Raw genomic sequence first — 72,089 nt, 5'->3', positions numbered from 1 at the left:
TCAACTGCTCCTGTCAGAATGTCAGTTGGAAGACGGGGAGAGAGAGAGAAAATGCTGAAAAAACGCCTCGAACAGGAAGGACTTGTGGCCAAACCGTATTTCCAATCATTGAACCGACTTAACTTTGGGCATCTTGAGGCTTTCCTGAACGTCTACATATGCAATTTGTGGGTAAAATGAAGAAATGTGACCTATTTAAAGCGATTCAAAAAAGGTTACTTCTGCTTTCCTCCAGAAATTTCCCTGCCTTTTTAACATGGCAGTCTATGGAGCTGTGGATGGGTGTTGCTGGCGCATCTTTGTGTCTGACGCCAAAACTATAAGACTTACAGCTTTAGCAGACGGATATGAGTGAGAAGACAAATTTTCCTACGTTTCTATGTATAAATTATGTCTGTCGTGTGAAATTTGTGGCCATGGGAGCAGTTTCTGTACAGTTTTTTGACTAATTTTCTTCTCTCCTCCTCACTCTAGCTGATGATGTCATCCACTCTAGCACAAACATTCCGCGCAATACACACCCATTATAAACCCTGAAATTTGAGTAAAAACCTACACAACTCTGAGGCTTCATAGTTTAAAAACGGTAAAAGTTGTCGACAAGTGAAGTGAATCTCTGAAGAGAAGGCAAGAGTACCTACGTTTTAAAGTTCAAATGAAGTCTCTCGGTTAAAGTATGCCAGAGCAGTTCATTGTTGAAAATGTCTGTTGATTTATTTATTTTTTCGGGCTTCTCCATTCATTTCAATGGGAAATTTATCGCGGTTTTTCGCGAATAAATTCGCGAAAAACTCACGAATCCCTTATAAAAGTAATAGCACGGGATTCGGGATCAAAACACACGTTTTGATATATCATGTGTTGGGGTCCTCTCGCCGGTTCGGGCCGCATTAATCGGCGAAAAAGGGCGGAAAATGAATAATAAGTAAAAAAAATAAAACTGCAAAGAAACACGCAGAAGATCAATAGTGGCCTCGTGCCTATGGCACGAGGCCACTCCTCCCATAGCTTGCTATGGGAGGAGTGGCCTCGTGTCATAGGCACTCGGCACTAATTATTCACAGTGCTTGTGTTTTGTTATCGCTGTTGATCCGTAGCACTCGAAAAACACCCGTCCCTCCGTGCTGCGCACGCATGATCCAGTCATCAAAAGATTTCGCTGACTGCACCTTGAATGTATAATGTATTTAGAAGTTCACTGTGCAGAGGCCCAAATAAATCCAAGTAATTAACTCAATAATTGACTTGATGAATTTCCCTACAAATGGAGACAGTTTTGCTAAATCTGCAGAAACATGCAGCTGGTGGGGCTTGGGGAAATCACACAAAGAGAGATCTTGCATAAACAATTTGCACAATGTGCCAGAGGCGAAAGCACTTTTAATTACAAGACTCTAAAATGTGCCTCCACAGTGCGACCCTTTAATCAGTGGCTTGGTGGCGGTTGCACGCCAGTCAGATGTAAAAATTAAGACAGAGAATAGATGACACCTCCTGTCAAGCAGATAATGATCATTCTCATTTACAATTTTCCACAAATTACCTTCATTTTCTAATTATTACTATTACTGTAGATGCCCTGAGCATTTGAGACAGCGAGTGACTGACAGTTACAGTTTATCTAGTTGCTTGCTGTATGACATTACTACTTATTTTCTTTGAAGACCACATTAACAGCTTAGGACACTCGTAAGACAATTGACTATCAACTCACATCCATACATGAGGCAACATCACAACGTTTCATCATCTCAAACATCAAGGAACAGCTCCTTCTGTGTGCTATGTAAATTTCCAACACTCAGAACTTAAAGTTCCAGGGAATAATTTCCTTCTCATCTTTTTTTCCCTGTGGAAATGCTGGTAGAGTTCTTCAGATGATTCTTTGTCCCAGAGGATCACTTTTAACAGTAATTTCATGTCAACACAGATAATGTTTCAAACAGATGATGATCTCATTCTTTGTTTGTTCGCATGGCCCATGTCCATTCTCTGATGAGTCACAACTGTTTTGGAGGCACAGAGACCTACACAATAGTCATAATGTCATAATGTTATGCCTGTTATGCTGCCTTCAAATGGAGTCATGTTCACCATGTTCACAAGAAAAGTTCAGATGAACAGCCCACTCTTGGTGATATTCACAACCTCGTAAATCAAAACTTTCTGTAAGTTCAAAAAGCGTGATGTGTTTGCTGACGTTTTGAGAAATGGCAGAGAAAGTTTTCTTCATAAATTTATAATATGTCTGAGGAAAGCTGCTGCTAGCAAAGTGGCTGATGTTACCACTTAGATGCCAAGCCTGTTGTGCATGCAACACCCCATTTTGTTACCACAAGCTCACAAGTTCCATTTGAAAAGAACATTTGTCGCAAACTAAGCATTTCCTTTTTCATCCATTGGCGATGCAACATGTTGGCATTTGGACTGATCCTGACTGGACAGTGAATGTAGGCACATTTCATGTGAATCCACTCAGTAGTTCTTGGAATATTTCAGTTTAGGACAAAGTGACTAATAGACCAAACTTGGCATGCCCACAGTCTCACTGTCAGTGACCAAAACTTAAAAAGAGCTGTAGCCCACATATCACATCCAACGAGCAAACATCGCAGTTTGATGAAGTGAAACATTACATTGCTGCTTTTAAATGAAAAATATCAGGAGCAGGGCTTATTCCCACGACATCGCTGAATGATTTGAATCAATATTTAATTCTAAATTAACAGCCGTTTTTTCTTGGGCAGGTATTGATCCCATAGACCTGAGGTGGTGTTATTGCACACAAATCACAAAAAATATATTATTTGCTGACCCTCTGATGCAATGTAATAGGGATATACTGTATTTGACAGTAGGAACTTCTGTTTCCCGGTTGAGGTTAAGTTCACACACATTCACAGTTTGACCCTGTACGCAGAAATGCTGAGAAGATGTCAACAACTGATCTCATAATGAGATGTGTCTCATTCTGCTGGCTATATAGTGGGATTCACAATTCTGTACAGTAATCAAGCCATAAAACAATGTTGTAATCTAAAATGAGATACCTGTGCAGACTAAACGCTGGCTGGATGACTTTGTCTGTCTTATGGGCTTTAATGCCAGTATTAAAAAATAAATGACAATTCATATGTCACTATGGTTAATTTAATGAAAAATTGCAGAATATCTATTCACTCACACAGACGGCAGAAGCTTTCCATTTTGACCGTCATCATTATGGGTGGAAAATCCACGCTCTTGGTCAAGGCTACCAGCTATAAGAGGCCATAAATCATAGCTCTCGCACGCAGCTTTGTCATTTAGCCAACGCTTAGGGACAGGGTGTACTCGAACACAGCATTTCTCACTGTAACCGAGGTATGTCGAACATTAACAGTTGGTTTGCGACAGAGACTTCAGGAAAGACATCTTATAGCAGTGGCTATTAGACAAGAAAAAACCTTGAATAGATAGGAACCAAGAGGACAGTCATACCATGGCCTTAGTGGTGGGCCGTCAGAGCCAGTAAAGCCTTCTCTGCTGGCCTAATCTTTATCAAAGTCACTGACTTGCATTTTAATTTTTTCCCATTAATCATATTAAATTACTCCCAATAGCCTATTCTTTTCATTTTATGGCTTGTCTGTCTCTCAGCTGCAGTGCTTCTGGCAAGTGTAATTTTGCATTAAAGCTTTTATCCAATCATATTTCAGCCATCATGTGTAGGCGGAGTCAAAGAAATCTGCCTGGGCCTTCACAATTAAAACTGCAGGCGACTGAAGCTTGAAATACATTGTAACGACGCTGTTCCTTTAACCAATCACATTTCAAGTTGGTATTCTTAGGCCTTCTCTGTGGCCTACGGTAGTGTCAATCAGCGTCCTCTGATTGGAGGGTCAGAGAGCCGTTCCGTTTAAGCCAAGCTAGCAGTTCATCTTCATCTGTTGATTGATGGCTAACTAGCCCGGCAAAGGGTGTGTCTGCCACTTTCATATTTACATCTTTTATGTATAATTTTGGCATTTTATTGGGCTGACATTGATGCTTCTGCTGGATTTGACGTTTGTGGCGCTGGTGTGCAGTTGCAGCATACTTTTTGAAGTGAGTCTTGTTTTAGTAATGGCATTCATCTCGCTATATGAGATACCCGTCTGCGATGCAACGTCCTCTTTTATTGCGTATCCTTATGATGTTGATGTGCGTCATAATGATCTTATTAAGACGTGTTCTGAATGAAGTTGGAGGCCACTGAAGGCATACAGTAGGTGGAAAATGCACGGCCCGCCACTGCCTGGCCTGGGGAGCTTTCCACCCACTGATGGGACACAGTGCCCACTGCTGCATTACAACCACAATGGACATCAAAACAGAATAAACAGCGACATGCACAAGATGGAGTGACAAGATATGAAACTCCTAAAAGATATACGATAGAGAGAGGGGAGGTGGGATATATTTAAAGATGGTCCAGTCCTAGAAAACAGTCCCCATTATACACACTGGTTAAAACTGTCAGCCTTGAAAAAAGTATTTAAACTTCACTATTGGCTCCAGTGGCTTACATTATGTGCTCATTAGTTTTACATAAATGTATTCTGTTATATATTATTTTGTAGTAAACTGAACTTGTTTGTGCCAAGTGCCAGTAATGCACTGCAGCTACAATCCTGTTTGAGAAGCTGATAACAAAATGTTTAAGGAAAAAATGCTTAAAGTGGAGGTTGGTGCCAAGGGAAATAATGCCATATATAGCAGGGGTCAGTAGGAGACAAACAAAAAGGACGTGGGCACTCGTGAATGACAATATGGTAGCGACCTTTGGACTTAAAATTGCAGGCCGAAGCAAAAATCTGTCATGCTAGACTTTTGTAAATGTCACACTCTGCTTGAACATCACCTTTCCTCCTTCTGAGAGAACCTTATGCATGTCTGCTTTTTGCTGTATTCGTGGGTGTTGACTGGCCAGACATGACCATGTGTGTCATTTGCTGCTCACCTCGCTGGTGAAAGAAATAAGCAGCAACATGACTGATGGTGGCGAACATGATCTCCGCCACCTCCTCGGTCAGGGAGGAAGAGGGAAGAACAAGAAACTATGCAGCTTTAATGAGACTTATTTAAAGATAACAAAATTTGCTGCAGTGATGAGCAGGGAAATCCAAATAACAGCCCAAACTAAAGTAATTCACCATAGTAAAATAAAAATGAATGAAAAAAAGACATACAAATACAAAAGTTGGTCCCCTTAGATGTACAAACATGTGCAACCACAGTGACAGTATACACAGCAGAGATTTGGAAAGTATTCTGCGTTATTTTTAAAGACAATAACTGAACTTGTATCCACCATCACTTGTGCAGTGATACTATTTGACTTGAAGACAGATGAAAGCTGCAATTTTACCAGAGATAAACCGCAGCCTTTTATTCCGAGCTCATCCAACAATGCACAATGTCATTGACCATTTTAGCTGGACACAGCTCTGCAGTTTCAGAATGCACGATGTAGGAATACTTCATTCAGACCTGAAGTCAGACAATGTCATGACATTTAAAGCAGCCACTGAGAGTAAAAGTCATCAACTTCGGCTAAGACATCAACCATCCTGAGATATGGGCCAGTGCATCCGTTTAGCCCCGGTGATACAGGTAAGAGAACGGAGTCTGAAAGAAGTCACACACACTGGCATCAATGCTTTGCTAGTCTTTGTGGTCCCAGGAATGGAGAATTTTTCATCGTCTTAGATCTCCAGAGGTTATGTTGGGAACTCCTTGAATTAAATCACTGATATTTGATATCATTTGAGTTACACTCGAACTCTGTTATACCACTGTTACAGCACAGCTCAATAGTGGTAGATGGGAGTAACATAAAATGAACCCAATGATCAAAAGGTTCTCAAAAAGACTGATGCATGGTTTAATGAAAGCAGATTTAGCCAACAGAAAATATACAAACACCAAATGCGGAGCAATGGCCAGTGATTGACATTTTAACAGCATGTAACACACAGGACATGTAACACACGAAGGTTAGATGGTGAACTCTCAGGGTACTGGTGCAGGAGAATGTGACCAGAAATTTAGTTGATCACAATTCTGAAGGTGGATGCTTCAGAAAAAATTACGCTGAACCTAATTCTCCAGCAAAATGAACCACCTCATCAGTACATCTGCAACGAGTCTGTGCTTGTAAAATTTGCATGTTATTTCTGGTGACGCTGACTGTGAGTGTAGTTGTTTGATGTGGCGTTTGGTTTGTGCTTGGAATTCACAAGTGTCTGTCAGGGTCTAAGCTCGGATCTGTTTGATCCAGCCCCAAAATCCTTGGAGACTTCCAGCTTGACTAAAGTTTGTTGTAGCAGGTAAGATACAGAGAGTTTTTTTTTTTGGAGCTAGAGACAGTTGCAATGAGATGAGAGTGACCCAAGAGACCGGTGAACCAAGACAGTTGCTCTGTTTTGGTCTACATCAGAGTTCTTTCAGCTGAATCCTCCTGCATGACCACTTGCTACAAAACAAAACATGAAGTTATCCGAAGCTATACTTTCTCCGCATACAAATCTCAGCCTGATAACGGGTTCGTAAATCCTACTCCAACCCCGTGACCGGCAGTGAGGCGACAGAAGTGTGTGCTTGCAGTATGGGTGCAATTCCAAAGAATTCACATGAACACAGTATACATACAGTTGTCTCATTAATTTAAAGGGTTTCTGGGCATGCTGCCAGCACCGGTGCTGTATGCCAAGGTAGTGGAGCATCGTGGAGCTAATATTATTTAGAGATATTACAGTGATTTACAGTACGCTTCATTACGTGCAGGGTTAAGGGTGAGTGTTGTACAGGGACGACTTTGCTTAGTTGGCTGACTTCAGTGATGCTGATACTTGCAGGGTTGTGGGTTGCAGGGGTTTAAAACCATCCTGTTCTTGAGATTGCACACTTAACAGCTATGCTGCCCTTTTTATTGGTGTGTTTATTTATAGCTTCAAACTCAAAGTCAGTTGTTACCAACACATCTAATCTGTCTTAGTCACAGTGGTAAAATGAAACCTAAAATGTGAATTATTTCACAATATGGACAAGAAATCATTTGCCTCAAGACTTCAAGTGACTTTTGAAGTGATGGTGGGTGGTTGTGGTGGACTTTTTAATGAATTACTTTTAATTAAATTGTATATTTTTCCCTCTGGTCAGGGTAGCCATGGTATGGTTAAAGTCAAGGTGTGCAGAGGAAAAACCTTTTGAGGCAAATGCACAATTGTAACACTGATTTCAATTGTAGACAAAGCTGAACACAATTCCTCTGTCTTGGTCCTTGGTCTTTCTCTGCAGTGAAGTGTATGAAGTGTTTGAGTGTAACTCTTTCTGCTGGTCTTTTGTCGAGGAAAGTCCTTGACATCTGTCTTTCTGTACTCACAAACACACACCACATGGATGGACAGATAGTGGACTCTTTTAGGTACCTGGTTGTTTACCTGAACAAAGCTAGTTAATATGAAATATTTATATTTTATTTACATTTTGTATGAAAGGCCAGAGCAGACTCTGCCTGCTAAGGACACTTAGGTCCTTCTGAGTGCAGAGAGCACTACTGAGGTCCTTCGATGACTCTGTGGTGGCATCAGACATCTTCTATGGAGTGGTCTATTGGAGGATGATAGCAAAGCTGTCCTCCCTGATAGAAAACCAGTCCCACACCCTCCACTGAGATATAGCAGCACAGGGCTGGTCCTGCCTTCCTGCTGCTGTGAGGCTGTACAACCAAATCTACCCCCAGTAGGCCACACATACACATACACATACATTTTCTCATGTGCAATGCCCATTCATGTAACTTCTATTGTATTTAATTTTCTTTTTTTTAATCTTCTGTGTGCAATGTCCCTTAAACTGTATGTTTCTGCAACACTGCAAATTTCCCCATTGCGTGATAAATAAAGGATAATTATTATCTTATTTTGTTTGCATTCTCCTCCCCTATTTGGTGTCACCTGTCCCTCATTACCCTATCAGCCTGTATGAGTATATACATGCAGTCAGGACTCACTTTGGGATTACCTGCTTTTCTGTGGCGGTGCTTCATGTTACTACCTTGAGTAAGTTTTCATTAAACTGAACTTTGTAGCACATCATAACAAATATCTACTCAAAATACTCACCTTGTTACACTAACTTCTCCTGATTTTAAGCATTGATGTGGTAAAATAATGCAGAAGGTGTTGTCCTTTGGAGTTCTTGTCAGAAACGCTATCGCTGAGATACTGACTCAGCAATCTGTACTCTGCTGGCATCTTTTAGTTTCAATTTAAACACACATCACCACAGGACTCCAGAAGACACACATTTACTATCTGTGACATACTGTAATAGTCTTGGCTTTGACCAGAGTGTATTATCATGATTTTATCTGAAATAACTGCAGTTATGAAACTGCATTTTCATTCAGATTGTTGTCACTGGGTTACATTTGTTATCACTCATTCTCTACCATGCATTCATTATTATGTATACACTAAAAAGAAGGTACTTTGTAGACCAGTGGTTAGAGAAGAAGCTGCGGAACTGGAAGGTGTGCATCCCCCTATGTCTTATGTGGTGCTTTGAGCGAGCTCTTAACCCCCAAACTACTCACTGCGAAGGTGGATACCCACAGATCCAAGTGAATACATTAGGAGTGGATGGGTTAAATGCTGAGAAAGGATTTCCCCACGAGTGATCAATAAAGGAAAAAAAAAATAATAATTATATGAATGTCTGAAAGTGCATAGGCAGCCCCTGTGATCCTCTATAGCAGGGGTCACCAAGCCTCCTGAAACTGAGAGCTACTTCAAGGGTACTGAGTAATACAAAGGGCTACCTGCCTGATACAAACTTCCTGAATAACATAGTCGCACAGTTCACCTTTAATAATAGTAACAGTAATAATAATTTTTGGTCAATAGATTACATTTAGAGACATATTAGAATGAAATGTGTGAGACATGGATCCAACTCATTTGTAGACCACCACAGGGAGCTGTAGCAGCTCTTACTGTACACAGGACAGTGCATAACTGAAGTCATTGTTGTGTGTGGGTGCACTTCTTTTCTTGACACACTAATCAGATTCATTTTAACACATCTAAAGATCTAGGCAAAACAGACTGGGTCATTACTGATGACTGTAATAATGGTGGTATCATTAAAAAGAAGGAGAGATGAAGACAGATGGGAGGCAGGGAAAACCTGAGAGCTGCCTGCCAGACACTGCTGACAAAGCAAAGTCACGTCCAAAAAGGCTACACTCACAGATTTCTAATCAACTGTTGAGAAGAGCAGGGAAGTACGAGGCAGTATCCTTAGGGTCGGAGGGGTGTTGGATTTTCTATGGGCTTGGTCTCACTGGAGTTCAACATGAAACAAACAATAGTTTCACGTTGCAAAAAGATTTATGTGATAATTAGACCAGAACACACACACACACACGCTTTCATCTTATCTATTAAATTCAATAATAAATGAGTTTAGCCTTCACTGTTAATAATGGTGAGTTTTTTTCTCTAACCTTTTTTAACTGAATGCTTATAATGAATGGGATCTCAGAAACCGCTGATATTTAGTTTTTGTTCTCTGACTGCTCACGAATGGTAACCCTGCATGCTTGCTTTTTAATTCCACACCGTTTCACTGGAACTTTTCAGCTGGTATAAGGACAAGAACACATGCTGCACGAGGCAACAAAATCACGGGAACGGCCCTTGGATTTTTAAATTATGAAGTACAGATTTTAAAATCTTACTATTTGTTTTCAAAGCCCGAAATGGTTTAGCCTCACAACACATCTCCGACATGCTAGTTCCATTTTCTTCCCCCGGGTCACTAAGGTCATCCTCACAACAACTCCTCTCAGTCCTTAACTCTAGATCTTAAATCAAAAGGGGACCGAGCTTTGTCAGTTGCTGCTCCAAAACTCTGGAATAGTCTTCCGTCCCACATTACAGCTCCACTATCGACTGTGTTAAATCTCATTTAAAGTGCTACCTCTTTTCTCTTGCTTTTAGTTCGGTCTGAGGTTGCCCTATGGCTAATTCCGTCTGGTCCACTCTGATTTTGTATTGTTCTCCTATTGTATTTTACCCACTCTCTTATTGTACTTTTATTTTATTATTTTGGCTTTGGTTTGGTGCTTCATTGTTATTGTGTTATAGTGTGAATTACTGCTCCTCTGTATTATTGGGTTTTAATTGTATGGAGGCAGATGTCATCTTCTGAGGTCATCTTCTGTTGTTTTTAAATGTCCTATAGAAATAAAGTGACTTGACTTGACAACTATAATTGACAACTGTTATGAAGAGTGATAACGAGTCTCTGCACCAACAAATGATGTGGCTTTGCAGCAGGAAGTCCAGGAGCTCAAACATAGTCTCACGGAGCTCAGAGCCTTTGAACATAACCATAATGTGTTGAAGAGTGAAAATGAGTCCATGCACCAACAAAATGAGGAGGCCAACAAAAAGTTGGCCGATGGAGAAGAGGTCATGATAAAAAATGACACAGCTCTGCAAAAAGAAGTGCAGACTTGGAAGAAGACTTGGAACACAAGTATAGTAAGTTGAAGAGTGAAAATGTGGCCTTCGAAACACAAGGAGATCAACAAAAGGTGCTGTGCCAGGGAAGAGGCCATGACAAAATAAAATGAGTATGCTGTCTGCATACTCTGCAGACAGCCTGCCAGACAGAAAACCTCTCTCTTACAGAGAGTCCAGACATGCAGGGTTTCAAACTCAGGGTTGTGGCTGATCAGATTATGAAAGATCACCAGAAAGGGAAGAAAAAGCATTGGTTTCTTTTCTGGTCTTCTTAACAGCTCAGCTACACATGCACTAATGTTTTTTTTTTTTTTTTCTTGGACTGGGTGGAGAGCTGTTCCAGGGGGTTGAATATGTCACAACAGTTAGCTGGAGGCTTAGACTGCATAAAGATGGCAGGCAGAACATCTCCTCAAAAGTGAAGCCAAAGCAAGTAGAGCTCCCCCTGGTGATAGGCTGCAGTATAGGTCATAAACTCCACCCCCTCCATGTTAGTGGATGGGACTTGAGCCAAATTAAGAATTTTAAGGGATGATTTCTTTAATTTTAGACAGTTAATATAATGCTGATGCATTACAGAAAATGCCTAATTTGTCTGTTTTCCCTCTTGGCTATAGGTGCAGCCCATGCTCCAGTGTTCGCCAGTCATCTCCAGCAGTCCCCTTTGCTTCCTTTTTAGGACCTCTGTACACACTTCTGTACATTAAACCCAAGTTTTTAAGCCTTAACTCTTGCGTCTGTGCTTCCTGAGTTTTTGGGTGGTACTGGTAACGTAACATTACCTGTGTACAAGCCTCCAAGACATGAGACTGATAACAAACATCGAAACTGAAAGAGGGAACCAGCGACCATAGACAGGCCATTGACTTCATATAGAGTCAAGGCTTGATAAATGGTGTAGGCCTTCTGATTGGTGGTTAGCAGACCAATCAGAAGGCCAAAAAGGGAGCATGAGTACACAAAATACAGATGGACTAATGAAACACAGGTGAGGACAAATCTTGAGAAAGAAAAAGGGAAGTGTCTACCAAAATAAAACCAGACAATCCTTCGAAAGGAACTTGTGAGCTTGTGGTTACGACATGACACGCTGCGATCACAAAATGCTTGGCGTTCAAGTGGAGGCATCAGTCGTAAGCCATGAAAACAGAGGTAATGGGTAAATGTTGACAGAGCCAGGTAACTTAATGTAGGAAATGCAGGAGGCGACTGGGGCTCAGTAGGTAGAGCGAGTTGTCCTTGAGCAAGACACTGAACCCCCAGTTGCTCCCAGTGTTTGGCACTGGTGTGTGAATGTGTGTCTGCTTGTGTGGGCGAATGGGTAGATGTGTCTGTGACTGTAAAGTACTCTGAGTAGCAATAGTTAGAAAGGCGCTATATAAAAACAAAACCATTTACCATCACAACAAAAGACACAAGAGAGGGTTACACATTACCTTCTATTAGCACATGCTACCCGTCAGAAAAAAAACACATAATGTGAAATATTTTTATTAACCTACCAACTACAAAAAGGTTTATGAATACAAAATAAAATAATTCAGGGTTATATGACACATTTATTAGTATAAATTTCAACATGAACATGTTCAACTCTGTGTGCATCTGCTATAATCATAATATAGCAGTGAATGCAGCCAGGGGTGAATGCAGCAGAACCATCTGGACCTGCTGCAGTCCAGCTGGTGAACAGTACCGCATTCTAATAAAAGTGATGAGTTCAGGTGCTTAGCTGTATCCAGGAGGACAGCGCTATAGTGAATCTGCTGTACACTCTCTGTGCAGTATGTTTTCTTGTCTGCTTAGGGCAGTTCTATACATCTGAATGTATAAATCATCTCAGTGTCATTTTTTATTAACAAGAACTGGGCGTAGAGTTTGCCCATCAGTCTTAAACTCAATTTTAAACTGCAATAATATGTCATAAACTGATATTAAAAATACAACCTTGCTATTAGGTAAAATGATCTTCAATGCCCATATATATGTATATATATATATATATATATGTATATATATATATATATATATGTGATGAAGGTGATGGAGAGGCCGCAGGTGAGATTGTCTTTCGACCCCCTACAGTTTGCCTACCAGCCGTGTCTGGGGGTGGATGACGCTGTCATCTGCCGCAGGCGAGCTCACTCATACCTGGATGGTGGTGGAGGCTCGGTGAGAATCACATTCTTTGATTTTTCCAGTGCCTTCAACACCATCCAGCCGTTGTTGCTGAGTGAGAAGCTGCGGTCGATGGGTGTTGGTGCGTCCACTGTTGTAAATTCGTTCATTTGGGTCCTATCTGATGTGGTGGTGAGTGGTGTAGGAGCCCCACAGGGCACTGTGCTTTCTCTGTTCCTGTTCACCTTATGCACCACTGACTTTCAGCACAACTCAGAGTCATGTCACATACAGAAATTTTCTGATGACTCTGCAGTTGTAGGTTGTATAAGCGGTGGACGGGGCGAGGAGGAGTATAAAGGGCTGGTGGACATCTATTTCATCTCTAATTGCTGTGGTCTAGTGATTAGAGAAGCAGCTCTGGGACCAAGCTTTGAGTCCAAGTGTACTCTACTCTTTGTGTATATACACATGGATGGGTTAAATGCAGACAATAGATTGCTGCTATGTGTACGTATTACTGCATATACATGACCAATAAAGCTGATCTGATTTGAATTGATCTGAGCATAACTTGAGGTCATTAGTGTGCTAGTGTGCTAGAAAAAGTGCAGAATGAATGAATGGCCAGGTGATGCTGGGCCATAGCATTGCCTACAGATTCAAATAGATATGCAGTTTGCAGCACAGCAGTCTACGAAGCGTTTAAATCAGTAATGTTTTGTAAGTGTGAGGGAATGCTAGAATAGGAGAACAAAAAGTAAAGTTTAACCAAACCAAAGCTCAAATGAACCAGACTAAAGATGAATGATGTGCCCTGTTGCTAGAGCAAAGTCTCTGCTGCCTCCTTGCCATCCATCATAGTTACCTGTAAGTTATGGCATTACAGAATTTGTCATATTATTGTATACAGTATAGGCAAAAAACCTTCATCTGAATCCCTGACAAATTTTGTTTTTTAACAAAGTTTTGCTTTAGATGTCCTGCTGCGAAGAAGGCTTATTATGTCCCCACCAATGTGAAAATCAAATCTACGCCATCCCTAAACACCAACAAATGAGAAAGTTGGTCTTGAGGGCCCAGAAGCCATCACATAGAAGAAGGCTGATCTGATGTCTGTCCCGAATGGGCTGGGACATTATCTGCTGTCTGAATGTTAATGAGTACGACTCCTATTCTGGTCATTTTCTTCATTTATGGCTGCAGTTTCAATGTTGCATAGTTAATTGAAAGTGTAGCTTCAGGAAAGAATAAATGACAATTCATTCGGATATACAGAAATTGAAGGATACAGCCTTTTCTCTGACTTTCAAATACCCTAGTTACAAAGTTCTGTTATTTCAGGAAATGCTCCAAAATGACATATAGCATGTAAAAGATAAATGTAGCAGGCTGGACTATTCAATCACTTACTGGTTTTGTATTTGTGATGAAGAGGTGGCTCAGCGGATGTGAGTGTAAATGATAGTTAGCCTTTCTGTGTTAGCCCTGTGATAGACTGGCAACCTGTCCAGGGCGTACCGTGCCTCTCCCCCACTGCCTGCCGGGATGATGAATGAGTGAGATGAGATGAAGAAGGAAACGAGAGGAGCCATTTATGTGACCTGCACTTCACTCTGCTTCTCTAAGCTGAACAGCCAATCAGAGAGGGCTCTTTGACTGACTTGTTCTGCCACAGGTTCAACATACTGAGTAAACTTTGGACAGGATTCCACTGAGAGCCAATGGTGCGAAACACACCGTCACTACTAGCGTCATGGATGCTCACTGAAGGGGTCGACATTTGGCTTGGTGTGTCATGGTCCCTACGCTAAGTTAATCAGCTGCTAGATTTTCTATTTTAGTTTCCAGAAATTGAATGTAAAGTGAATTTTACAAAACGGTACTAGCATGAAATAAAAGAAATTAATTGCATTATGACATTGAGCACAGAAAAGGATCCTATGTGAGGCCCCATAGTTGCTTCACTATCCCTCTATGCTCGACTGAACATGCAGAATAAGGCTGCCGCTGAGCTAAGTATCATACATCTTCTTTGTCGAGAGCTCACACTCCACTGGTTGATGAAGAGCTTCTCTGATGAACCTGGAGAACCAATTTGTGGGTGCAACCTTGGCTCCAGGTTTGCTGGTCGACCTGCTCTGAGGGGATTACTCACACGGCAGCGGCTGCTGTTGTTGCTCCTGCCTCCGGTTTTAATATCACTCATTTAGATTCATTATCCTGATGAGTGTACAGATACTCAGCTGTCTGTCTCATTACAACTAGAATTGTTTTATTGCCTTCGTCTAATTATCTTCCTCACGGCTCTCCCCGAAGAAGAGAGGAAGCCCAATCCAGGCTCTGATTTGTTTCCTTTATTGCTTTTGTTGCACACACACCCTGAGGTTCACTATCAGACAAGGCATGGAGGAGGAAAACTTACCAACAATAATTTCTTATTCTTTAATCTCTAAAAATATCTCCATGCATATTATATGCATATATTTCATTCATCACACTCCACCCCTACTCCTTTTAAGATTCCCCAAGGAACAGTCTCATCTACTAGCGCTGCACCATCTGATCCCTCATTTTCAAGCCAATTACTGAAAAAATCTGTAATTTTTATTTATGAGTGACACTCTCTCTTCCACCCATCTGACAGCTTCTCTGTAAAAACCCTAATCATACAGTCAAATCATCAAAGCAGGAGCCTTTTTCTTATGGAGGGTTTACAGTGCATCATCCTCCGGGATTTTATCACACAGAGAGCTTTTTGTTTCTCTAAAAGTTATCATCTTTGAACACACTGCACGCCCACTTTGATGTGGCAACATTAGCGCCGTTCCATTGTCATCGTGGAGTAACGGGTGGATGTTTTTAACGGCCCCTTCAGCGCCTCGAATCGTGGTTTGAACAAAAAGCTTAAGGGGTTCATTTAACAAATTTAGACACTATCTGTACTGCTCTCTCATCTTACAAACAACACTGACGCCTGCTTATGTTAAACCGTGCATTGGTGGGTTCAGGATAAATGTGTGCGGTTTCTAATCATAGCGTATCAGTGTTTTCAGACTCAGGCTTTGATGGCTCACTTTGGTATGATAATCGATTTCCTTAGGACACGTCTAAAATCAAGAAAATATACTTTAAACGTGATCTGGAATTCAGATACGTTATGTTGCCGCTACAAATAGAAGTACATCGGAACACATACTGGTTTTAGATAATGGATGGATGAATGAATTAAGTGTAGATACAAGCATATCACTTCTGGGTCAAAAACTACTATATTTAATGAATGCATTATGTCAATATCTTTCATTTCCTGCAGTAAATAACTGTTTTTAGATATATTTGAGACATTTGATGAACTAATTGCACAATCTTTTTTGTATATTAACTTTAACTCACCTTTCCAGGCTACTACCAGTCCCATGATAATTATTTTTTTCCCATCCTCAATGCGTTGAGAGAGAGTGTTAGCGGTACTGCACGTGTCTCTTCAAAGAGAGACAACCCAAGGAGTGGCAGGAGTAGTAGTAGAAGTGACAAACTGAGTTAGTTTACTGTCAGCTAAAACGTTATGGGCTTCTGGCTGGGATAATTTAGGCTTTTGGCAGATGAGATTAGGAAGACAAATCCCAAACTTGGGATCTAACCAAACTTAAGCGATGAGAACTCTGGACACATTAAGAGGGACAAATTGTCTTATGGGGGCGGCATTGGGGGTTGGCATTGATGCCTCACAGTAAGAAGCTCCTGGGTTCGAGTGTGTGGTTCGGCTTCCTCCCAAAGACATGCTGGTTAGGTTAACTGGTGATTCTAAATTGGCTGTAGGTGTGTGCATGTGAGTGTGAATGGTTGTTTGTATTTCTGTGTTAACCCTGTGATAGACAGGTCCAGAGTGTGCCCCACCTTTGACCCAGTGATAGCTTGGAAATGGTCCAGCTGCCTGTGACCCTCTGAGGATAAGTGGCAACAGATAATGTCGATAGTCCCATTTTGTACTTTTGTACAGGTCCAAAGTACAATGTGTAAGTTAGAAGTGTCAAAATTAAACATGTTACAACAACTTCTCAAAAAGGTCCTCACTCTAGAGCTGTGTCCTAAAGTGTAAAATGGGGTTAAGGTCACAACTCCATGCAGACCAGTCACATTCTTCAAGGTTTTCAACAAATTGGGAAATTCCTCATGGACTGGTGCAGGGAAGCACTCGACATGTTTAAACCAAAAAGAGCTGACCAGAGGTTGCTGCCGTAAAGCTGGAACACACTATTGCCTAAAACAGCACTGTATGTAACAGAATTAGGAAAGACAAGGGACTGCTAAGTGTACAATATCCCTCTTCCATTCAATCATTATCAGTCATTAGAGCCAAGAACGGTCCCAACAGCTTGATTAATCTCATCTGTCACCAGAACAGAGCCATTTAATCAGAGTGCAGGGGACCGGAGGCTGCAGAGTTCTGATTTCAGGGAAATGTAAGAGAAAGTGAGAGAGAGAAATCTCAGCCCTGAAATCAGTGTGTCACACCGCCATAATGTACAGCGCACAGCCAATCGCACACCTGCTGTTCATTTATCTGAAGTGCGGCGCTATCAATCAGCTGTAATTTGGGGATTGAATTATCGCGGCCTCTGGCGTACTCTGCAGTCCAATCCTCCAATCCATTCATCCCACGCCACACCATTCACAGTGACACGGGCAGGGGGAATAACCAACAAACAGGGACAGGGACAGAAATAAGATTAGAATGACTAACGTTGGTGAAAACATAATAAAGCACAGAAAGGATGGGAGAGTAAATGATGCAGATGACTAGGGAATGATCAGGGCGTGCTTACAGTTGTCTTGCAGGTAATGAAAATTATACCAGAGTAGCTCATTTGCCATGATGCGACTTCACTGGTGCCGGTTCATGCACCGTAAAACAAGGATTATATCTGTGTTGTGGTTATTGTTCGGTTGTTTCAGTGATGTTTTTGACGAGGTCTCTAGCTGGGCTTATAATATCCTCAGCTCATTTATGCTTTGGCTTTACTGCATTCTGTTTTCCTATCAGAAATGTGACTTAAATATACTTATAACCTCCTTATTGTGAGTTTATAAATGTTAAATGAAAGGAACAAAGGACAGACCTATCCATCTATAGACACACTCTTGAAATGTCTGCAGAGCTGGATAAGTAAAATAAATTTGTAAGACAAATGGGGAAATCATGTTATGTAAATAGTTTGAGGCTTTTACACTCACTGAGGTGTTGTTCAGACACTAGTTATGCGTCGCATTTGTTTCATCTCTTACAAGACGTTGGGCTCTGTCAGGCGGGTGCACACTCATAACTCACTGAGCTGCATGGACTTCTGACAGGTGGTGTCACTCCTACGCTCTTGCAAGTCGCTCAACCAAGCAGTGCAGATGGTGCGTTGCGAGCTGTGTCTGCTAGCAGTTGTCGTTTTGGAGACACTACATACCCTCCAGTTCTCCCTCTTCGCTTAGAACATCTCACGTGCTCTTCCTTCAGGAAAGAATGGAAATAACCACGCGCCGTGATATTGTGTTTTATATTTTTCAGTCACAAAGAGGAAATTATAATGTTGACTAACAAAACAGAACAGCAAGGCCAGAAATCACCGAGCAAAACACTGCTGACAACATAGCCATGTGATTAATGTGATCTGAGAGAGAATGTGCAGTTACAGTATGTACATCACATCCCAGGGAGAATCAGGGAATCTGAGCGTTGAGATCGGCAACAGTGACCCAGTCCCTACACAACATGCAGTCTGACAGAAGAAGGGAAGTTTCCATTTTGCTGTATTGAATATGTGTTCCACAAAATCAAGAAAATATTCCGAAGGCAGCACTGAACGCACAATGACAAAAAACACTGAAGTAGTGTAAACTGATCAGATATTGTACAAGCTCACTGTAGAAACTGGGGAGTTAGTTTGACACATAAACTGACCGTCTGTTGTTGGGTACACAATGGTTTTGTAAAAGCAAGTATGGGTAACTGTAAATGTTAAAGAAATAGTTCGGTATTTAGAGAAACACTTGTGTTCTTTGTTGAGATGAAAGTGTTTCATATCTAACTAGCACATGATTAGCCAAGCTTAGCATTAAGGCAGGAAAACAGCTAGCCCTGCTTTGTCCAAATGTTAAAAAGAAATCCATCTTCTAGCACATACAAAGCCCACAGATTTTGTGCACAAAATATATAAGTGACATCTACAGTAGTTGATGTCACCGTGATGTTTCTAAATCCCAGCAGAAACACACTTTTGTTGTAGTTACATTTTGGTTTGTGTATGGATTAACCAAATGTGATATAATAAGATAGTGCTACTGGGTCAATAGCACTAACCTCTTGCTAAGCTAAGCTAAGCTAATCAGCTGCTGGCCTGCTGATTCACTTTCAAAGGAAGTTGGGAATGTGAGGGGACAAACTGTCACTATGTGATGGGTGAGATCATATGTGTTATCCTTTCTCTACATAACTCTTAAAACAACACTCAGCAATGGTGACTTGCCGACAGTGTAGACAGCTACGTTTGAGTGTTTTGTAAACTTTTTCGCTCGTCATGTGAACACGTTTTTAGCATGATACCAAGCTAATGCTGCTTGTTGCCAATCCCACTGGTTGAAAGACAGCAAGTACGCAAAATTCCCAAACTATTCCTTTAACTAATGACGGTGAATGAGAGAATGAGGATATTACAAAATGCTGGTATGGATTCCGTCAGCCTCTCACTTGTTAATTAAAACTGGGCTTGGAAAACAAAGTTACCTTTTGACATCTTTACACAGTGTTTTAGCCCTGGTTAATCACAGGAGCAAGGTCACAGCACTTCCAGTGAGCACTTCAAAACAGCGAGTGAACAGCTGCTGGCATCTCCTCCAAGGCAAATTAACAAACAAACAGTTTCAGATTTTGGGAAATATGCTTAGCTGTTTCCAGTCTACGTGGCTTTGTATTTAAGGGACAGAAAAGAGTCACACAGATATTCTTACCTAACTCTCACCAAGAAAGCAAATCAGCATATTTCCCAAAACATCAGAACTACTGCTTTAAGTCTGGCTTCATTGCAAATATTTTCCAGATCATCAAGTCAGAGTTCAGTCTGGGTGAATGTATGTATTCCTATTTGTCCATTTGTCCATGTACAGGCTGATGGAAGTCTAGCTGAAATAATACTGTGAATCGTCATCATTTGCAATAAGTTGTAATAGTGTGACAACATTTCATACTGAAGGTTTGGGGACAGTTGTAATAACTGATCTAAAGCAGTGTAAATAACACTTTGCTTCAACCCATGGTGTTCGCAGGTGTTCACCAAGGTTAGAGCAGAGAGTAACGAACAGTACATGTGAGTCTTTGTAAAATACATGTTCTGCAGATAACTCCTTGTAAATGTGCACGGCCTGAGACACAGTTCTTTTGTCAAAGTCAGCACTCGCTTTGATAAAAAAAAAAGTTCAAGATTTTATCATGTCCACCAAGGTTCATCTCATCAGTCTTCTGTCATTCAAAAACTAGAATGAGACGGAGATGAGTTTAAAAAACACAGAGCATTAATTGACGTAATAAAGCCAGTAGATTAGATTGAAGAGGGAGAAAGTGAAGGGGAATATTATCCGTGACCATCTGTCAATGGCGTTCACATCGGTGAGGTCAGGGATTTTGATTTTGAGCTGGGAGGACCGTCTCTGCAGACGAGTTTTCTTAAGATGTGCATTCCTGTCCAGACTGTGGCGACTGGACTCACGCGGTGCACTTGGTTTCCTGTTCTGGACCCCCGAGTGGTCAAACACCATGGAGGAGGAGTTGTGAGTCTCGCTAACGGTGGCTGTGATCTGGTTCCCTCCCACCTCATTGTGGATCTCCAAGGTTGTCAGCAAAATGTTACCCTGGGAGTCGACCTAGGAACAACAGACAGCAGCGGTGTTAAAAATGGGTTGTGAGCTGAGGCTGCAGTGACTGATTATACATGTGCAGTGCACGTCAGGGCCCCAGAGCTGGCCTCTTCAAGGAGTCTGACAGATTACAGCCTGGGAAACGAAGAGCGGCCTTCAAAAGCAGGGTTTTCTGTCCCAAAGTTAAATCACTTTTCACAAATCAGCTCAAGGTTGGACTGGATGGCACCAGTTCTAATGTCATGACAACTATTGCTTCCTACACATAAACAAATAAATCATTCTGACCTGTGTGGCAAAAATAGAGGCACAAGATGAACACAGGGATATAGAAATCTAGTTGCATGAGAAGAAGTGAGGAGTTTTTATTATTTCACTCTGTCAACTTTGGTGCAAGCTCCTGACACAAACTGGTCTTTTTCCACAATGTAACAGTACAATAGAGACATTTGGACTTCACATATGTATCAATAATTGCTCAAACCTGGGTTATATCGAGTACTTCCATTGATTATTCGTATGGGCTACAGAACATTGGAAACAAACGTACTGTAAAAATCCCATCAAAATCCTGAAGGCAGCCACATATCAAACAATATTTGACATAAGAAAGCTGGAAAGAGCAGTGAATTGAGATCTTGGACACTTACAAATCCTAATTTTGTGTCACAGCCACACGCAGAAGTTGCTCAGTTGTATGGATGGGATCCTATTGTCAGTAATTGTCACTAAGACATGTGCATAATTAAATTAACCAAAGTGCGGTGTACTAAGTAATGTTGGCTTTTTCTCTTTTGAGGACACCAGCCATCCCATTTGAATAAAGTTTTCTGATATGGTCAGTGGACACAACTGACTCTGGGCTTTGTGTTTACGTTTAATGTGAGCTCCACATGAGAAAAGTTGTGATCGAGAGTTTTTGTTCCAAGAGGTGAGTGTGCTGACATAAATAGACTTCTGACAGTAGTTGGGTGAGCCCAAATTTCGGTCAAAGCAAATCCTTGTACCGTTACACCCCTATGAAATAGTATCCATGTAATGGACAAAACTCATTTGTACAGTAAATGTTGACAGTTAATCTAGTGTGCAGTAATTTTAGACACAGCCAATGGGATAAAACTGTTGCTTCCCTGGAGTAGAAATATGTGTCTAAACACTACCTGTCCCTAGGCCTTTAAGTAGAAAACTTAATATTACAAACTACGCTTAGACAAACCCTGCTTTTAATTATTTTCATCTCCCTGAAACAAAGTAAATGTTATCCTAGTTTGGACAAAGTAACATTAAATGGCTCAGTAAAACTGCAAGGTTTCTTGTAAGAGCAACCTGAAACCATTTGGAAGGGCCCCCAACCCTAATGAAAACTGAGCATATCTCAAAATGAAGCACTCTAAAGTTTTTTTCCCCATATAATGTATAATATATTAGAGGCACAGACACAAAAAGGCATTACAATGGTGAAACACAACAGGGGAAAAGCAGTGTAAAGAGGAACACACTCATATACAGTACAATGGGGGTGGTGAGAGAAAAGGCTGGTTGGGAGACTCTGATAAAACATGTTTATTTGATGCGTCGATGATGAAATCAAACTTTGCATCGCAGCATCAAAGTTTCTGTGGTGGTTCGACAGATGTGACACAACAGCATTGACAGACACTCACCCGTTGTGAGTGACGACGGCCTTCTACCTGATTGGATAGTTTAAGAGATGAAGTCTTGCAATTGCCTCCTTCCCGAATGGACTAGCCAGGAAAAACACGATGGTGATTAATTTGAATCACTGTCGCTTTTCTTAGACTGTTAGTCATTAATAAAACAATAGATGTTTGACACTGGAGATCTAAACCAGATAGTGACCATGTGTCTGGTTGCTGACATCTTAAAGGGGAACTACTGTTTTTTCACAACGTGGACCTCATTTCTGGCATAAAATATGGTCGTTTACTCACCCATATAACTTTTGTGAGGCTGCGTTTCGGCGCCCCAGTCACGCCCACTACATGGATATATGCTGATCCAATTATCTCTCAAAGGAATACGAATTAAAACGAAAGTTATATGGGTGAGTAAACAACCGTATTTTATGCCAGAAATAAGGTCCACGCTGTAAAAAACAGTAGTTCCCCTTTAATATGGAAGTAATTAATACTGCGACTAAGAAAGCTCTGCTTCTTAGAGGGTATCTTCTTTACTTTCAGTCCCATATTTGATTTCACTTTTAAAATGGCAACGCGATTGGAGACAAAAATGCAAATCACATGTTATTAGTTAAGAGTTTTCAAGTAGTGCATTATATCTCTTGTGAATAACTGAACAGAAACAGTTCAGTTTACAATTGGTAGCTGGCGACTCCCAAGGATAGTTTTGTACAGATCAATTACTGTTATATAATAACATAGTATTGCACCATATGGCTGATCAATTGGATATTTCAACATTTAATACCTTAACTCCAGCCCTATAATATATGCTTAACTGTTGTTTATTACAAAACTTAAAAAAAAACAAAAAACATGACAACTCGTTGGTGATCCTCCTTGGTGTCTGTAAGTCAAGCTCACCTTGGGTCTGTCAAATTTGTTGCGGTCATTGCTTGCCTTCTGTGCCCTCTCGGCCAGTTTCTTCTGCATCTGAGGACCTCGTCCAAAGAAGATGTAGTTGACGAAGGCATATTCCAGGAGAGCCAGGAAGACAAACACGAAGCAGCCCATCAGGTACATGTCTATGGCTTTGACGTAGGGGATCTTGGGTAATGTCTCTCTCAAATGGGTGTTGATGGTTGTCATGGTCAGCACAGTGGTGATCCCTGGAAGAAAAGACAATGAGTTTCACACCTCATAAGAGTGTGATAGTAAGCTAAGACCCTATCTCTAAAATGAAAATACACTCATAAGAATTGTATGGACACCTTCTAAATGTCTCTTCAAGTATCTGGTTAAATCCTAAACTACGAATTGGTAAATTCCCTATTTACTGGAAGGTTTGGCAAGAGAATGGTGTGGTCAAATTGGGGGATCTGTATTGTGACAGTACCTTAAAATCTTTTGGGGATTTGGTGCAACAATTTAGTAGTCCTACATCTCACCTTTTTAGGTACCTGCAGCTCCAACATATGTTGGTGGGGGTTTTTGGATCTAGTGCATCGGTTCCCCAAAAAGCAGAACTCTTTGATAAAATTCTGAAGATTTATGGAAAAGGCAGCTGCTATTACTCTATGTTGATTCGTTCTCATGGTAATGGGCCCATGTCAGCTCTGCAGAAGACATAGGGAAAGGATCTGAACCTGACATTCAGTGATGAGGATTGGAATAGAATTTATGACAACATCAAAGCAGTATCAAGGGATGCAAGAGTACGCCTCATTCAATTCAAAATTATACATCGGTTTTACTGGACCCCTTCCAGATTATTTAGATTAGGTTTATTACCCACACCAAACTGTTGGCGATGCAAATCTGGGGAAGGTAATTTAGTTCATGTTTTATGATCCTGTGACAAAGTTCAACAATTCTGTGCCAATGTTTATAATAATCTGTGTGAGATCACAGAGATTCAAATCCCATTCAACTTTAGATGTGGTGGTGGTGGTGGTGGTGGTGGTGTGTGTGTGTGTGTGTGGGGGGGTGTTGTTGTTAAATTGTTACTATTGAAATAATGAAAATAAAAATGTTAATCACAAAAAAGAATTGTGTGGACACCTTTGTTTTCTGCGGTGAGGCATGGGTCATTTTTATCAAACCTGATGTTAACAAGTAAAATAGTTAAAAAAAAAGAAACTAAAATCTCCAAAAGTGCTTGAATGGATCTTTGCGAGCTTGACTATTCTAAGCTTAGATAAGCAGAAAATACTCCACTTGATGTTTTAAAGCCCGTGTCACAGCAAACGAGTGAACAGACTCAGCAAAAACAAAGCAGTCATGCTCTCAGTAATATGCACCTTCAACTATAATGCGGCTGTGTTCTTTTTGTGTCTCCTGGATGGCTCACCAACCTGGATGGTGTGTCTATTTCTGTCGATTCAGACTTACATAATTAAAATAAAAATGTTGCTCGGTATGGGGTGTGTGTGGGGGAGTCAGGAGCACCGTGGGTACATGGCATCGATTTCTGCCCAACAAGGGACGAGCAAGAATCTAAACTGTCTCAAGGCTGGAGATGGTTACCCAACAAACCTACTTCAAACATAAAGTGCCGTACGGTTCCTGAAATTACAATAGTCATAGACAGATTGAAACATCAGATTATTATCGACGTTTGTTGTGTAGTATATTTTAAATGTTAAATGTTTCAAAGCAATTTTAAGCAAAGGTAGTGTGAACTCATCCCCCCAAACAGTGATCTGCTGGACATGCAGGTCTGCTGTGGATTTTTATCCCACTTCAGATGTCACTTCCCACAGCCTGATAGGTGTCCATGTAAATTTTGTTTAGCTCAGGATGTTTGCCTCACCATAAAGGCAGAGAGAATGGAAACTTGAAATGATTCATTGTATAGACAGAGATTGAATTTGGGCAGCACTGTAAATTTAAATGCTTCATAACTTATATTGATCTCCTAGTGTCTCAGATAGTGAGCTTCTCAATGACGGGTTAAAGCAGAGCAGGAGTGTTTTTGTAAGAAGGATGACCCCTGTGCAGTGCAGGTGCTTCTAAATGAGGATTTTAATTCAGTTAAATGTTCTAGCAGAGATCAATGCAGTTACAGATGTTATAGTTATACAGTTTTCTGATGGTGGACTGAGCCTTGTTTTAGTTTCAGCCCCACAGGCCGGTGCAAAGTGTGTGTCTCAGCTCAAGTTTCTCCTCCTTATAAACCACAGGACAGCAGACTGAAACGAACACACAGTAGTGCTTACATTCTTTTTCAATCTAATATTTATCTATTCCAGTGTGACTGAAATGTGGGAAGAACCCATCAATATAGGTTTGCATGCACACTGTCTAACCAGGGTGCATTTTCTATGCTAGTGCTACAACAAAATCATGGTTCTTGGACCAGTACCAAAACAATGACTTTCTAATACCTTGGTTTATGTAATATAAATTCTGTTTTACAAATCCTGGTTTCCAGTCATTAAAAGAAGCCATTTTTTCAAAGATGTGTCTAGAGTCATGATATAATTAACATTAACAAGTCACAGATACAATAATACTGAAGGGAACAGTAATATGTTCACTGATAATGTTTTTTCCCATACATAATATGTGATCTTCCATCCATCCATCCATCCATCCATCCATTATCTATAAACGCTTATCCTGTAAAGGGTAGCAAGGGGATGAAACCTATCTATGTTGGTATTAGGCAAGAAAAAAGGGACACACTGGACAGGTCGCCAGTCCACCACAGGGCTGACACAGAGAAACAAACAACCATTTACACTCACATGTTTACATGTGGCCAACTTATACTGAACAATTTACCTAACATGCATGTCTTTGTGGCATTTTGTAGGCGCACCATCCACCCCACCATCCAGCAATTATCCAGCAAGTACATTATGTCTTGTACAGGTACATAACTTCCAGAAGACAGGTAACAGTTATACTCATTTTGTGTTTCTGGACATCTGAAATGTGTAACTCCAACATTTTCTGTCATTGTAGCTGCTTTTTGTTCTCCACCAGGTCCTGAGTGAAATATCTGACTCTAAGCTAAAATACAGTGTGCTTGAAAATGCTTTACTATATTTACCAGCTCGTTGCCTGTGTGCTGTTTGGTACTGGACAGGTTGGTTTATGAGAGCTTACTGCTGAAACAGCTTACTGCTGCAGCTGGGAATGATGCTGGCTCTGAAGCTGCGGTTGAAAGACAGTGGTTGTCAGAGCTTTTTATTCCCCTTAGCAATATTTCCCTTAGATTTTTATTTTTTTTCATCCAATTACCCCCGACAAACACAAAATATATTTGGTTTAAGCCTATAAAGTGGAGTTATACATGAAAAATACTCTTGCTGGGTAATTCCTACCAACAAAAGAGAACAATGCTTTGGGAGGGCTGCAGCTTGTTAAGGGAAATCCCATTATAACATCCTTCCTGATACTAATAGCAGTTTGTTGGCTGTTTTCACTTTCGTTTTCGTCTCTTTCTATGTGTTCTCAGCTGTATTGCTGAGCGGTTTCAACCAAGAATCCATTTTCTTGATTCATTCAATCAATACAGAAAATTGCCTTCTGCTCAGAGAATGTGATAGAGTTTGTTGCTTTCCTCTTCCTTTAGGTTTTACTGCAGTTATTTTTTCAAAGTGAAATATTGAACATAAAATATGGTTCATTGAACTTTCATTTACATTTTTATACATATAGTATAATTATTTTGGGGATTATGCACGGCTGATATGTTTAATTAAATATAGGTACCTCTTCTCCCATTTCAAAAATGCTGTTTTAAAATACACTGTAAGCTGAGGAGAACTGGAGAGTTGAGAGAGTTTTTGTGTGCTTATCACAACTAATGACACGTTTCACGTTAGATTTAATCATTGCATTCATTTCTTTCATCGTTATAAATCGTTGATATAAAATGTTAACTGGTGCAGCTTTAAACGTGTAGTGTCAAATAATACAATGAAGCCTAAACCTTGTCCTTGTGTTGCTATAGAGGCACTGACTTCTACATGTGCATACAACAGTTACTTTTTAAAGTCCTTTCTTACTCACAACATCCACTGTGTCATCCTCTCAGGCTTGTAAGGTAAAATTTGTGAGCTATCTATCTCTAGTTCCAGGAGAAAGGTCATTAATGTATCCCACATAACAAAACAATGTAGCCATTCACTAGAAGCATCCTCACTATCTCCCACTTTCATTTTCTCCTTCTATTTTTTTATTTTATTTTTTAAAATCTGTCCATTCCTACCCGTATGTGTACAAATACAAGTATCTTCACATTAGTGGTGTAAGTGGTTACAGGAGAAACTGAGTAAAAGGTGGGGAGTGCAGAAGAAACAAGTGCCCTATTTAGAAAAAAGGCATATGAGTTGCATGGTGGGTAATGTATGTTGATACAAGATGACATCTTCTCTCCTATTTCCACAGCTATTTTCAACTTTTTTTCAAGTCCTTGCACCTGAACTTATCTCATCACCAGTGATAACAGTCTTATACCATCCAAATCTACGTACACGTTAAAATTACAAATCAATAGATAGTCTCAGTAGATAATAGATAGAACTCTTTAAAGAGTTCTATCGGGGTTCTAGCTTTGGGACAGGGATGGTCACTGCTCACAAGCCTGCAGGCTCAATCTACCAAACACAAAAGACATCTGCTTGCAGATTAAACTACAGATCGGAGGTCAGCTCACTGCATGGGACACATCATACCTAATGCGACTCTGGCCGCTGAGGCATCATAATTTATCCAGAACGACACCCAGGACAGGATGGTGATGAGGATGGAGGGCATGTACGTCTGCAGGATGAAGTATCCAATGTTGCGCTTCAGCTTGAAACTCAGAGACAGTCGAGGGTAGGCACCTGTGGGATGAGACAGTGAGGGACAATCAGCCGCCTTACATTCGGGTCAACATGTGGATGTCAACCGCTTTGTTTTGGCTCATATGGTGATGACTTCACAGAGTGATGACTTCACAGAGTGATTTCATCTCAGCTGAACGAAGCAAGATGCAGATCATCCGATGAAACTTATTCTTGGGATTATCTAACAGTAAATTTCAGGGCAAAATACAAAATGTCTATTTACATATCCATTTAATGTGTAAAAATATAAAAAATATGCAAATTTGCAGTGTGCACTGAGTACCATTCAATGGGTGAGTCTTCAAACAAGCAATCCTTTTACTAGCTTTGTTTTTTTTTTGGTATACTGAGAAAATGCAAAGGCATCTAGAGATGTTCCTTGGTTTCTATCGTATCAGGATTTCAAACTAATCATAATGAGCTCTAATAGCCCTCTCTGTATCTGCTCAAAGATATTCAGACGAATTCCATCCAACATGTCATTAGCCCAGCAGTGAGGATAATCACTGTTTTGGTGCCACTGAGTTGTTGGAATATCAGAGAATAATTCATGCTGTGCTCATGAATGCAATACTGTGTATTACACTGTATGAACAGCCCCCATTCTTCATCAAGGGCTTGAAGAAACGGAGGCGTAATTGCTTCTCTGTTATTATTCCCCGTTCTGATGAGCGACATTGAGGTATGATCCAAATATTCTCATGAATGAACAGTTCTGGTTATTTCTGTTTTTCAGTTCAACACAACTTTAAGTATTGCAGTGAGCATCTGTTTGAGTAAGACAGGTAATGGGTATCAATCAGGATTCAGCAACATTTGACTCAAAATCTGACATTTAGCTGTTTAGTTTTTTTTTAACTATTCACCAAATCTGACCCAATCATACTGAAATAGGTTTGTATCTACATAGTACATGCAAAGGCTCATGTTTCACTTTCAAGTCCACTTTCTTCTGTTTCATTTGCATATCTAAAATCACTGTGCATGTTGGATCTGGGTGCTGGTAAAAAAAAGGGACAAACGCATCCTGTGCACATATTGACAGCTCGCGTGCTGCTTTTGCTTTGTTGGCTCTATAGACATTGTGTCAAAGCATTAATAAACCATACAATGTTTTTAACTTTGATACACGCTTATTCATTCATTAATATTTAATGTAATAGTAACGTGCAACAAAAAGTTTTTAGCTAGATTTAAGCTTGAAAGCTTGAATCTCAGAAAAGCTCCTCTGCATTATTTGAAAACCATTAGTGACCTTCTCTTCTCACCTGTGGAAAAGACCACATTCCTGGAGACCAGTTTGTAGTCAACTATGGAGAACTGAGGGAGTTCAATGCGTGTCACCCCGGTCACAGCAGTGTCTCCACCTTTCCAGTAGAACTCTATATCGTCTGTTGTGTAGCCATCTGCGAGAAAACACAAGACAGAAAAGTTATTCTTACGAACAGAAAAGCACCGAAAAGTGCAGCCGTCTCACTTCGTTAGATTGCTAATATTAATCGTAATTTTATTTCCTCAAGGTGTAATGCTAAAACTGATTTACAGGAAGTCCTATGGTATGAATCACACCCGGCTGTCTGTAAGTGCTGATTGCATGAGACGTAAATCTTCAGGGTAATGTGTTTCACTGCAAACAGGCTCCACATAGCACATACTGTACACAGGTTCCAGTAGCTGGATAGCCAAACACGTCATCCAGACTGAAGAAGTTGGACTAATCATTACTGTGCTCCACTATGGAAATCCTTGTCTTCTGAAAATCTTTCTATGGGAATGAGTACCATCTCAGCTGAAGAGGGTGCAATCTCGCTGAGATACGGCAGGTTAATAAATCCTGGGCAATTCAGCAGCCTGTGCAGTTTCTGTCTCAACGAGACGAGTGTGAGAACTTTTTTATGAGGATCACGACGCTGTTCATATTTTTAAGTGATGAAAACGTTGAGCCGTCTGCTGTATTTCTTTACAAAGCACAAGCTGTGGGGTTTAAACTTACAACTCTCAATTTCCAGAGTGCAGTTCTGTTCATCCAGCGGGTATCGCCGCAGATCCATCATGCAGGCTGCTGTCGTCGTTATTCTGCATCAAAAGAGAACCACGATAGAGGTGACTTTTTTTTTTTTTTAAAGACTGTGGGGTACTACAGTGAGAAATGGTAAGGAGCTAAATGCTTTCATGTCTGAAAAATGAAAATGATATTCAATATTATTAGTTTGAAAGTAAAGTCCCCAACCAATTACTTGGTCCTCAGAGCTGTAGTTGTGTACTGAGTGTCCAATTTTGATCCACAGTCCAAACCAAACAGACAGTATGTCAAGGGTTATGAAATGTGAGTCACTGTATTAGCATTAAATTGTGTTAAACTGCGGCTTAAATGGCCCCAACAAAGTAAAGAAAGCATTTTTCCACTCTATGCATCTTAGGCACTTTGGAGAGCCAAGTGACAGTGTAAAAGCCAAGACTAAATGCAATCAATAGAGATGGATTGCTAGCTAATTACTGAAAGCACAATGAGAGTTGGTGATAGATGCTGAAAATGTGTTAATACTGTAAATGTGTTTCTCTAAGATGTATACGGCATTAGACAGAGGAAAACTGAAACTGATTTCCTCCCTGTCTAATACAGATGCATACATTGGACAGGGCGTGTATAAGAGGGAATAAAACTGTATCATATCTTAACCAGGATAAGTGTCACTTTAATGGTGAGTGTTAAAGGGGTTACATTATCTAAAGTCATTATTTAGGTTTTTTTGTGCATAATGCACTGGATTGGAAATTAATGGCTGTCAGTCATATACAAATAATTCTCAAGTAAAAGCCGGTATTAAGTTTTGGGTTTTTTTTCTTTGCCATGCTCCTTAATGATGCTGCTCGGCAGTCGTGAAAGCTCTTCCCGATGACCTAGGCTGTAAAACCTTTCTAGAATTTTTCTAAACATAATCAGTGTATGATAACGGCAGTGCTCACCTGAGGCCATAGAGTACGGTGCCATCTGGGTGGAGTCTAATCATCCGGTTTTTAACAGTGACACCGTGAACAAAGGACTTCTTGTCATTGAGGAAGTAGGTATCTGGGACCCAGAGCTGGTCAGCTACTCTGTTGTCCAGCGTCAAGTTGAGAGGGATCCCTGCGTAGGACAACCTCTTATCTCTCCAATACTGCTGGAAGTACATAGTCAGCGTGTAGTCCTGTACAGAGCAAAAGAACATTGCTTTACATAAATAAAGTCATTTAGTTTTATATGTTTGTAATTCTTTAAGGCCTGGACAGCAAATAAATGGGAACCAGAATAAGGTTATCAAGTTCAGCACTTGACGTCTGAAGCCCAGAGCTCCGGATGGATTTTTTTTTTTTTCTGCAACATATTTATAGAATTGTCAGTCTGCCTTAGGTGTCCATATATCAAGACCAGTCTCAACGAGAAACCCTCCTCAGCTGTTCTGTGGCTGGCAGTAACCCTTAAACTATGGATTTCCATTACTGCAGGCACAGCATCAACGCTTTGTTTCAGCCTAATACTGGCCACTTTTTTTTAGATTGATAGATATCATTGCATACTCCCAGCCATACATACGGTGGCATCAATTATTTACTGGGCGTTGACTTGCAGCTAACTCCACAAGTTGATCCATCAAACACAAAAGCTTTTTCAGGCCTTTAATGGAGCTCTTTACTGGCTCACTTGGATTTGTTCTGCTGACTAATGTTCTCTTAAATAAATAAGCAGGTCCCGGGAAATAAACAAAAACTTTGCCATGCTGACAATGCCTACCCTCCGCTGCAATGACAAATTCATAATAATTCAAAAATGCCTGGATTTGAAAATACAGTTATTTTCCTTTTTCAACACTGAGGTAATTATTGCTTTGAGCTGCTCTGTGTGGTTCCACATTAGAAACTGCTGACTTGATTTTGACAATGTAAAGAATTGCATTATTTTTTTGTGTGGATTCTCTTAATACTTTGTACACAACACACTAGTGCAATAGGAGTCGCTGCATTATGCACAATTGACAAACTGTAAGCTTGTTTTGTGTTTGGAATGAATTACACTATGTGATTTGACAGTATAATATAATATTGATTTCTATGAATAATTCAGTGTGTGTGTGCACAGCCTATACATATTTATCCTCTATGTCAAAAAGGTTCACTCTCGTTACTGAGACTCTGGGTTTTAATTTGTTCATCTGACAATACTAGAACCACTTTTAACTCGCCAGACTAGGTATACGTTCTGTTGTCAATATGCTGCATTTGCTGGCTTGAGACTATTTTTTTTGTTGTTGTTGTTGTTGTTCTTTAGAGACGCCCTCACTTTCCCAATTCTCTTTCACCCCCTGCTAACAGAAGATGCCCTCATTACGCTCTCTCCCACATGCAGCAGTGGAGTGGGCTGGGTGAATCAGCTTTACACAACAGCTCTTACACTACAGCATTGGAGCCCATCTACAGTAGCAGCACACTCCCTCCATGTCTGGACCACATCTATTTTAGTCCATTTGAGATCTTCAGATCCCACATGAGAAATTGTACTTGACTGCTCACTGCTTTAGATTCTCAGAAAAATAAAAAAAACAACAACTCTACAATATTATTCTCACTGTACTGTGCGCCCCCCAGCTCCCAGTGCCCTGGGTAGCCTGGAGGGTCCCTCAGGGATCTATTCCAGGCCTCAACTAATTCCTCAAAGGAGCTATTGAGTTTGTGTACATGGCAAAAGCCACACTGGAGGACAGTGTTTATAACTCTTGTCTAAAGAATGCCACACAAAAAGTGGCCCACGTGAACAATAATGTGTCAAATTAATTCACTAGTTTTTAGCAAAAATAGTCTGATTCACTGACTTTGCCGAACACTGCAGGAGGATTTAGTACAGGACTGTTATATTAGAATGCATTTGTTTTTACTGGTGTAACTAATGAACTGCCAAATGAGTGTATATTAGATATTTTATCTTTGAAACTGTTGAAAAAGTTTACTTTCTACTGAGACAAATGTTACAATAAAAAATATAATTAATACAGTATTTTGTCATACAAAGATGGTTAGGGTTAGGCTATGGTGGCTGATAAGTAAAAAGTCAACTCTACGGTTTTTCTAGTTTACACATTGGGTACTAGATCCTAAATAGGGTGTGACTGTCATTTGTGTCGTAGGATGTTAAAATCCTATGACATATGGACAGATGTTGAAGTCCAGGTTTTGTTAATGATGAATGCTTAAATGTAAATGCTTAAAAGTACTTTTAAGGTAGACCTATTGAATATTTACATTTTGGTCCTTTAACCAAAATGCAGAGTTAATGCCAGTGGCTAAAATCCTGTATTAAGTATTCCAATAGAGTGCTGTCTCACCATGAACCTACAGAACAGTGTCACTGTTGTTTGGCATGTCTGTGAAACTTTTGCTGGAAAGATAAACAGCTTTTTAGCTTTTAGAAGATGTTCCGTCATTTGAGCTGAACCCTAAACTTTCATTGAGTATAAAGAAAATCACATTTGTCAGAAAAGCCTTTCAGCCACTGATGTGTTAACACTGACAAGTGTAAAATTAGATCTGAACTTGCAGCATCTATTGTTAATGCACTGGTCATAATATAATTTAGATTTGAATCTCACAGCTTGTTTGAACATGACAGCTGAGTGGAATGGTTGAAATCAATATTGTGTAATGGCAAATGCGTCCGAATTCACATTAAATTATTACATTTCTGTTAAAAGCAAAGGATTGTGTTGCACTGTTATGCGCGACCCCTCGTGTTAATCTTAGATTTATCAGCCATACAAAATTATAGAAAGAAAGGAGAAGGCTAAATCTATACAAGGCTTGCCATTTTGTGATGTCATGCTTCTAATAATAGCCCAGAATGGTCAAACCAAACTCTAGATGTAAATAAGGACTTCTGAGCTTTTAAGTTAAAGTAACATCAACCGTAGTTCCTTCTACACTCTTGGAAAGTGTGATTTCTAAGCTATCTTGCAAATACACTTCCAGTGTAGACCATATAGAAAGCATAGGAATCCCATAATGTTCAAGTTACGTATATCATTGGTTCTATCGGCTGACAAAAGTTGTCTTCAGTTCACCGTTCTGAGGAAGATTTCAATAATGTTTCTGAAAAGCAAATGGCACTAAATTCAGAAAATTCCTGTAGTTGCTCCCTACTGTTGAGCTGGTTTAGGCACACTAAAGGGTGTTGTTGGTTGTCACATATGTAGACCACAAGAGACAGAAAGAGGTTTGTTCTCAGCACCAGTGAGTAAATGAGGCCCAGTGGGAGGATGAGACTGTCGCGTCATCTTCGGCTCGGTGAGTTCAAAGTCTCATACTCAGACATGGTAACTATGTGCCAGTCAAACATCGTCTACGTCAACTTAACACCACGATATCTGCTGGGAATACAGGAATAGCACTCAAAGATAGTTGCCCTATGAGAGAAGGGGGCTTTTCATCACTTCATAAGACACTTAACTGTTCCCAGTCGGATTCGAAAGTGTACTAGGTGCATTTTACAAACCATGCGTTTAATAATTGCAGCCTCTGCATCCTCCCACACAGCATTTAACAAGCCTTTCATTAAATGATGTCATGTCTTAAAAACTGTATACTTGGAAGTAATATTGTCTTGTAAGAGCACAGTCATTAATAATTTTCCAGTGAAAGTATATATCCATATTATAAGCAAGCATGAATAACACGAATAACTGAGAGGAATTTAAAACAAACAAAGTCAAGTATGGAGAAACCAACAAATCCAACAAGAGGCAGCTTATCAGCCTGAATTTCACTGCAGTGATCAAGACCAGCTGTAAAGATAATAAGAGGCAAACCTGTGCGCTATAAAGCTGTATGCTTGTGGTGAAAGCACCATCAGCAATGTGATATTTTCAGTTTTAAAGTTGTTAGCATGCTGGTAATTTACACATTGACCGGACAAAGGGCAATTGACCACCAACCAGAGGACTCATACCCTTTGTCAAGTCCGGACTTCCATTGTTATTGTTGATAGGTTAGGAAAAAAACTGTCAAGAAGTAAAATGGAGGTGAGACGGCTGACATGTTGGGATGTTGGAAAAATCTATCTTTTCAGTTTTTATGTAAGTTTTTTCATCTATTGAACCCACACTGTATGTTCTATTTCTAATGCTAACTAAGTGTACAGGTTTTCAGTGATTTTCTAAGGGAATGAATCTCTGCTTATTGACATCTAACCTTGCAACAGTAACACTGGAAGTCAGGACTTAACAAAGAATAGGAGTTTGCAAGTTGATAACTTTGTTGGCATTTTGGTGCTGGGCAATAATTTTTTTAAAGCCTTTTCACTGTAACAAGTTGCATGCTGCGGCTGAAAACAAGTGTAATGAAGGGGCAGAAAACCAAGCAGTTCACCATGAAGCATGAACTGAAAGACATGTACATTCTTTGTAAAGGGGGAACAACTACGTCAATAAGACTGTTCGAAGATTTTTTTAGTTTATCACAACGAAAATTACCAATGCCCACAAACTTTTTAGAGCAGAAAGGTGGTCTGGAATCACTCTGTTGGGAACTGATATGCAAACATCTGCCAGGCCAATCAAATCATCTGGGTGGGCTTTATGTGGTGAAGAATGACAGCGTAGCAGTCACATCATCTGAGTACTGTGGATTTAATTTGTTCAAACAAAATGGTTCTGATTGGTTGTTGAACTATCCCATTGCGTGTGTGAGGAATTAATTTTCTCTGTATGAACTGAAACAGGCCCCATAATGAAATCCATATGGCTATGCCAGGCTATATTAGTGCAGCTTTAAAGGATGATTTCGCTCACAGTAGGATACCTGACAGTGTCCGTTAGATCTGCTGTGACAACTAAGGAATGTGAAACCATTCATATTTAAAGAGTTCTTCACACAGTGTAGAAATCAGTGATTACAGATTTGAATGAAGAAACTGTATGCCAGTTGGGGGTCATGTTAACTTAATTAAGGCATTTCTACTCATTGCAAATGTAAATAACTGCAAAAGTTCTTCGGCTGCTGTTAGTTTAACCCGGAGTCCTGTGATCTGGCGCAATAAAAGCCCTGGAAGTACAATTTTAATGTTAAGCACCCTGTTAGAGTGATGAGTGGAATGATTCTGCTGCACACAGTGTTTATGCTCCTGTAGGGTCACATCCCACTAACACTAAATGCAGTGTTGTTCCAGCACAGTGTGAAACTCAGCATGTTGTATATAGACTACACTATGCTACTCTTTCTCCACACTTTGTGAGTAGCTGGAGCCCAAGGCTTTTACTGCAAGTGCGTTGTGTGGCTGACTTATTAAGGAAGCCCTTCAATATAAATCTGGAAGAACATCTATAGTATGAGTTTTTTAAGGGTAGCACTTCCTCCAGGCAGAGGGTGGATAATGTTAAAGTGTCAAATAGGATAGGAGTTTTAGCACGTGATGGATTCGTCTTCTGGCTGACTCATACAGAGGATATTGAATAAATGTGCAACAACACCTCTGGGAGTATCAGCTTTGCAGCTTTAGGTACTTTATGTGCATGGACAGGTGCTTCTCTGTGTAGGAACTCTGGTCAGTGACGTCTGAAGGAGCGGATGTACAAATGGTGCCGTTTCATTCTTAGAGTGAGCCTGTGTAACTGGAGTGTCTGGGGACAGAGGTTTATTAAAAATAACAACACGACGGAAGCAGACACAGCAATCTTAATTTCAAAGCTAAAAATAAAAGAATGGAGCGAGTAAAGTCTGAAATATATTAATAATCTCATCTCCTAGACAACAAGCTCTGCAGCTCGCCCACGCAGGCTATAATGGGCCAATACCTCGTGTGACTCTGGCTGTTCGGAAGCACGCCACCAACACCTTTATGTTCTCCACTTCTCTTCACTTCACTTCCACATTTTCACCAAATTCAGCAGTTCAGATGTTTAAAATGATTAACAAACTTCATTAGAGTTGATTACAGAGTTGACTGCCCTTTAGGTTTTTAACTGAACTGTTCTAGTATTGGTCATATTAATGCAATAAACAAATTATATATTTAAAATATTTCATTAGAAAATTATAACAAATAAATGTTTCTAGATAGTTATTAATTGCCAGCATACCTATATTTCTGTCTCAAACATCCAGTATCACTTAGGCTTATTTTGTTGGTTTTCTTCTTATTGGAAGATGTAAAAAAAATACACTTATGAACTCCACCTTCCCATGACAAATACTCTTGAGTATTGCTTCTAAACTACTCTAAGCTGGAAAAAACTCCTATAAAGGATGGTCTGGTTCAGTGTGAAAAAGCACCCAGCTATCCCTAAGAGTCAAGATAGAAGAACTACAGCTTACCAGGATCACATATCTTTATATTGTATACAGCTTATTAACCCATTAATCTGTCTACACAGAGAAGACCTGAGAAAATGCTGCATTTCAAAGTAATAGCAGGGACATTGCATTGGCTTTGGCCCAAAATCAATGATCATCAGTTGATTATCCGTGCAAGGTGTTAAAAGTCCAATGAGAGTTCAGATAATTCAGAGAGACGTGACTTTCCTGCTCCTCCACACGCTATGTGAAGGAAGAGAGGCACACGAATAACAGCACCTTGTTCAGCATATGAAAAAAGACAGACTCGCACTGCATTGCAGATCTAATCTGTTTTCACACTTCTCTTGCAGCATGATTCTTGAACTCACAGACGATGGACACAGTCTGATTCTTTCCACAAATTACAAAAAAAATTACATCAAATGATGTAGATGCACACATGCATGTGCAAACACAAACACATATTTTAAAGAAAACAATCCGTAAATCTAACTTTTAAGATAAATAGTTCAAAATAAATCAAGGTCTAAGCTTCTCTTGGTGTGGTGTGGTTTGTCTCAGTAAGGGTTTGCACACGTCTTTTCTGTCAAGCTGTACAATACATGAGTGACATCTTCACACAGAAATCAACTGTGATCTGACCGGACACCAGACACACCATTCACTGGGCTGCCATTAGTGTTTGCTTCACATTTCAAGCTGGAATGTCAAGGCAGCTGCTAAGGAAATGTCAAACTTAAACCACTAACTACTGATGACGCAGATTTGTTTTAAACAGAAAGAAGGAAGAGAGGAATTACAGTAGCTGAAACATCTGGTGATGCTTTGAATCACTTTCAAATTTTGTCGTCTTAACAAGTTCCTCTATGTTACCAGTTTGAAAGCCATTAAATTGGTCTTTGAACATCTCACTTGCAGACATTAGAAACTAGGATAGAGCTGTTTAGAGACATGGCCATGATCTCCAGAGATTGTAAATATTGTCATCTTTACTTACCAAACTTAATTGTAATACTGTAATACAAACTGTTAAAAGTATTAGAAACATATTTCCATCTTTGATTTTGTATAAACGTTTCATTTGTGTGCCTTCTTAGGTTCTTATTAGCTTCAAATATGAAGGTACAATATAGGCAGCAGAGATGAGGACTATTTAAAATATTTGATTTTATGTGAATAATTGCATTCAGTATTTATGATGGATTATATATGCAGTGTATGAATTCAGGTTTGTCTAGAAAGGTTAGCAGTGTCATATGCAATAAATAACACCGGTGAGATATATATATTATACATTACCTAGCAACGGCTCATGTAATTACTCTCTTTTTAATTGATCAAAGGTCGACCTCAAGACTGTCGACTGAAAAGCGCTCTGAACATTTAGTTCAAGAAACAAGAAAATTGTAAAAAGTGACAGTTGTACTCGTAATGTTTCTTTGTAATAATACAAAAACATGAGGACTTTAAAAATTTCTCATTGCAGATAGCCAGCTCAAATTGGGATGCCTTCTACGGCATAATATTTAACAAGGTTGCCGGCCCTGTGATCATGGGCTTTCTTCTGGCGTTACTTATTGTTTACCACTCATGACACCATCTCCAAGCAGTGACATTTTGGACCTGTTCAGACCTTGCATTAACATCCGACCTGGGCAATCTGATCACAAGTGTCCAGCTCATGTGGCATTAAAATGTGTCTCCACGTGCATCCCCGACTAGGACGTGAAATCCGATATCAGTTATGTGATCTGTATGCAAATAAACACAGACATAATTTGGGGCATGGTAGAATATTTTAACATCTGTACCGGAGCCATAAACAGTTTGCTGTGCATGCATCATGACTTGGGGAGTTGGTAAACATTTTTAGAACAAGCTGCAAAGTCTCTCTCACTGACTCTCGCTGCAAGCATGAGTGTTAAGCTATTATTTATTTATTTATCTCTATCCTGGCATTATTTTAGAATTTTATCCTCCAAATGTGGCCTGACATCGGATCATTCAAATGTGTCCTCAATATGTCCTGCGGGTGTTCAAACCTGTACTTTAAGCTGGTCACTAGTGTTAAGATTGTCCAGGGCGGATGTTAGTGCAAGGTCTGAATGGGGCCTTTGAAGTTTGAAGCAACCTCCTAGGAACTTCATTTAGACTCTCACTCCTGGAAGGGAGTTCATCGAAAGGTTTTTGTCATTAGCTAAAGTCCCTGTGGTGGAAATGCATCTCCCTTGACAAGAATGGTAAGTTGGTAAACTATCAGAATGACTTGCAAAGGCTGCTTAGGCTGCCATAAGAACGCTCAGAGAACAGTTACAACCAACCATGATAATAGGACAAGGACAATTAGTCAGGGCCTCCCTCCTAACTTCCCCTTAACACTAATTCTTTTGCTGTTTGTGGTCATTTTGCACCTCTATTGCATCCGTTTGTGTTTTTTTTATGTATGTTTGTGATTGTTTAGAGTCTCTTAATGATAGGCTTACGTTATTTCTGTCAATTTGACGTTGTTTCAGACAATTTTGAGTCTTTCTGCTGACAATTATTTTAGTCATTCAGACTCTGACCAAGCAGCCCCCTGACTCATCAGTCCCACCAAATCACTAAAGGCCCCTTTAGTGATCCATCTTTGCCTAAAAAATTGACAGTTCACAATTATTTTGAACAGATCACCTAAATACGAGGAGTTAAAAAAATATAGCAGGTGATTTCTAAATTTACAGCAGCTGTAAAAGTTAAATCAAGCTCTTACTCAAGCAAACAGTGTAGTTCAATGTGGGCGTTGCAATGTTTCATTCGGCAATCCCAGTATGTTTACATGAATACACAGCTCATATGAAGCCCTGAGAAGCTCTACTGAACAAATTCGAGAAGAAGCTCCAAATGTCAGACCTTTCTGGAGGGGTACTGCAAAGCAGCGTTGACAGAAAGGAACAAAATAATGCTGCTCAAGACCACAGATAAAGTCCTGCAGTGTTTTGGTTATCCCCTGATAAAAAGTGATCTATTGCTTCAGGCTTTAAAATATGGAATAAATGAGGTGAGGTCACTTTGCTTCCTAAGTCATAGCAAAGTCCAAGGTACACATATTTCTGCTCCCTGACAACAAGCGACTCTTTCTATAATACCTCATGCAGACAATGCCCCTTTATTCGTATCATAAGTGCCCAGCAGTATTTATTTTCAAAATGTTTCCGATTTCTGAGGAGGACATGCATTTCCTCCGCCCCCATCTGCATGCCTCGAACCATTAACACAGACAATCTGATATGATCGCCATCGATATGAGGCCAAATGCATCCACACAGGATGGCCAAGCAGGCGGCATCAGCTCTCAAGTTAAAAGCATGTGTGGTAACGTGGACATTAAGTTTAAGTGCTCACATTTAGTTAACAGATTATCGATTTTTCAAAGCAAGTAAGTTGGATATAATATGTGTACATCTCTATTACGACAACTGCTAACAAAGAATAATATGTCTCCCACACATGTAGCCAACTTCTGTTTCAGAGTTGAGACAAAATTAAGACAACCACGTTTTAAGCCAGACTACGGTATATTTATTTAGATTTTATAAGTATGGTTTGATTTCCCACTAGCTGTTTGAAATGTAGCCATTGATGTACAGACAAAAATATCTGGATCACTTTGAAACTAATTAAATCTTTAAACTACAAATTCTGCAGATGAAAGAACAGTGGAAAGCTGATTTATTGCAAAGTCTATATGATTCATATATGGTTAGGACGCGTTAGGTCAGCAAATTCAAACCAAAAACATAGATAAACTGTGCTGAAAACAATAACGTCTCATCCACAATAAAGTTAATCTGTATTTACTTGTATGACCACACTATTTAGCATGACAAACTAAAGCTAACACAATAGGAATCTCAGTTGTCAGTGTAAGTGCATGTCCGGCCTCTCTGTGGTCCTCACTGAGCCACAGTCTGCTGCTGTGTAGAGATGCATTAAAATGCACCACGGGTACATTTCATCACACATACTTGTCAGGACAGCATGTCGGGGGCTATTTCCTCTCAGTGCCATGTGATCGAGCATCAAGCTCTGTCAGCAGTTCAGACCACTGATAGATGGCATGAATTCATTAAACAGTACACATCAGATGGTGTGCCAACCTCAACACACATGCACACTGGCACGCACTTTTATATAAGGAGATAACACGACAACCAAACTTACTGAGCTTAACAGGACCATTAGGCATCACTGCTAGAGTCACTGAACCAGGAAGTGCAATCATACAACTAGTTATAATCGGACACAAACCACTGTAGACAGCAGAGTCTCTATAAACTGGAGTTTGTACACATTGTTGTAAGCTGTAACATTCGCACTAGATTTGATGCCACTCTTTAATGGCTTATGTTTTATAATGGCTTTAAAACTAGCCGCTTTAATAATGCATCATTTACTCATGCTTTACAAATCAGGAGAATGGGTGCTGGGTTGTGCATGTTAACATCCGCTGGTGTTTATCCATTTTGTCAAGGCTTTCTAACAAGGCACTATTTATGGCAGGTTATATACAGCAATTAATGGTGTTATCAATGACTACATAATGGAGGGTTTATGGAACTGTATAGAACAGTTTTAATAATTTATAAAAACAACTTTTTGGTTGGAAAGTTAGCTTTCTTTCTTGGATTTGTGTTCAGAGTATCTAGAGCACAGCTGCTTTATTAGCAATTTTACCACAGCAGGTTGAAGGGATTCTAACAAACGTCCTGGTGCCATCACAAACCAGGAAGTTGTTTTTGTAAACATAAAAATACAATTTTCACCAAGGAGCAAAAGGGATTTTCCAAACTAGGTAACCAAATTTTGTTATTTTTAACAATGACTTAAGCATCACATAAATGACTATTTAGAAGGTAGTGCCTTAAGAACACTTTATTAAAAAAAAACTAAAAAAAAAAACTAGACTTGACTGATTTGCATAACTTACCATATTGACTTCTGACACCATGTCTATACTCGCCACATCTATACTCATGCCAACAGCAACCGGAGGACCTTAAAACGAAACAAAAATGTAAACAAATGTAGTTAACAATTTAACTCAAATAAAACAGTTTTTGGAAGAAAAAAAAAAAAACTCGGGGAGCCATTAGGATGAAACACACTGTGAAATGTTCCGTGTCATACCTCCAAAGTCTGGCCGAAGACGAATATCATATCCTTTCAATAGTTTGTCTACAGTCTCTTTGACGAAAGACATGTTCCCCGGTTCGTTGACACTGAAAGACAGAAGACAACAAGGGTGGTGAGTCTTCTTGAAAGCGGCCAGCTTCGTCTTGTGTCCGGCTGAGACACACTCACCTCTGGGCGCAGCACATCACCGCCACGACCAGCGGCAGTGAGAGAATGTCAAAGAGCCCTGTTCTCTGGCTTCCCCACATCCCTTGATGCTGTCTGGGTGTACGGGTGCTGTCCGGGGTTCAACAAACAACTGAACGGAGACGGAGCCACGGTGCTCTGCTCTCTCTCTCACACACACACACACCCCTCGCTAAATCAGCGGAGACTCCCTCCACATTCCTGTACTGCCTCCGGCTCAGCCTCTGGCGTTGACATGCTTCATGAGGCACTTGGATGTCAGATGTGTCGGTGGCTGGCTGTCATACGGCAGCGGAGCCGTAAAGCCTCACGCAGGCTGCCCCGTATCACCATCCTCTGTTTGCGGGCTGCTTCCAGCTTTTCCTGAGTTTGCTTACATTAGTGTTTGCCAGATACTCACTATAAACATAAAAAAATCCACAGGTCCGCAGTAACCACGTTGGTAAATTACAGTGTCTCCCGGGTTACAGACGCGTTACGCAGCGTGTCCCCAGCTGGAGTTTGGAAGATGAGTCTTCATGTTAGTGTGCGCGAGACTATGCTGATAATGATTAAAGGGCACGTGACAGCCTGCATATACAGTAGCAGCTTATTTAAGAGGCTGTTCTGTAAAAAGAGTCCCACACACAGTGGGATTTCTGCTACACCTTCCAGGCATAACATTATGACCACCTTCCTAATATTGTGTAAGTCTCCCTTGAGCCTCCAAAACAGTTGTGACTCATCAGAGAATGGACATGGGCCTTCTGAGGGTGTCCTGTGGTGTCTGGCAACACAATGTTGTTAGTGGGGGCCTTTGGGTCCTATGGGTTGAAGGGAGGGGCCTCTGTGGATCAGGCTTGTTCCGGTGCATCCCAGGCTGCATCCTGCTGGGGATGGCTGCTGAGGGGTGGGAGTGCCTGGTTTGATCTAGGTGGGTGGTACATGTCTAAGTAACATCCACATGAATGCCAGGTCCAAAAGTTTCCCAGCAGAACACTGCTGGTCCATATTATTTAATTCTCCTGTCAGTGGTTTTAATGTTGTGGCTGATCAGTGTATGTTGAGATGCAGTGGCGTGCAGCTCGGGTGCCCATTTCTGACACCTAGGTGAGTAAGTACTATACTGTGTATGTACCATCAGTGCACAGGAACAAATATCGGCGTGGTACACAGTTAGCCTGGAAGCCAGAAAAGTAGAAAAGTTGTCCTGGAACCCCTTTGTTGGGAACTGATTATACTCCATCAAAGATCTGCCAATCAAATCGTGAGGAGATGGAAAGAAGAGTAAAGTTGACGTCATACGTGTCCTCTGAGTGCATTTATTCATACCAAGCACATTAGCTTTGGACTTGCATATTTGGTAGTTTGGACTTGACTAGTTTGATTGTGAAGTATGGCTTTTGGAGGACGGGAAGACACAGGATGGTCATTCAGGAAACACATATAAAACAGCCGTTTACTTGATTATACTTGTGAAATGCATATCAGAGTTACTGTCTGTCCCAAGTCCACACAAACAGGCGGGGTAAGAACACAACTAGATATTTTGGCTAGAATTGAAACAGTACTTGGATAACGACAGATGATATTGCACAAATCCACAAGAAAACAAGTAAAGACAAGAACACATATTCATAAATGCCCATGGTGATCTTCTGCTCCTGAGAGTGGTGTCCCCCAGGAGTTTTATCCACATATGGTCAGGTGTGGCTGTGGCAATTAGGCCCATGCATCGTCTAAACACACTTGCTGAAAATGCCTGGATGTGTTCTTGCACCACAAATTTTATCAATCATACATCTAGAGGTAACTCTGGAGGTGGTGAGAGTCACCAGTTCGCTGCTGTTCCAATTCCAGAATGACCTACCTCCTGTACTCCAGACTCTGTACTTCAGGACTGAAGAATTCAAGTCCAAACTACCAAGTATGTAAGTCCGAAGTTTGTGTACTTGTAAATGACAAATGCCCTATGGTTCTTCCATGGCCTGTTTGTGTTGTTGTTAAGCCATGCCTTATCGACACCTTCTCAGTTGTGGCTGATTAGACTAATTAAGCTCAATTACCAGACAAAGACACTTGCACTGCCACTGCAAGACCAGTGGGGGTGGTTTAGGTTGATATTTCTTGCAGTCCAAGTATGGGCTCTCTGAGCCCTTGTTTCTTTGATTTTTTTGCCATAAAGGAAGAAGTTCAATAGATCTGCAGTGAATGACAGGCTGCTTGAGCTGGACTCTTCCCAATAAATTTATTTATTCAAGAGGTCCACCCTGGTTCCCATTGTTACCATACTGAGGAGAGAAGTGTTTGGGGATTCTTACCTCGTATCGTAAATGGCGTACAGCTTTTTGTTCCCATCAACAGCATTCCTGTAAACAAAGAAAAGCGAATCATTACTTTCTGTGTCCGTACAGTGCTGACTTTGACTGACCTAACCTGTTCCATGTACCTGCTGGAGATTTGTTCCTGAGTTTTAGTGCACACTAGACCACAGAAGTACACAAGGGAAAGGCAGTGCTGTTTCAGGAACAACTCATTTTATTTATACTGTGTTGTGAACTTTGAAAGAAATCCACCTTCATAACAGACTCAGTTGGAAGTGATTTGATCTTAAAACCTGTGAGAAAATAAATGCAGAGTGACGAAGTATAGCAGTTCTGTTTGGGCTGCTGCAGGATGGGTGTGACATATTGTCTCCTGCTGCAATCTAGACCACAGGCTGCAAAAAGAGGGCTCTGTTTTTCAGGTTTGTGTCCCATTTAAGTCGGGGCCACGATAGATGTAAATAGCTTCAAAAAGGCAGAACTCAAAGCTGATGTATAGGTATGCACTGTTCCAATGTTTTTCAGTCCATATAAAGTTACTGTACCTCAGAACATGGGAGTCAGAACCATTGCTTAACACAAGGCTTTCAAGTTTCTGCATGATTTAACAGTAATGTTTCAGGCACAGCATTGTTCAGGTTTCCAATAAAAGTCTTAGGAAGCCTGACAATTAAAAAAAATAAAAATAAATACATGTCATCAGTGCATTTCTTGCAGGGCTCACACCTTTATGTTGAATTCACATATGGACCTTAAATGAATTAGTGGAATTTGTAAATGGGTAATCCATCCATCTATTCTGCTGCATTTAGTTTAGAATATGACAAATTAGTGCACGTAAGTCTACAGGAAAAGAAAAAAAAACGTACCCATCATAACAAATATCAAAATAAACATCAAAATATTCAATTTACTGTCATGTAAGACAAGAACAAGCAACGAATGTGTCTTTATGATCAGCTAAGAGATTTATCAGCTAATAATATAACCTGAAAATGTTGAGATCAGTCATATTGTGGATGGTCCCTGGTGAATCCTTCAGAAACCCTGCATTCTGGGAAATTTCATTGATATAATAATGGTCAATAAGCAGTTGGAGCTGTCTATCACTCAGTCACAGAGCAGTACACACGTACTGACTTACTTACTTGACTTAATAAGGTATCAGTGCTGTTTGAAACACTAGGACAGACCTGACCTGCTCAAAAATCCAGTGGTTTATTGTTAACATTCCCGCTACGAGTGCTGTGTGTTGTCGGCTGTATTAGAATAATTATGAATCCATCTAACTGCTGCCAGTATCGCTCCTGGTACTTAAATGATTTCCCTTTCTTTCCCTCTCTCTGCCACCCCTCCCTCCCCTCTCCCCCTCTCCATCCCTCCTCCACATCCTCCTGCCTTTCTGTACGCTCGCCTGCTCAATTCTCAAAGTCTACGTTTTGCGTTGCACTTCTCCTTTGGATACGGCGTTGGTTTTTGCGCCAAGCTTGCTGCGTGCTCGCTGTTCCTCGGAGACCAAACTAAAGGATGGTCCGTCAGCACAAGTGTTGGGAAGCCTTCATTTTTTCCCGCTGCCAACCTTTTAATCGCTCTGGGGATAAATAGACCAAGCTGGCTCTGACATTAGTTCACATATTTTTTTTTCTCCTCACTGAAATACGCATTTTTCTTGTGCCCGGATGGAGGTGACGTTTTGATGAATTGATTCCAAATGACCAAACAGTGCGTGTGAGATATCTGCGGAGAAGTTTGACTGCGCATCGTCTTCTGTGGTAAGCTTTGGAAACTGCGGCTGGGCGCTTTGCATGTACAGCAGAGCGTAGTCAGAGGCCAGTACAGTGGAAGATAGTGGGACGTGTTAGCACTGGAGGAGAATACACTACAGTAGAGAATAGCTGAGGTCTGCTGCTGTAAGGATCTGACTTGGCGATGAAATCCGGAGCCGGAGAGCAGGTATCCTCACTCCCCGACTCACGAGGGTTTAGTCGCCTGGTATAGAGATCTGTGTGGGTCGTGGATGAAGGGACGCGGAACGCGGAATGCAGAGTCCACGCAGAGGGGTTTGAAAGAGTGCAGCTGCGGTGCAGAAAGCGTTGCGGGGATTCCAGGGGAATCTTGGACCGGGATCTTTGATATATGCAGTGTAATTAGTAGGCTTCAGTGTAGACACACACATACACACAGCAGAGCTCAGCAGAAGTCAACTTAATTAGTGAAATTGAAGAGAGGGTCTTGCAGTAAGGAGGGTGTGCTTTAGGAATGGGACCAGCAAAGATGGGACATGCAACTCACTTTGCATCAGCTAACATTTGTAGGTCTTACAGATGTTGTAATTGCTGAACTGGACATTGTTATACATGGAGCACTGTGTACTGTGCATCTGTTTTTGTGATGTAGTGGTGCAGCCAGTAAAAACTTACTGAACACAGTGTAAATGCATGCAGTGAGTCTACATGCAGGCAACACTGTCATACATACTTAAATATGGCAGATACAGTAGCTTATCTGTGCTTACAGTTATTTGGTTTCCACTGTGAAATGGGCAGTTGTACATTTAAATTATTCCAAAATCTGTGTCATTTTAAGCTGCTTTAATAAAAGACATTGTAGTTTTAATCAAGTGAGTGTCTTTGCTTTCAGGAATGTGCTACAGCTTTGCAATGAGACGTCTGTGGCTCTGTGTCTTGCTTGTGAGCATCACCTGCCGTCTGAGGTAAGGAACTGACTCTTGTAATGTAACGGCACATTTTTAATAATTCATCGTTCAATAAATACACATTCTTTCTATAAAATATTCACTTGAAGGGTTGACATCTAATTTTTAAGGTGTTAGCTGTTTTTTTTTCCAGTTCACTGGAGTCTGAACTGTCTCTAACAACGCTCTTTCATGCAGCCTCTCCCAGGGTGTAACTGGAACCCCCAAAGAGGCAGAATTAAACGACAACATCACCATCTTCACGCGCATCCTGGACGGACTGCTGGATGGTTATGACAACAGACTCCGCCCCGGGCTGGGAGGTACAGTAGGTCCACTGAATAAACCTCCACACGACTGACATTTTGTAATTAATACAGTCACACGTATTTTAGGTGAGAGCTGATTATGCCATTATGGAAATGTCTTGGGGCTTTCTTGCTAATGCACAACTAATACACAAAGCTCCATACTTAGATGAAAGAAGAAAGTGAAGTGTGAAAGATTGCAACCCCTCAGTCCTCACAGCTCTGCACTGCAACATCTGCTCATCCCAGGCAAGAAAAATCTGTCTGTATTCATGAGACAAAGACACATGATCGGCTGTTTGGGTCTCCTCTAAGCCTGATTTAATGGCACCATGACCACAGTCTAAAGCACAAGGTGTGTTGGTGTGACCTTGACAGAGCCATTACACTGTATCATTGGTTTAATGACAGATCTATTGTTCTGAAGCAACTAAAAATTCTCATTACTGAGGAGAAATAAAAAGACAATAAATCTGCAGGCTTGACACCATGAATGTTGTTCTGGATTTTCAAGTACAGTCAGACCTCAGTGTAGAAGTGTACAAGTCAAACTACTAGAGGAGACTGTTTCTTTTGTAAGGAAGGCTATGTTTGTTCTCAAGCTTCCAGTAATATACATTCACATGTCTCTGCCATTTCAGTAGTTTCTGAACAGCAACCGTAACTTCTTACTTTGAGTTCCCATTTTGAGGGAACCTTCATTTAAGTAACTGTCACCAAACATCACAAAACTCTGGCATTTTTTGCACCAGCTCAGTTTTAGCGTATCACAAAAGCCAGATCCCAGATTGTGTGTTAACAGGGCTCATCGGGTATTCATTATGCTGCAGGCAGAATCAAGTTCCATCTTTGCCTTTTTTTATCATTTCATTTTATCTCTGGGGAGCAAATAACCTGCATCCCAACTTTGCATTTACTAAAGATGTTGTGTGCACTGATCAATACTGGTAACGTTATGTTACAGGCTCACGGTGTTCTATATGTTGTTACAGAGAAGGTGACTGAGATCAAGACCAACATCTTTGTCACAAGCTTCGGCCCAGTCTCTGACACTGAAATGGTAAGAACCTCTGCTGAATAAGTTGAATATTTGATTACTTTTTTACAAACTTCTTTGTTTCTGTTAATATTTAAAAGCTCTAAAAAAGTACTATTAATATTTACTATTGAAAATCAGATATTTGAATTAATCGGAACCCAAATATGTTTAAAACACGATGATTAATAAATAAACAGGCTGTCTGACCAAAAGTTACATGACTTACTAAGAACACCACATAAGCATACCACATAAACTGTGTTAAATCTGAGTTTTCTCCTTGTTTACACATTAGATAATCAATACAGTATCTGCTGAATTCATTCATTCATATCTTCAAACACTTCTTATATCCTCTCCATTTATGCAAAGTGCTGACCCTTTTCCAACATGCGTCACATTACCTTCCTCACACTCATCACGCTGAATATGTTTCTCCGCAGGAATACACCATTGACGTATTCTTTCGTCAAAGCTGGAAAGACGAACGGCTCTGCTTTAAAGGCCCGATGGAGATGCTTCCCCTGAATAATCTCCTGGCCAGTAACATCTGGACCCCCGACACCTTCTTCCTCAACGGAAAGAAGTCCATCGCACATAATATGACTACGCCTAACAAGCTGCTGCGGCTGAAGGATGACGGGACTCTTCTCTACACCATGAGGTACAGTACAAGCGTTCACCCTGCTTTGGACTGCAGCAGGATAAACATCTCTTTCCTAATCAGTCTTACATTTAAAACACTGACTCACTCATTGACTGACTAGTGCAGTCTAGAGATATTGTGTAACCCAATTAGAGAGATGACTAAAACCTCCATCAGCTTGCAATACTTCTTTGGTTATGGTTTGCAAGACCCGTGCTGCACTACTACAGCCCACACACTCGTACTACATGTCTCATTGGTGCATTGATGCGTCATCATGTTGTCCTCATACTGTATACCGCAGGTCAGGGGAACTTGAAATGTTTGCTTTGACCCAGCGCTCTGCGTCCTACTCAGACTCACAAAACAGCACAATGCATTCTGATTATTTCTGCGTTCAACACAGTCTAGAGTTGAAAAGTACTTTATTTTTTTGGGTACTTATTTCCTCACATACAACTCCTGTAACATGCAAATAAGTTCATCGCTGCAATGCATTAGAGCCTGTGTTGTTGAAAGAGATATATCCTTCATGGAACCATCTCATTTACGTCTACTTTCATTTCAGCGCCGTGTCGTCATCTTATCAGGACAATAAATCCTCCAAATCAAATATTAACAAGGGGAGTTAGAGGGAGTGCACATGGCTGCATGTCAGAAATCGTTATTGATCCACTTCTTTAAAATTGCTACAAATCTACAGCTCATTTTTCAATGCTACAACCCCCTATAATAGTGGCCTATTAATGTGTTTGTGTTCTGGGAACAAGGTTATTAGAGAAACATTTTATGCATGCATTACTCTCCTCTCCTGCGTCGGTTGTTCCTACAACAAGTACTATATTGTGCAGCGCCCCAGCTACTGTACCATGAAACTATCTCTCAGAGGAAACAGAGTTTTGATTCAGGCACTGCAATGCATTGCACCACTATGCATTTCATAATAGATCACGACATTTTGCACTGTCCCTGTGTAGAAAACTGTCATTAACTGTCCTGTTTGCATCAGCTGGTAACGTTCCTGCTAGTCTGAACTCTCCTTATTGGTCATTATGATTTATTAACGAGCTAATACTGTATATGCTTGACTAATTAAAGCCAGGCAGAGAGGCCCATTTGCTGCAGAGATGCAGTCCCACCGTGGATATTAGTCATGCTCAGAAAAATGTCAGAGCTATGCAAAGCAAGACTCACCCTAATGGCCGCGGTAGCAGTTTTGCACGTTTATAATAGCACGTCTTATTCATCTCAAATAAACACAGAATTAAACAAGAGCTTCTGTACTCGTACTGCAAATACTGACACTGCCATCAGCTCGAACAATGGAAGGATAATTACAGTGGTGTTGTTACTAATTTAAGATACTGTTGAGGTCTGCAGCTCACATTTTTAATTTATTATTATTCAATTCACCCTTTTGCCAAAAGTGTCACATTCAAAATGCTTGATTTGTTGGACCAACACATAAAACACATTCAGTTTATATTTTACACATTTGAAACCCCACAATCAAAGAATCTTTGACATTTTTGCTGGAAAAATGACAGAAACAGTAAACCGAAATGCTAATTTATTCCAATGTGGTATTTTCTGTTTTCTTATTAAGGCATACAGCATGCTCTTAAACATATAATCAGGATAGATCCCAGAGAAACCACTATTTGCAACAGTGAAACGGTTCACATTCAGTTCCTCAGTTAAGCTTTTGTCCACTAGGATGTGATGTATAGTCATATATAAGAGACCCATTAAATAGAGCAGTGAGCAGTGACTACAGTATTATACTATAAGTATAATAATCAGTCACATTCACTTTAACACTGTGACGTTTGAGCTCGTCAGCATTTAGATTATTTTTCTGGTGGTGTATGTTGGTGTGTGGGGTAACAGCTGAGACAGCAGACGTCCTTTATTATACTAAATCCTTCTTCTGTGATTAGTATAAATCTATTAGGTGTAAGTGATGAAAGACAGTCATGACTTAAATACCAGTTGCTACTTCAAAATATCCCATTGCAAGTGAAAGTCATATTTAGTACTGCTAGGACAATATATGACTAAATTATGAAAAGGGCCAGATTTACAGTCTTGTCTTATAATAGTGGTACATTACTGTTTAATGCTATATTATTTGATGATTAATGATGCCTTTATATGCAAGCAGGACTTTTAATCTCTTATTCCAAACCGTCCAACAGTGTCCACTGTCCAAGTCTGTATTCCCGAAGCTATGGAATTTTTACAGTGACTACAATGTGAAATCCCAGGACTTAATGTTTACAGCTGTAACATTGCACGTATTCTAGATGAGTTGTGCATCAATTCATGTGTATTTTCGTACATTTGACATGTTTGTTATCTGTAGACACAGAAGAAAAAAAATTGTGTTTTATTAATAGCTTTATTTTTTAAAAACATCATCTAAGTTCGTTCGATTGGAGTGGATGATTTTTAAGCTGAACCAGAAGAAATAGCTGCCAGGCAAATGTGGCAGACTACAAAGTACAATATTTCTCTCAGAATATTTGTAACGTAGAAACAAAGCAGCAGTGCTGACGTTCTCAACTAAAATTCAAATGTATCCTGGTCAAACTATTTTTATAATATGTAGCTATTTACATGCTGGACTCTGATTTAAGAGTCCTGCTTGTCCCCAGTGTGGCCAGTGGAGGGCAGCATTACCTAAGGCTGTATAGCAAAGAGATGGGTTGTGTTCACACATTAGATCCACTTTATGACTGGTGTGTTTTATTCCCACTAAATCTTTATTTGTGCTTTATTGAAGTCCCACAGACAGGTGGCACCCTCTCTCCACAGAATGCTGTCAGACACTCGGTTGCATGATTCCTCCTTTATGGGCATCATCATGGGTCCCTCTGGTGGTTCACTCGCTTATTGCTCTGTGCTGGAAAAATTGCCGGTTGCTCTGGCGTTAATTATCCGAGACACCCTAATGAAGACAGACTATTATTTGTTAATGGCTATTTACGCAATTAAACACAACCAATATTAACAACTGTTTCTAATAAAGAGACGTGTTGAGAAAGCAGTGGTCACTGTGATGATTTCACACCCTCAGTTCATTTTCTAACTTTGGATGCTTGACTTCTTCTTTCAGGCTGACTATCTCAGCAGAATGTCCCATGCAGCTGGAGGATTTCCCAATGGATGCCCACGCTTGTCCCCTTAAATTTGGAAGCTGTGAGTGAACACACTTGCTAAATGCACACAGTGCACCACACAAAAATGTGTAAATGTTTCATGTGAGCAACCTAGACGCCAGTGACACAAGAACACTACAAATGTTTCCAAGCGTGAGGGCACTAATTACAAAAGCAGCATGTAGTGCTGACATTTCATCCATTTCAGTGCCGTTATTCATGCAGTGGACGTAGGGATGGATGTACCTTGTTGTGTTTGACAACCCGTGTCCCTCAGGTGCAGGGCTATTGTTGTGGCGGTGCAGGAGATAGCCATGTAGGCACTGACACAATACTCCTGATTAAGCCATTAATCAACATGTCAGGGCTGCTCTCTTGCATCCTCCGCCGCCTCTGCTACATTTAATGGGGGAATATTTGAAACACACACACACACACGGTGGATACAGCTAGGGGCCCACACACACATTCACCAAACCTTCATTTACCACCAAGGTAACCTTTAAAAATCTAATAGTACACCTTGCACATGAACATCTAAACCACACTTGAGGCTCTGCCTTACTCATGACTTTTAAGCTAGTTAGCCTCCCACAGCTCTTGCGGTACAAAAATACCTGGGGAGCTCCTCCTGTTGTGCGAGTTTAAAATTAGCAAATGAGGTCTTCCCTGCCACTGACTTATGGAGGGTAATCTCAGGCCTTTAGGCTCAGACACACAGCCACAATTGCTGCGTGACATTTGGCCACTCCCACGCCTACTTTGGTCACCTCAACCCCCACCTGACACCAGGAACAGGGATAATCAGTGCAGCTTACTATTGGCTTGTGGTGTCCATTAACTCATCAGGGGAACCCAAAAAGTTAAAACCACCTTAATTATGAAGTTTAAATACAAAAGCATTTGTCTGGTAGCAGAATCTGTTAGATTCTGAAATGATGGATGACTTAAATTTACTTTAATTCAATTCTAGTTGAAATATGCATATAATTAATAGAGAAAATGAAACACACTGCGTTGCCATTCATTTGTCTTTACGGACATTATTGTTTGTGAATTTAATTACACTATATATACATCCATCAGCCACAACATCATGGCCATTGACAGGAGACGTGAATAACATTGACCATCTTGTGACAACACAATGTTCTGCTGGGAAACGTTTGGACCTGGCATTCATGTGGATGTTACTTAGGCATGTACCACCCACCTAGACCAGACCAGGCAGCCCGACCCCTTAGAAATGACTCTCCTCCACTGAGGCCCCTCCCCTCAGCCCATAGGACCCAAAGGCCCCCACTAACAACATTCTGTTGCCAGACACCACAGGACACCCTCAGAAGGTCCATGTCCATTCTGTCATGAGTCAGAACTGTTTTGGAGGCACAAAGGAGACCTACATAATATTAGGAAGGTGGTCATAATGTTATGCCTGGTGTATGCTGCAAAAATGTCTTTCAGTATGACGAATGAATACATTTATAAATACATGCAGATAGCCCAGAAATTTCTAAACAGCATACAATTTAATAAGCTGTACAAAAGCATGTCATGTTCATGCATATTCATTGTCATTATGCATTCCCAGAGGTATGCACAGTATTTTTACATAAGCAGCTTTGATAAGCTTTGCACCACTACAATGGAGGTGAAAAGTCACATCGGTTGCTAACCCAAGAATACGAAGCACTCTGACCATGAAATGACTTCTAAACCCCAATGTGACAGTACAAATGTAGCCCATATGAGGTCTTAAGCTGCAAAGGTTACTGTGCAGTATATCCTGTTTTCTCAGACTCCATTAACCATAGCTAATCCTTTGACCTAACGGACAGCACTCACCCATGAGCTCAAGGCTTTCAAAGCTAGCAGACCTGTCCTTTGCTGTTGTGTTAATCACCTCTCATGGAGTGAACTGTACTACCATCAGTCTCATTCTCTGACTACTGTAGCTCGTGTCTGTGAGACTGCGTGGTTGTGTTTTAGTTGCATGATCTGAATGAATGTGTAATGGATAGAAAGGCTTGAATGCTGTAAATATGAAAAATGAATACGAATATGTGGCTTGCTGCTATGTGCTGTGGTGGTGTCATCTAGCCATATAGCTATGTCCATACCTATGTTTTAATTTGTTTCATTCACTTGCTGTGTGACTGTAGCTCTTTAATTGTTCTCAGACGTAATGAGATCTATACATCATCATTTATTTCATCTAAGTTTTATCTCAGGGCATTTCAGTTTTATTACTATGCTAATATGTCTGTGAAGGTTCTCAGTCATTCAGGCCGTGTTATATCTTCTTGAAGATGTTTCACCACTCATCCAAATTCTTCATCAGCTGGGATTTTAATAGACGTATGCTGGTGTTGTCCATCTGGAGTTTGGGTAACTAGTATCTGTAAAAACAGATACCTGTAATTGGAGGAATCAGTTTTGATCCTGTCTTTCTTCCCAATGAGTGGTTCTCTAATGACCCATTACTGGCAAGAGACTCCAGTCTCAAGATGTGAATGGGGGTGAAACTTTCTGCAGACAGATGCTAGGAACTCTGTTGTAGATGAATATATATACAACACTTGTAACCATTTAGTATGCCTAAGCTGCCCCATTGTGTCTTTCTACATTTGATCATAGCCAACATCACATTTATTGTATTTCACTGCCAAGAATAATACAAAAAAGATCAACACTAACATCCGTCCACAATAAGCTACAACCTGGAGGCGTTAGCTTAGCCAAGCGAAAAAAAGGAAGTCAGTACTCTGTCTAAAAGTAACAGCAAATCTGCCAACTAAAAAGCTTATTTATTATAAATATAATTCATTTTAATTGGTTAAAAACAACAGAAAAAACAATAATTAAAAAGAACAGAAGCTGTGCTAACAGAAGCTAATGGCCTATTAGCTTCACAGTTACTAATTTGTTAGAATATACCAACCTGTTGTGCAAGCTTAATATAAGCATACATAATACAAACATCTTAATGCAGTGTAGCCCATGTGCAGACCTTGAAAGCTCTTCTTGTTCTGGCCTTATTATATCTGGATTATCTCATGGTAAAATGCGCATTTTGATGCAGCCCTCTCATTTATAGCCGAACTAATTGCTTGCGCCTCGCAAATGAAAAGAGGAAACCCTAGAAAACATAGTGGCTTTACATAATGCTGCTACCAGCTGTTCCAAAAATTCATTGTAGATCAAGTCACAAGCCCCTGCTCCAGGAATGACTAAATCTCCAGTTAATTTTCATTAATGAGCATCATTATTCATTACCAGGGCCCTCTAAACACAGAAATATCTGCCTCCTGCTAGCTGAATATAGGTTTATTAGGCCAAACGCCACGTTGACAGGATGATACATTTCTGATTGTTACTGAATGGTGAATTTCTTCTGATTATAACGCAAGAGATCCTTTATATAAAGAAATCATTAACAAACTAGCAATTTCAAGTAATTTCAACTCAGTTCATGTTAATTTTAGGTAAATGTCCAAACCAATGTTACACAAGTACTGACTGATTTGGACTAAATAAAAGATGTTCAATTGCACTTGGCTGCTGCAGCAATGAACCAACAGTTCATTTGATCCTACTAACTAAGTCTTTCTGTCACTTTTAAAAGTGACATAACTGAGTGGCATGCACATAAGAAACAGGAGAAGGCATTATACAACATCATATGACTTACCGGATAAAAACAAGCCACAACATTTATGTAATATCTACCTGAATTTCCTTAACTGTGATTTAATCATTTAGGGACAATTCCTATAACTTCAACCAAAGAACACAGAGAGTGTAACATACTTATAGACTACTGATTACAGGCAAGGAGTGGTGATCAGTAGTCTATCTTATGTTTTGTAAGTTGTCCATCTGGAGACACCATTAGTGAAATGTGTGTTTATTATAGGGGTGTCCGATCAAGTTTTTGTGCCCCCTGATCCGATACAGATATTTTAATATTCAGTATCGTCTGATCTGATCTGATCTGATTAAATAAAAAACTTTTTCTCCCCTGGAGGTTCAGAGGTGCTTTTCTTATCTTACTTATTCTCCTGGATCACCAGTGCACCGTGCAACTCTATTAAGTACAAATAATGGGGCTGTCAGTGCTAATGTAGCGAGGAGACGGTAACTTTTACCTCGACTCCAGAAAACCTGGTCTAACTCCATAACACTGTCCATAATATTTTTCACTTGACGCTGTCTAGTGGTAACACTGAATGACAATCTCCTGCTTACCGCCCCGCCAACATCCACATTGCATAATTTACAAATGCAGATTGCTTTGATGCTAGGCAACAGAGAGGAATGACACGTTTTGACGCCACAGAGAGATGGTTTCGGTTTATGGCAGACATAAAATAAATAACTACAAAAGATACCAGTCTGATCCGATCATTTTAAAAATGCCCAAATCGATACCGATCTCCTGATGCTGACATTCCTAGTTTATGATATTATGTAGTAGCATTGTAGGTGCCAATCAATGAATGGATTTCATACACTGTGAATCATGTGACATGCACACATACAGTATAGAAATTATAGATTTTCAAGTTTGTCTTAAAGGTCAGGCAGCCATTTGAACACTTAAGCTTGCTTGCTGTCCTCACTCCCTTCCATACCAACCTTTAAGTGATACTGTCCTAACACACCTTATATAAAAGTTATGAAAACCAACCCCTTAGTGCTAATTAACGTTCCTAGTTTTTCATTCAAGTTTGGATTTGTGGGCCAAATTTTTCCTGTTATGTCAACTGTAGCCATGTTGGGAAGGAGTCTTTCAGTGTTCATATGAACATATGCACATTGGTTGTCAGACTTACACTACGTTGTTTCATGTGACATCATTCGAAAGCTAACCACTGATGTCTTGCTACTTCTACTAGCAGTGTAAATGAAAATGTAAGGATGATATATTCCCTTCACCGGAATAATTTAAATGTTCCATGTAAACAGTAAAGCTTTACGTAGGTTTATATGCTGACTATCTCTTTGCTGAAAGCAGACCACCCGGAGTCTCGTCTCACTGTAAACATGTTGTGTATCTCGTTTGGCGTAATGATATAACTGAGGTCAGATACTAGATGTCACAGTATTACAGACACAGTATCAAACTGATTACCAGACACTGGGCAGAGGCTTGCTGTTATACCTCCATGCTGATGACAGCCGTGACCAGAGGCATTGTGTTTTTTTTCGGTTGCACATCCATATGTCTGTACGTCCCATTCTTTCAATATCTCAGCTGATCTCGATTCAGTGATGAACCACACAAAGACACCATAATAACTCATAATCTAGGAACATTTTACAATTGCCTAATAGGATAAAATGATGAGGTGATGACGTTCACTTAGATTTTCTCAAAGTCTTCTCTTTATTCTCATATATGATACTGTATGAGTCTGGACAGGCAAATGTAAAGTGCATCTTCCCTGACTGGTGGAGGCACACAGTATTTCTAGTTTTGATGCTGGAAAGAATTCCAAGAAACATGATTTTTTTTAAATGTGTCTGAAATTTGCAATGTTTTAATTCTTTGATGAATGAAAAAGCACATAACACTTTCCTTCACAACTTGCAGCAGCAATACATTTACAAAAAATATGTGACCCACAGTCTTTGATTACTCTGGCTTACAGTTTTTTTTTTTGTTGTTGTTTTTTTAATATATTTCTTTTAAAGCAATGCACAGCTTAACCATTACATAATGTGTCTTTCATCTTCCAACATACAAGCTGTAGCCTTGATTTACTGAAGCCCTCTTAACTGCTCAAGTGCGGACAAAATCATAAGGAGCATAAGACAATGGACGGTCAGTGAAATGTTTTCCATGCGTTGCCTGTACAGTAATGTGTACTATAGCTTAGATGTACAAATACTTGTTTGAGACAATACAGAGTGTCTTTGAGGCGATAATCCACAAACTGGTTGACTGGGGTCAACCTAAATTGCAGTCTTCTAACACCACAGTTGCTGGATTAGTGCAATACTGTTAGATTGGATGCTGCACTGCAGTACAACTGAGAGGAAAAACACACACCCACACACCCACACACACACACAGATTTAATACATCTACTATACAGTATTTGTGGAGTTTGTACTATGGTAGAGGCGAAGGAGCCACATTTGCATTTTGCAGAGCTCGCTTGTTTGCAGAACGAGTCTGTGAATGAAAGGCTGAGTTGTAAATACATCAGCATAAAGAGCTCTTTCATGGCAACGTGCCAACATTCACACATAACATCATAGTATTAGTAACATCTGCGTGTTGTGATACACTCAAACTGATTACATCGGATCCAAAAACGAGCTCTTAACAGTGACACCGAGTTGTTCTAGTTGTAATGAAACAAAGTGGGTGAAAGGTCAAGTGTTGTATCTGTAGGTTATTTTAGCTGGTAAAACCTTAGATGCCAAGGAACAGAGTGACAACAGTGAGTGCTACAGCTGGGTGATATTATGCGCTCACAACAATCTGTGCTGCTGCTGTATGGACACAGTCCGAACCAACAGTTAATTTGATCCTACCAACTTCCTGTCACTTTTAAAAGTGACATAACTGAGTGGCATACACCTTGGACAAATGTAGTTTATTACACCACATTTGTTATTTCTGGATCAGTTACTGAAGAGTGGCAGAAGAGTGGAGGTGCGTGAGTTTATCTGCTTAACACCGAGGCTTTTTCTGATATCAAATATGGCTGAGCACCTGCACCTGAAAAAAACAACACGACTAAAAATCTAACTCTTACATAATCGCATTCACGTAACATGTCATTTTTCAAACTCATCTACGCTTGAGAGGAAGTAACAATGAAAGCCGCCAAAGGATGAAGAGAGAGTCGGGAGGTTCAGTGTTTTCCTCGAGAGCACTTAAACAAGCACACAAACTTTACAGTTAATGTCTGACCCACTCAAATATTGTTATATTCTCACATATCTCTTTAGTAATGGCACATACAATAACAGGTCATTCTTTTTAGCGATGATATCCAGTATACATTTGAATGATCAGGTTTTTAGCAAGACTTGAAAAGTGTGAAAGCTTTTATAAATAGGCAATTTATAATAATATTTATTGTACACACTCTACAAGGAAGCTCCTCCAACTTATCGGTACGGAGACAGCATGTCTGTTTCAAACACAGCGACAATATAACAATATTCTAATCCTGCATTGATTTAAAGGGTTAGGGTTAGGGTTAGATTTGATTTAAAAAAATTTAAAAGTCTTCTCTGTTTGACTATTTTTAGACTTTCTGTTTGGCCTCGAATAAGTCTGTGGGGTCTAATGAAGTTAGCTCAATCAACCTACTTATACTACATGACATGCTGAACGGTCACATTAGGTAGCATTTTCTAACAGACTGCTTATAATAAATATTCAGTTCTCTAAAATCTAAATCTGCACATCTTTGTGTCTTGTTTGTTTTTTTTTAGACGCATATCCGGTCTCAGAGGTGGTCTACAACTGGACTCAGGGGGCAGCCAAGTCCGTGGTGGTGGCAGAGGAAGGCTCCCGGCTTAATCAGTACCATCTGACCGGTCAGACCGCAGGGACAAAGGACATCTACACCAGCCGAGGTACAGGGAGGCATGAGCAGACTCAGATTACAGTTGACCTCTCCTACAGCATCACTCATTTACGCCTGAAGATAGTGTTCATGAATTTTTCTGTTCTATATTGTACTTGTTCCCCCACCGACACCAGCCATCATACAGTAGCGTCAGGCAGGAGCGGCGGATGTTAAGCCCCTGCTTCCACCCTATTATTCAGCTCTGTGTTATTACATCGGGTGCCATCCAAAGATGTTGTCAGAAGAAAAGTTTTTCAAATCAAGCTGGATAGAGACAATGAATGATTTGCAAGGATTTGAGAATGCCTCCCACACATAGCCAGCTGTCTCGGAAGAGGGTGGAGCAGGGAGGAGGGGCAAAAAAAAAAAATCACTTATCCGTGGTCTGAGCCACTGGGTCTGTAGGGTTAATCCGTATGCAGGCCCATCAGTTGTGCTTTTACTGAGTGACGTCACAACTCAGGGATTGGCTGTGACGGCAGGGACACATGGGGCGGGGGGCAAGCGGCATCTGTTTAATTCTGTTATGTAAAGAAAAATGATAATACATTTCTAGTGCTGGTTGAGTTTGTTACAAAGGAGGCGTTGCTATAGTAATGCGTGCAGGCATCGTTTCCGGTATGTGTAACACATGAGAAGTGAACATTTACCAGTATTTCACGGTGCTTATAACACGGCAGGAAATCCTAACATGCTCACACAGGTGGAAGAGCCAGACTCAAGACAGGCTCAGATGAACACACAGCTTGCTCTATTTTTTTCCCTACACCCACTGCTCAGACCAGTGTAAGGAAGAAGACACGCAGCGCCAGCATGACCTTAATTAGCATTGCTAATCCGAGCTACCAACCCTCTTTAACAAGCCAAGAATAACTCGGCAAAGTTCTCATACAGGCCTGACGTGACCTTTGACCTCACAGGTTAAGCCAAAGAGGATGAAAACACAGACACAGGAATTGAACTGGTGAAAACTTGTAATTTCATTACATTACACACATCACTGCCTCCAGATTATAACAGAACGTGGCAAAGCTCAACAGATGGTTTTGATCTGTACTTACCAGTTGACCAACATAGCTGCGTTGTTCTCCGCTATGAATGGCAGTTCCCCACAGACGCTCCAAAAACCAAAGAGTAAAATCCACCACAACCGCATTTTTTCACGCCTTGGAGATTTTCATCCACTTCCAAGCCCAGCAGGCGGTCAGATCAGAGCTGGATTCTCCCGGCTGTGCCACCACCGAGCAGGGCTGCTGGCTACTAGTCCTCGGAGCGAAGGCAACACAGGTGCCCTTTTCATTATTGACATGATGTTCGTCGTTGCGTCGCACAGACCATCCAAACTTTCGTCCCGTCCCTCTCAGCCCCCCTCTACTTCAGTCATCTGTCCACCTGCTTGTAATCACCGCTGATCCAGGTCTGTTTTAGTGTTCTTGCTCAAGCAAGGCAAGGATGTACATCCCCAATCAAGGGTGGCCCGGGCCTGACAGAATGGGATGGACTCTCTGTTGCACACACACACATACACACCCATGCACATGGAAAGAGAGAGAGAGAGAGAGAGACAGAGGGAGAGCGAGGCAGAGCGAGAGAGATATACAGGATGCAGATTGTGACAAGGGATTAGTGAGACAGAAAAATCCGATTTTGCCAGGAGAAAGCAGCAGTCATCTGTGGATTTTCTATAGTTTATCAGACTCCGGGGCTCGACAGGATTTTTGAGAAAAAAAAAAAAAATCCTTCAAATGCAATCTTCAGTTGGTTAACGGGATATGATGATTTCCCCACCAACTTGTTTTTACAATAATTTAGCTCACATATTTGGAGGAGTACATATTTCTTTTTGGAGAGCACTTAATCACAGCAACAGCTTGAAGGGACGTCACAACACCTGCTCACTGAAGGAAAACAGCACAAGGCAAAGCAGATCTTCAATGACTGCAAGCACAAGCAACAATTTGTGCAAGTACAAAATATTCTGTAAAGGGTAAAGAAATTAATTATCCTGAAAAACACAATTGTAATACAAGAAATGATCACACCAATTAGATTAACACCATCACCAGCAAGTAGATAAGTTAAGATAAGACAGGACTTTATTTATCCCCGTGGGGAAATTAGGGAGTATATATAAGTATATCACACATTGTTTCCCATCCACCTGTTTTTATGCAGATGTGAGTATTAAAACAAACGAACAAACAACAGCCCCGGATGGAACAGTGACGTGGTGGTTAGCACTGATGCCTCAAAGCAAGAAAGTTTGAGGTTCGAATCCATGGGCTAACTGGGGCCTTTCTGTGTGGAGTTTGCATGTTCTCCCTGTGTCTGCGTGGGTTCTCTCCGGGTTCTCAGGCTTCCTCCCACTGTCCAGAGACATGCTTGTTAGGACAACTGGTGATTCTAAATTGGCCGTAGGTGTGAATGGTTGTCTGTCTCTCTGTGTTAGCCCTGCCATAGACTGGAGACCTGTCCTCCAGTTGTTCTCTCGACCGATGACAGCTGGGATAGGCACCCTTCACAGGACAAGCAGTTGCAGAAGATGAATGAATGAATGAATGAATGAATGAATGAATGAATGAATGACAACCCCAAACTTCAAACACAAAGGATAAAGTGCTCACGCAAAAGTTTATCCATTACAGCAATTCATCAAACTTAGTAGATAGATAGATAGATAGATAGATAGATAGATAGATACCCAAATAAAGATTAAAAAATATTGTGACTGTAGTGATTGTACACGTTTTTTGTTATTGCACATTATGAAGAAAACAGACCCATTGGTCTGTTGGCCAAACGACTGCCTTTCTTAAAAATGAAAGGTGAGCTTCAGAATGGAAGAAAACTAGAATGAGAGCCCTTCAAGCGACACCATTTCCTCTGGTCGGTTGTTTTCTGCAGGTCAATACACCGTGATGATGGCTCACTTTTACCTGAAGAGGAAGATTGGCTACTTTGTCATCCAGACCTACATGCCTTGCTTCATGACCGTGATCCTGTCCCAGGTTTCCTTTTGGCTCAACCGGGAGTCTGTACCAGCACGGACCGTCTTTGGTGAGTTTGGAACGTACAGATGCATTAAGCTTTGAGGTGACTTCAATATTTTACTCCATATCAGTAGAGCAACCACAGAGGGTTTATCCTGTAGGAACATACCTGTTAAATGAGCGTTGACCCGTTAACTTTCTTCTTAACACATCTGTCTATAAAGCTCTGTTGTGACTTAATCTGTTGGAATAAAAATCATGAGTCAACTTGACCTAGTTTTCTCCTCCACCAGGGGTGACAACAGTGCTCACAATGACCACTCTCAGCATCAGTGCTCGAAACTCGCTGCCTAAAGTGGCTTACGCTACTGCCATGGACTGGTTCATCGCCGTATGCTATGCCTTTGTCTTCTCTGCGCTTATTGAATTTGCCACAGTTAATTATTTCACCAAAAGGAGCTGGGCCTGGGATGGAAAAAAGGCAATGGAGGCCCAACAGCCCAAGGTATGTACTGTGGGGGTACAGATATGGATATACTGATACATTAGCATTATTTTCTTTGGCTGCTCTAAGCCAAATGTTTGAATAGAGTAATCAGAGTGAACCAAAATTATAGTATAAAAGCCAGACCAGCTTCCCAACTTCCAAATTTTTGTTTGTGGCGAAAAGTTGGTCTGGAATCTCTCCGTTGTGAACCAGTTATGCTCTGATAAGTGCGTGTTGGACAAGTGAGCTGTTTATCACGTCTGCTATAAAAGATACTGAGAGCAGGATGAACAGTTAACAGCCATTAAGGCATGTGTTGAGAACCCCTTAATAGCTTCGTGTTGTTGCTCTGACTGGTTGTAAGACTGTCCAAAGGCAAAGGTTGTACTTTTTTTTCTCCGTACATTACGTCATGTGAGGCATGTAATTAGATTTCTGGGTTGCAGGCTCCAACAAAGGTAGGAAACTACGATGTAGGTGTGCTGCAGGTATGGCGTGCCCATGCCAGTGCAGAAAGTGATTGGGTAGAACTGATACCCAAAGAATTCCCCAAGTGACTCAACCTCCCCCTTATCTTATTTTCTAATCTGTCTCAGATCAGGGGTAGATTCTGTCACGCATGATTGTAAAGTTAGAGAGGAATTAGGCAAGATGTAGAAGTTTGAAACGGCAGCTTAATAAATTCACAGTTCAGTCTGCCAGTGTTGTGGCACAGTGTCAGCTCATTAGTTCCCAAGAACACTGATCCCTACCTTTAGCTTTGACTAGCTGTCTTTTTTTGTTCTCCTCGAGTTTTAGTGTATGTGTGTGTGCCTGCTTTATTAACAGTCTGTTTCATTCTGTTAAATGATGAATGAGCAGTACATTTTTTTCACTGTTTTTTTTGTTTTGTTTTTGTTCTCCACAGAAAAAAGACCCCTTAGCCTTGTCTAAGAAGCCAAACAACACCTGTTCAGCTGGCGTTAATTACACAACCAATCTTACTAAGGATGCATCCATCTCAACCATTTCGAACAGCACTGCTGTTCAGCTTAAACCGTCTGAAACCAAGGCCCCGGATCCCAAAAAGACTTACAACAGCGTGAGCAAGATCGACAAGATGTCCAGGATAGTGTTCCCGGTGCTGTTTGGGACCTTCAACCTGGTGTACTGGGCCACGTATCTCAACAGGGAACAAATAATTGAACCTCAGCGATGAGGGTCATTCATCCTCCTGACAACCACTTCAGGATTTGGTAAAAGGAACGCAATCAAAAACAATGCCAAGTACTTAGTCCTTGTATCATACAGTACAAGTGTGTTTTACTTTTTCCGGAAATAGGATTACATTGCATGTCTGTCACTTTAAGAAAGTTTTGCCATGTTTGCCATGAGTTTGTATGATGATATTGGATTAACAGCCTAAACAGTCATTTACGGACTGCTTTCTGTCAGATTATAATCTTTTAACATTTTAGCATTTGGCATTTGTGTTTTCTCTCTGAGTCCACAGTAGGTGATGGTACAGCAAGGGAAAATGCTATGCAAGACATTTTTGCTGTGTTATTACTGGCTTTTACCATTGCAACCTTTGTTTTCTACAAATGAGCCGGACGTCCTCCATTGCAAAGCTGGGCCCAGGCACATGGAACTTTGCTTCATTGTTAAAAGCAGATGAATAGCCATGCTAAATGTGTTGCCTTCAGAGTGTAACAACTCGTTATGAATGCACTGAAATATGCATTGCAGTTACCTTAATTCTTATTGGTGATTTTGCTGCTTTTCTTGACTTAGATTGACCAGTTTTCATTTGGTAGTGTGCTTCTGTGTTTCCTTTTGTGGTCCCCTTTATAGCAAAATTAAACAGGGACAGTTTTAGTCTGGAGTGATAGTGGCAGCTTCTGATTCCAAGTCACCATGTTGAGATTCCTGTGATGTCTATGTAAGTATGATAGTAGTTTGAGAAACATGTATATATGTGCCGCTTTTAGAAAAGCACCAGTACGGTAGTAAGAGTAGCTTTTAGTTCATGCATATACAGCAACGCTGTTACTGTAGTCTAGTGCTTCATTAACGGGATATTGAGACATGAGCCAGCCAGCTTGTGCTTTAGCTATTTGGACATAATATATATACAGCATATAAATATGTATTCCAATTTTAAACATTTTGCTTTTTTTTTTAGATACATTTTGGTAATTCTATAAGCCTCGATGATAACTTGCAATAGTTCCTGTAAATATTCGGATGCTTTGAGCAGAATCGTTTTTTTGTCATGTAGTGTTAGAGACGTGCTCCTGCCTGACACTGTCCAGGAAATATCTATGATGGCTAGCTTAGCAGAACGAAACCAGGAGAAAAACTAGTCGAGCTCTGTTGTCTTTGAGTCACTATTGTGAGAAATGGGATTTTGCACTGCATACACTTCAGGTCCGACCTGCATCATTTGGTTGCTTAAAACATAAAGTTGGAAAAAAAAAGCCATCCTCACGTTCTCTTTTTTAATAGTTACTTCACTGCTAGAAAACTACTGCTTGCTACAAGTAAGAAAGAGGGGTCCCACGGCCAGGAAACTATTCATTACTTGAACCTCTGTAAATTCGCAACTTGGTTTGAGTTTATGACGCGACGAGGCAAGGTCATAGTTTTTATGTACGCGTAAGGCAGACTTCCATGTGGTCTCATTTATCAATGAATTTGTTGCCTTCCTGTCCCAAGCACAGTGGATGGACATTGCACAGGATTTCTGGAGAATCTGGAGTGATTTCTTGACCGGGGTTCATGTCCTTGCACCTTTTTACTGTTGAATTATAAAGATGTGGATAACAGCAAATCTCCTCACATGGCCTCTTGTCCAAAGAAGCTGTATCTCTGTACAGTGCGTACAGACTCAGACATCTGCAGAGGAGTTTATAGCCTCCTGACTACCAGGAAAAAAATATTCCAACCCTAACCCTAACCCAATATTTGTAAGGTAATTAGAATACTGAAAACAAAATGTATTTTTAAGATATCATATAATTGATGGACAACATTTTCCAGAAAGAGAAAGGTACCAAAGCCCCACACCTTCACATTTGTTATCATTGAAAAGCCCTGAATGTCCTCTGTAGATAGCAAAAGGAGTTAGTTCAGTAGTATGCAGTGGGTGGTAGATATTCAGGTTTACAAATCTGAACTACTGGTAGTCAGGAGGATACGGATCCTCGCGGACTTAGGCTGATGACTCTAACCCCGGCAAACATGCAGATATGGAAAGCTGTTGTTAACTGTTAACATTTTCAAAGAGAAACGTTCTGTTGGGAGGCTTGACCCTACACCAAGCTAATCCATTCGTGCAAACATGCTCATTAAAACTTGGCAAGTCCACAACTAAGTGTAATAAATAAAAAATGTAAAAAATACTATGAATTAATGAACTTGCTTTTAATGTCATCGTATAACTAAGTCTTTCTTACATGATGTTCATGACAGCAGCTGCATGCCCTACACTCACTTCAGCAGAGTTACTTTTGCAGTCTGACTTTATGCCTGTGTGATCTGCCAACCTGTATAGAGTTACTACATTTAGATGAATTTTAGATACAGGCTGTACTTTAAATGCAAATACCTGAAGCAATAAATGACATTCATGTAAGTAATGACTTGTGTTCTTGATAGTATGTCTCCATTTAACTATCTTGTTCTTGTAATACCTGCTACCTTTCTCATTTTGTTGGAATTGTTTTGTCCAGATTTCCTCCTTCTGGCAATAGTTTTTTCAATACATTCATTCATTTATGCTCTTGCATTTTCTCTTTGGAAGCACAGTACTCTCTGATCATATTTAATGTCTTTCTTTCATTTTTCCGCATAATGCCTTTGCAGATGAGCAATGAGATGGCCTGTGTCGCTGTTAAAACCGTAACTTTTATCTCTTGATTGTTGTGACTCCAATAAAGCTTCACCGACACCATTCGCCTGGATTTAATAAAAATGTAACGAAACCTAAAAAGACATCGTTATGTCAGCTGTCAAGAGTCATTTTCTAAATGTAAAATCATACAGCAGCTCACACAGACTGACATGTTTTCTCTCCAGTTAAATGAACAGAAATATCCAGTATGAGTTACCGCATGCGCCTGCAGTACATATTTAGCATCTATCCAGTAGATGTGATAAAACATCAGCTTAATCTTACTTGATGGAACAACAGTCGTGCACGTGCTTTTTCTCCATACACATGCACATCCAGATCATGCAGTCTCTACAGTTTGTGGACAGTTAAATCCATCTTGGGGGTCTCTGTGGCACTAACATCTGCCTCACATCTGTTTGTGAAGGATTTAGCTCCATTTAAGTCGCTTTTTCCATTCATCCGGCCCGTACTCTACGGTAAATTAAGCTGTCACTGATGGCACCAAATGACATCAATCATAGTATATGGCTTGGGAAGCAGCCATGGGTTACAGTATATGGTGGCAGGATGGACTGCACTCGCTTATCCAGGTTCAGAACATGGCTCTTGCTCACTGACCTTTATACACACATTTAATGGGTGAACATACTTGGGGGGGGTTAGATCAGATTGATGCTGTAAAATGTTAAAACTGACACAAAAATGCACAAATAATATTTGTTTTTTTTTTACGATTGGTTTTCTTGCGTTAAGTGTTTTTATATGACTTGCACAGCGGGTCAGCTATCCGTAACAGGTTTGGCCAAACAATAATAAAAACCTAATTTTAGTTTTTATAATGTAGTTAGCTATTTTACAAAAAAACAAACAAAAAAAAAAAACAACTTTAAAATGTTGATGAGCCATCCTGCACTCTAGGGCGTAAAGTCATTTTCCATCTGTATTTTCATATCCATCCCTACTCTACATATCTCCTTTCACTAGAAGCACTGGTGGGGCTGTCTGTTTGGGACTGTGGGGCCAGAACATATATACCATTGCAGTCAAAACAAAAAGAACATTTTTGCTTAATATCTTGTTAATATTAAAAATATTAGAAAAGACCAATCTAACCAAAAAGTAAAGTATTTTATAATAAGAAAGATCTTGTCATAATAGGAATAGTGCCTAATTTTAACAACCAAAGTTTCTAACTTTGACGGGATGTTAATGTTCTTGTTTGAACGTCATAGCTCAAGAAACAGTTCTTCTTTTGACACCAACCACTGACAGTAGCTTCATATTTTCTTCACACAAGAGCAGCTAATGAACTGGCATAGGATTCTATATATCTCTGTGGCTTTTTCATTATTCATCATTATCCCCAAAACTGCTTAGCTGGTTAGAGATGTAAAGACAGTCAGTGTACCTCATATTCAAACATCTTCATTAGCATAAACAAATACCTGTAGCTCGTACACTAATGTGATTTGATCTGATTGCTGGATGAGCAATCCAGACTCAAACGTGAATCTACCTTTTCTCTGCAGGAACACGATAGACTGTGTCATAACAAGTTGTCATGTTTATGGACTTATCTGACTGTCAAAATACTATCTTGGTCACTGATCAGATACAAAATACGTGATTACACTTTAGAACGACACTTTCTGTGGAACATCGAATCCCAGAAATGTCTGCCATTACAGAGGTAGGTTGTAATGGAAGCTAAAATGGTTATATTAGATAAATGTGATTACCAGCAATGAGGTTGCATGTGGCCAATAAGAGCTTTTTTTATATATAGCAGTTACAGCAGATATAAGAAATATACTGTGTACATCTCTGGTAAATCATCAGGTTTTGTGAAGTAAAAACTTATACTAACATAAATCAAATGAGAATTTATTAACAACATTTTAAAAGTGACAAGATAGCAGAGGAAAAAAAGATTTAAAAAAAAATCAATAACTTGCTAGTTAAAAAGCACCGAACAATGGGTGAAAACACACATTTGAAAGTACTACAACAGGAAAGAAAAAAAAAGCGTATCATTACAGGGAGGCCAAGAAGAAGGCACAAAAACAAGACTACAAAAAGTAATTTGACAGTTAAAGAAAAACAACTCAGCATCGTCTTCTCCAGCATGTTCATTTTTTTTTTTAAAGTTGTCTTCACAACACAAGGTTGATAAGAAGCTGCGGCTTTGTGCGATGCTGAATTCTTGAACTGATCAAAGATTTGGTCAAAAATAGAAAAAAAAATTCTCTTTTCTTTTGTTGTTACAAAAACAATTTTACATCGTTTCTATCTTTGTGACCTTTAATCTAATCCAAGACATAACCCTGTGCATAACCTGGATTTGGTGGTTAGATGAGCAGATTGTCACACACAGATGGAAACAACTTCAAAAACAATATCATTGTAGACGCAATGTGCAGACCAGGGATCCTGATGCACTGGTCATAAAGACGGCCTTTGAAATGTCTGTAGATAACCTCCAATAGTATTAGTTTAAACTTTAGTTAAGTTTTAACACCAACAAATGTTACGCTGTCTGTGAAAGAATGTCTGAAATGACATATTTTGATATTTTGTTCTGTTGTCCTGTCAAACCATTTGAAGAATACAATCATTTTGGTTCCGTTCTCACAGCAAACATTCACATCTGCTGTTCATTACAATTAAATCACTGCATCAAAATATGGCTGTTAGAATTCAAGACACAGTTTGAAATGTTTCCTTTCACATGTGCAATGTATAGTGGCGTGGTGGTTAGCGCTAATGCTTCAGAGCAAGAAGGTTCTGGGTTTGAATCCATGGGCTGACTGTGGCCTTTCTGTGTGGAGTTTGCATGTTCTCCCTGTGTCTGTGTGGGTTCTCTCCAGGTACTTCCACCTTCCAAAGACATGCTCGTTAGGTTAACTGGTGATTCTAAATTGGCTGTAGGTGCATGTGAGTGTGAAATGTTGTCTGTCTCTCTCTGTTAGCCCTTTGATAGACTGGCGACCTTAATCAGTACCATTAAGCTTTTGTTTTATTTTTTTTTGCATTTATATGAGTCACTTGTTAACAAAGCAACTAAAATGTAGGGGTGTCTCCTGTAGTCATGTTTTGAAGGTACAGAATCCTGATTACAGCAGATCTACTGCTCTGTCTCTAGTGTGCATTTCTCTCTGTGGCCACCAGAGGGTGACACAGTCACCCACAACAGCAGCACACCAAACAGGCAGGAGCACAACCTCAGCTGAAGCACATTTGAAGCAGCACTTGCCCATTGCAACGTAGGAGCCATGTGTGTCTGTTGAGGCTGCTGTGGCTTCAGGCTGAAAGGGAAACTGCCTGTGATGCTGATACATTCATTCATTCATTCATTCATTCATTCATTCATCTTCTGTAACCGCTTGTCCTGTGAAGGGTCGTGGGGGGTGCTGGAGCCTATCCCAGCTGTCATCGTGCACAGATCTGCTGTATACATAATTCACGAAAGTAGTTTGGCAAAACATGGAAGAAAGGACTATTCATGTCCTTTGTTGCTGTCCTTTGTGTCCCTATTCACAAGTGCTTCACTATTGCTCAGCCAGAGCTGCCCATTCATCAGAAATCAGTACCATGAACGCTCCTGGGTCATTATACTTTTACAACATGTGGTCACCTGTGTGATTTCTTGCCATTGTCATTTAAGCTGTTTTCAGTTACATTTAAAAGGACACTCCACCAGTTTTACTTGTTGACAACTGAGGGTCAAGAGGGACATTTTCTGAAATAACCCCATTGATGTCATCAGATGTGAGTCAGGAAGCAGGAATGAGTTGCAATCTAGGAGTGTACAGTTTGAAAGTGGAAAATCAGTCGTCCAACTTAAACCAACAGTGAGCTGAGTACCCCCTTAAGTATCCACTCTTAGAGAAAAAAACACATCACCTCAGGAGGAAGACAACACAAACACATTATGACGGGGGCCCCCAATTATAACTACAAACAAGGCCACAAATACATACTGTATGAGGCTGCATGAATATTAGAAGCATTTGGTAGCGTTAAAAGGGCTCACGCTGCACTTTGATATACAAGCTTTTAAATGAATATGTGACAGATGAGAGAGGCTGCATCACATGTTCTCAAACTGCAGGTGCATCACAAAAAATACAGAAGAAATAAAAAAGAAAACATGTGGTGACCAATACCATTAAGCAAAAAACAAATAATCAGTTATGAATTAAAGTCAATATGTAAACATCAAACATTCCCTACTTGCAGATTGCCATCTTATG

At 40.3% G+C, this 72,089-nt stretch overlaps 2 protein-coding genes across 3 annotated transcripts; one reads left to right on the top strand and one right to left on the bottom strand.

Moving 5' to 3' along the window:
- Nucleotides 1-20,174: 20,174 nt before the first annotated feature.
- Nucleotides 20,175-61,638, bottom strand: gabrb3 (gamma-aminobutyric acid type A receptor subunit beta3; the record flags this gene model as incomplete). 2 transcript variants are annotated; one of them, XM_084548522.1, is made up of 10 exons in its annotated part: nt 20,175-20,582; nt 23,141-23,385; nt 27,904-28,056; nt 29,328-29,465; nt 30,053-30,135; nt 31,027-31,247; nt 42,344-42,411; nt 42,544-42,635; nt 45,036-45,083; nt 61,544-61,638. In XM_084548522.1, 10 exons carry the CDS (start codon nt 61,636-61,638, stop codon nt 20,235-20,237), a joined length of 1,491 nt encoding a protein of 496 aa, XP_084404648.1. In that variant the 3' UTR covers nt 20,175-20,234. The 2 variants fall into 2 exon arrangements, with proteins under 2 accessions (XP_084404648.1, XP_084404649.1); XM_084548523.1 differs by lacking the exons at nt 45,036-45,083; nt 61,544-61,638 and adding an exon at nt 42,718-43,133.
- On the top strand, nt 47,681-65,434 carry gabra5 (gamma-aminobutyric acid type A receptor subunit alpha5; the record flags this gene model as incomplete). The annotated part of the gene is made up of 9 exons (XM_084548524.1): nt 47,681-47,751; nt 47,932-48,056; nt 49,034-49,101; nt 49,524-49,744; nt 52,845-52,927; nt 60,346-60,489; nt 63,387-63,539; nt 63,766-63,977; nt 64,867-65,434. 9 exons carry the CDS (start codon nt 47,681-47,683, stop codon nt 65,155-65,157), a joined length of 1,368 nt encoding a protein of 455 aa, XP_084404650.1. The 3' UTR covers nt 65,158-65,434.
- Nucleotides 65,435-72,089: the final 6,655 nt, after the last annotated feature.

Source organism: Chelon labrosus, assembly GCF_963514085.1.
Source record: "Chelon labrosus genome assembly, chromosome: 7".
Classification (NCBI taxonomy): Eukaryota; Metazoa; Chordata; class Actinopteri; order Mugiliformes; family Mugilidae; genus Chelon; species Chelon labrosus.
Note: the sequence above shows the minus strand (reverse complement) of the source record. Positions and strands in the feature narration are given on the sequence as shown.